Below are 72089 nucleotides of genomic sequence, written 5' to 3' on the forward strand. Positions count from 1 at the left end.
ATTTTAGAAAACAAATTAACAAGATGCAAAACACTTTTACCAGTCCTGAAACAAATTTACAAATGACAGATTCTTCACGGAAAGGGAATGTACCACATACCGGAAGTGATGAGGTGTTGTATACATGTCGCCTTGACTACGGCAGTTATGGATCGAATCCGTCAATAGAGCGCCATCTTGGAAAAGGGGAGGCACTCCCTTATATACTGTCTATGGGCCGTCTTTAATGCATCAGCGCGCCAATGTAGGCAAAGGTCTAACGGAAATAAAATCACTATAAATCGTCAAAATCTCATGCGATGTTGTAGTTTTTAACAAAAACAAAAGAAAGAGACTAATTAAGGTGTTAATACAAAGAATATTTATTATAATCAGTTCACAGATATGAGTACAAACGGAAACTTCACCCTTCTGAACTAAGAGGTTCTGCTTCAAAGTGAAGTTTAAACAGACTGAAATGTCCAGGCTCACTCCCCCACTAATGATTCATTTATTTCTGCATGTAGTTATTCATTTAACGAGACTTAAAGTCATGTTTCGTCATCCACAGTCCGAATCCCGCCAGACTCCCTTTAGGAAACCTGTGATTTAAACTTCAGCAGGTTGTGACAGTCCGCCACGTCCAGTCCTGGATCTGATTCTCCCGGCTTCCCTTTCCAGCCGGGCCCAGCAATACGGCCTGGGTCTCCAGCTGCGCTGGTGTCGTTTTGGCCTCCCAGGAATGGGCAGTGAGCTCCAGGTCCTGCAGCTGCAGACGGACTCAGCTGCCCCCGCTGTAGCTTCGATCCGGCCGCGGCTGTCGACATACGTTCCCCGTTTTTCCAATGTTTCTGTCAGGTCCGCGCGTCATATAAAAACTCCAAACACCGGACCACAGCAAAGTCACCATAAACTTCATTCAACGCCATATACTCAACAACACAAATTGATCGGCGTCACCAGCAACACCCGCCAAGCCACCTCATCACTTCCGGTATGTGGTACATTCCCTTTCGTGAAGAATCTGTCATTTGTAAATTTTTCTATGTAAATTGCATCTTGTAAAATTGTATTTCTAAAAAAATGCAAATTTGTTTTCTAAAATGTAATTTTGTTTTCCTAAATGTAAATTTGTTTTCTAAAATGTTATTTTGTTTTCCAAAATGTAAATTTGTTTTCTAAAATGTAAATTTGTTTTCTAAAATGTAAATTTGTTTTCTAAAATGTTATTTTGTTTTCCAAAATGTAAATTTGTTTTCTAAAAATGTAAATTTGTTTTCCAAAATGTAAATTTGTCTTGAGCTTTGTAAAAGTGTTTCATTCTTTGTAATGTTGCATTGCACTTCCCAGCCACCGTAAGTATGGTATGTCAAAAAAAGTCATAACAAAGTCATACAATATAGTATGTTGAAAAAGTGATAAAACGTCATAGTATAGCATGTTGAAAAAGTGATAAAAAGTCATAGTATAGCATGTTGAAAAAGGTCCTAGCATACTATGTCGAAAAAAAGTGATAAAAAAGTCATAGTATAGTATGTCAAAAAAAGTCATAAAAAGTCATGGTTTAGTATGTTGAAAAAATCATAAAAAGGTCATAGTAAAGTATGCAATTAATGGTCACAGTATGCTACGTTGAAAAAAAAGTCATATCATAGTATGTCAAAAAAGTGCTAAAAAAGTCATAGTATAGCATGTCGAAAAAAGTCATATTGTAGTATGTTGAAAAAAGTGATTAAAAAGTCATAGCATAGTATGTCGAAAAAAGTCATATTGTAGTATGTCGAAAAGTGATAAAAAAGTCATAGTATGGTATGTCGAAAAAAGTAATATTGTAGTATATTGTTGTGGTTTCGGACTTTTTTGTTGTGGTTTTGGACTTTTCTGTTGCCTGTTATTGTTATTTCTGTATGTTTCCCATTGTGTTTATTGTATCCTGTCAGTGACGGACTGGTAATCTGGCATTTGGGCAGATGCCAGAGGGGCCGCAGGCCGTCATGGGCCGTTTGGGCCGGCCAATCAGAGAGCCGCATGATTGTCACAGCCATGCGGCCACTTATAATTTCTCTCGGCCCCCTTTCAAGCATCAATAACAAAATTCCTTTGCCAAGTGATAGCCAAATTTATCCAAATCCTTCACACCTTTCAGTTATATAATCTGATTTGTATTTATACCACATATGAGTCTCTCGATATCGCAGTCATGGTTACCCTCTAGAGTCACAAACTTTTACATCAGTCTGTATTGTTTTGTAGCAGAATTATTTATTCAGATCAGATGTTCAAAAACGTAAACGTGCATGGTTTGAAATACCTGCATTTCTTTTATTTTAATATTTGTTTGCAAAAGTTAAAATGAAGCAATGCCTTCTGGGAATTTCAAGACAGAATCAAGTAGACCCGAGTAGACTGCGTCTGCGTCTTTATGTTTCAATGGTCTGCGTCAGCGAGCGTGGTGGTTGGAAGTTGAAAATTGGAAGTTGTAAGCTACGGTTGGAAGTTGTTGACAAAAAAATTAATCAAGGCATCAAGCGACACAAAGGGGGTGGGGGGAGGCCGGGAGAAAAAGAGAGAGAAATATAAGAGAGCACTGTTGGCTGACGTTGAAAAATGCTGCAGATTTGTTTTTAAACTCAAGCTAGCATGTTAGCGCTATATCTGAGCCAGCACACCAGGGAGAGAGACAGGGCAGTGAGGAATATGAGGAAGAGGAACAACAAAACGAGCAAGAGGAGGATGAAGAGATAGACATGGATAACGAATCAATGGAACTAACCAACACAGAACAACAAGCGTGCTGTGGGTCTGAATGTGGATTACCAGAAGCAACAGAGATGGAGACCAATGCTGCAGGAGGGAGTGTAGGTACAGTAAGTTTGGCTACTTCAGAATATTATATTATTATGAAGTGGCTGGCTCTGATGATTTATTCATTGATTGTCTGATTGTCTTGCCCCTGATGTGTTTCACCTGCTGTATCACCTGTCCCTCATTTGTTCATTACCTCATGTATATGTCTCGTCTCAGATCTTCTTGTGTCTTAACGTGTCAGTTTTTGTCCTTGCCCTGCTAGGCTTTGTCAATTTGTATGTGCCTGCGTCAGCTCCCGTCAGTTTCAGCGTTTCCTGTTTTTTGTACCTCCTTGGTTTTTTGTATTTCTTTGGATTTTTCTGGAAGTGTTTTTTTGCCTGCTGCAACTCACAGGACTCCCTTGGTTTGTTTTTGTGTCCTTCAATAAATCTTTGTGTCCAACCCTTCTCCTGCCTGCCTGCCTCTCCCTGCATTTGGGTCCTTTAATCCCCACACCGTCACAGTATATTAGAAAAAAGTGCTAAAAAAGTCATAGTATAGTGTGTCGAAAAAAGTAATATTGTAGTATGTCGAAAAAAGTCTCAGAACAACGAACAGCGAAGTATGTGACAAATTCTAAAAAGTTTCTTTGTAATAGGCATGTATCACATGCCAAATCACTATTGGTCAAAAGATGAATGACTTGGGGCGGCCTCTAAATCCCGCAGTAAGAGCTTGCGCCCCATGTAGGCTGAGTCCTTTGCAGCGGCCCAGGTTTGAATCCGACCTGTGGCCCTTTGCTGCGTGTCATTCCCTCTCTTTCTCTGTCTATCCACTGTCACTATTGAATAAAAAATAATAATAAAAAAAAAGATGAATGACTAGTCCAGCTGAGCAGGCATCAAGTATGCCTTTCCAGTTCAATAAACCAAGTACTGCCATCTGACTTACACATCACAAAACAATGTTACAATCAGGGGCGTCAGACTGGGGGTAAAACCAATACTGATTGCCAGGGCCCAAGGGCAGAGAGGGCCCTTGAAAAGTCTGGAATATATTTATTTCACCTGGATATTTTCATTTCCTAATTAAATTTCATAATGCATGTCAGATGAAATGTAAAGTTAGGGTAACACTTTATTTGACAGTACCGACATAACCATGACATGACACTGTCATAACTATGACATGACTTGGGTCAAAGAATGTATTCGTTACACTGTCATAATGTGGTAATGACAGCAAGTCTTATCTATGATATCTTAATGACAAATAAAAATGTTACCACTTTACTTGAGGTCAAAGAATGTTTTCGTTACACTGTCATAATGTGGTAACGACAGCAAGTCTTATCCATGATATCTTAATGACAAATACAATTGGTACCACTTTACTTGAGGTCAAAATATGTATTAGTTACACTGTCATAACAGTGTCATGACACCCAGTTTTGTGAAATTTCCTGTCAGACATCTATCTGAAAAAGTGCTAGAATTGGTCTCTAATCTTGCAGATCTATTTATAATAATCATTAGGTCAAAATGTCATGAATACAAAAAGAGGTGAATTTATGTTTATGTCAAGTTGTCATGACAAAGACATCCTCTGGTAATGTCATCCTGGTTAATGTCAAGTTGTCATAATCAAGACAAATTTAATGTCAAGTTGTCATGACCAAGACAACTTCTGGTAATATCACTTTGATTAATGTCAAGTTGTCATAATCAAGACAAGCCAAACAATGTCAACTTGTCATGACAAAAACCGAATGACACTTAATGACAGAAGTCATAAACGTTTATGACTTGTTTATAAGGTTTATGACACATGTCATGTCATAGTTATGACAGTGTCATGTCATGGTTATGTCGGTACTGTCAAATAAAGTGTTACCAAAGTTAGTGTATTGGCTGAGTAACTTGGTTGACTGACTAACTACATTTTGTATACAAAAAAAGACTATCTAAGTGTTGTATCTTGTAATGAAGAACGGAATGTCCACAACATCCACATATGTTTGCAAGTTTAATGCAATGGGCAGCATTACATCTTCACAAGTTACTTTCACCTGTCTCCCGCTAACAAGAACTTCTTCGGTCTTTGTTTAACTAGCTTCAACATCCGGTCAGCTGAACATACTCTGATTCAGAACTCAATGTAATAGCGCCTCCTTCTGGAACATCCGTTATTAGCCGCTAACTTCAGAAACAGTATAAGGAAATGAACTATTATTCTTCATAGCTAAGTAACTGATATAGCTTAAAGATAAGCATTCTTGTAACTTAATATTACAGTTAAGATATTACAGTTAGGATATCACACTAAGGTCTCACCCACCCCTTGCTAATGCAACAAATGGATTAGTCCATCTGCACGCATTTTGTTTATGTTTAATTGGTGGAGCGCAACCTTCTGCTGTACAAATGTCTTTCTGAAAGAAAGTCAAATCAGGCTACCAAAAAGAAGGGAAAGACAGGAGAAGAAGAAAAAAAAAAAAAAAAAAAAAAAAAAGAAAACGCTTTCCCCAAAAAAAAAGAGAAAAAAAACCCCCAAATGAAATCCATGGTGCTAAACTGAATATGAATATATCCACCACCTTTAGCGTTAAAAACGGACTGAGACAACCCATATAAAGAGCAGAACATACACTTTCAAATGATAATTTGGTTATTCATGTAATCTGAGGTAAAGGCTAAATAAATAAACTACACTAGCAATGCTGTTTGCATATAACACACCATTGTAATAGCCTAATTTAAAACATGTTTAATTTTAAATTAATAGTCTATAATGTCTATAATTAGCAATAATAGGCTAATCAGTGTCTTAGGTACCTTGGTAGCTCATCGGTAGATACATATCATGTCAACATTATAGTTATGTCAGATTCAGTAGAAGCAGATGTTAACATTGTGAAACACAGCAGGGAGTGTAGTAGCAACAGACCCCTCATCCTCCTCTTTGGATTTGAGACAAGGTGAGCTTATATCAAAACTAAAGAAAACCATGTTTAGCCATTTTGACTGAAAGGTGTTAAGTAACACTAACATATTAGTGTGTTTTATTATATTGCGTTACAATTAGGATAAAAGGTGTGGTGGCAAATTTTATTTTAACCATTTTGTTTAATGATGTTAACCATTTGTTTAAAGATTGTTTTAAACCTCCACAAAATCCTGCTCCTTCCTGTAGACTGTAGGATTCCCTTAGGGTACAGATTTGATCATTGGCAAATTATCAAAGATGTTTTATCAATATTAATAAAGTTATGAATATGGTTATTAATAACTTTATCAAATCGACAAACAATCAAAACGGGGCACCACCCTGCTAGTCAGGGACCAATAATCAAACTGTGGAACAGTCTCATTTCTGTGGTAAGCCTTTAAAAAGGAAATAAAGGAAGGGGTGAATCCAAGCACGGACCTGATCGACCAGCAATTATTACAACAAGTACACAAATAATCACAAGCAACTGCTAATTAAGTATAATAAGATTTATCAACTTCACAATTATCAGTAGCTAAACAATAATCCTTCAATAATAAACTCATATACCTTTTTATAATATCACAACCAAAAACAAAGCAAAAACAAAGCAGCATGTGTCATGGACACGTCTGTGTTTGTGTGTGTGAGAGAGAGTGAGTGACAAAGGAGGGGGCGGTGTCGGAGTGTAGTTCTAAACACCAAAACAACTCCAAAGATGGCTACTCCTGTGAGCTGCACAAAACTATTTAGCCTCAAGAGGGCGGTAGTGGTGCTGCGTGCGCGGAGAGGGCTGAAGAAGCCGGGGGGGGGGGTTGTTAGGCAACGAGCACGCTTAACCTAGTATGCTAGGTCATGTGTTCGCTCTGTACAAGGTGATGCCGACTCCACGTGTGAAGCTAGCCTACTGCGTTAGCTCGGGAGATACGCGGCTAGCCTGTGTGTGTGTGTGTGTGTGTGTGTGTGTGTTAGTAAGAAGAAAGAGGAGAAGAGTAAAGAAAAGAAGCACTATGATCTCAGTTATCGATAATGACCCAGTTCCCCTCAGCTACTCTGGTCTGGGCTAACGTTTAGTTAGGACAGACTGAGACTTCTGGTTTTGCTGAGGAAAACGTCACTATAACCACTCCAGTAGCTCACAGCTGATTTTCGCGATTCTATCGCAGACAGTAATTAAAACTCCATGAAAGGAGTTAGCAGATAGCAATTACGGTTTTAACCCAGCTACTTAACACGACATAAATCAACGAGTATAATGATCAATTTATACATTCACAGAACAGATTAATAATCACATATGGATCAGTACATGATTAAATCAGATCACATTAATGGCAACAAGTGGTAGCGAACCCTTTGCTCATTAATAAACACACTACTTATCTGCCGGCGGCGTAAGCCTTCTTACGGTGTGTTCAGTCCGTTTATTCCTGTCCATCGATTCCACAGAGATGAAACAAAACGGGTCTCGGGTGCTCGTCAGCAACCACTGAGAAACTTCCCTCCAAAAAAGGCAGCGAGGGGGGGGAAAGTTTGGTCGACTTTGAGAAGAAAAACGTTGTTTCCTTCTCACTGCAGTTATGAAAAACACTGGTGCGTTTTTCAAGGATCCACCGAAATAAACTCCACTTTCTCCAGAAAATGAAAGTTGAGCACAAGCGCTTGCGCGTCTCCTGTTAGCAACCGAGTTGCAAGTGAAGAACGAGGGATTTTGGATGATCAGGCTTATTTATAGATCAGGACCCCCTGCTGTGTTTATCGCCCGCTGAACCAATCGGAAGATTCGAAACTCTTGAAAGGGTGAAAACTACACCGTTGTAGTCCTTTGACTTCCTGCCAGTTGTGAGGAGTTTCCCTTCTGGCTGGCACTTCGCATAGAGGTGTGAATTACCCCCGCTTTGGAGTTTACATGCAGGCCAAGATTCCTTTGTCTTGGTGACATGTTCCTTTGTCTCTGAGCATATGTGTGTCCGGTATCCAGAGGTCAGTTTAATATGAGGCCTTTTGGTTAAAATCAGATTTAACCAAGCTCTTGGTCCCCAACAGTCCCCCTTTTTGCTCTGAAGAGCGGTTGGTCCCGGTCTTTGGAGCAAACCAAAGGACCATACAGTTCATGGGAGGAAAGGTTAAACTGATATCAACATAGTCCATGCCTTCCTGGAAATGAGAGGCAGTTCCCAAGTTCATAATGTTCATATGTTGGCTGAGGCTAGAGTGTCTGGGCAGACAGTAGGCTAAGGTAGCATCTGGGCAGATGACTTCTAACTGTAGCTACACAAAAATGTTCATACAAAACAAAATAGGTAAGCAATGAATTATCCCTTGTACAATCATTGTAGTTATTTCAATATGACATTATCCCAAAATATAGTGAAACAAAAACAAATGAAGGAAGATAGGAAAGGAAAGTGAAGTAGTTAGGGGTTAACAGGTTCACTCCAGAAAAGAATCGGGGTTCACCAGTGTATGTACATGTGACTGTGTGCATGTACATTTGGACTGGTGTATGTATGTTTTAATGTCAAAACAAAAACTCAATGCAGACTCTAGTCTGTATACATTCTGTCTTCTGATGCGTAGGTAAATAAAATTGAGTCCTATCTCTCATTCTTATGAGCTACATAAATTTGGAATTGCATTGCCAAGACTATACGTCAGATGTACCTGTGAAGATCGCACAATACAGTTAGTAGCAGATTTATGGGTCTACAACAAGGCTCGAGTTTGTTGACCGAAGAGATTCCTTCTCTACCGATGCTTCGCATTAAATCTCTCGCTACTAGTACCTGGTTGTGTTTCTGTGACACCTGACAGTCTAAAGCATGCACTGGGTTCTTGAGGAGCAGAATGGAACTAACAGTAAATGGTATCCTGAAAGGAACTTTACTACCGAAGCTCTGAGGTAGTTTGATTACTGTTTGAAAAGTTTAGGATGGAAGCGCATGTCAACAGAGTGAGGTGAGGCATGCAGCTATCCCTATGACTCAACTGGTTTGAGTCTTATCCTCTTGGGGGGAAAAGCTCCCTCCCCCTTTCCAGGTGCAGAAGCTGCTCTTCTCCTGGGAGTGAGGACCACATGGGGAGTTGGTCTGACTGAACGTGTGGTTCAGGAGCAGGACCGTGGTTGTCACGGCTGTGCAGTGGGGCGTTGAAAGGCATTCAACCCACATGGTGAGGCTGCACGTGACGATGAGGAGATACTGGGTACCTCGCCCAGTTCTGGTAACTGGGCCGATCAAGTTTACTTGGAGGTGGGGCCATAAATGTATGACCCCCTTTCCCTGGAGTACAGAGAAGGCGCCTGCTCCAGCCACCTTGAGGAGAGTCTGCGGGGACTCAGAAGAAAGGCAGTGGTTTTGCTTTGCAAAAGCTGGAGGCGGGTCAGGTGGGCGCAAGTGATGGTGCAAGTCTGGCCTGACGGACGGATTCTTTGGCCAAAGTGATATGGGCACGTCTGTTGGCGTGGCGCCATAAAAGGGTGCACCTTTAACCATACAGGTGTGGCACGGTGCATCGCTGTTGTTCAGCGAGCAAAGGAGAGACCTGTGAGGGTTGGAAAAGTCAAGGCTGCCAGACTGCGGCGGCTGTGTGCTCGCCGGCGGCAAAGAAAAGTCAGAGCCAGGATCAGGCTCCGGAAGAATCATGGCAATTTGCTCATGAATGACGGTGACTTGTCCGTCTGGGGCTGGCAGGCTGCCTGCAGGATCAAGTGGCCTCAGGGTGTCGACCTGAGCCTGAATGTGTCCCCGGTGGCTGTCAGCGAGTGGGCCTGGCCTCAGGTGATTGTGACCGCTGCCCAAGTCCTCTGTGTCACTCACACAGATGAGACTAGGATGCACCAGAGTCATCCTCTGGGGTGTGATATCGACCAAAACAGGTTTTGTGATGGGCGGTTTATCAGGCAGGTAGCTGGGAATGCTACCACTAAATGCTACGCCTAATACTGGTGTACTGAGGGGAAGCATTGTCTTAACGACTTCTGCAGAAGTGTTAGAAGGTGTCTGACTTACTCTGGAGACGCAGTCCAGCAGGGCTAGGGTGCTCACACCCCCTTTCTCCCCTGCTGCGGTATCTGTACCGTGGGCGTTGCCCTTGTGGGCAGGGTCTCCCCAGGATGTCAAGGGAGGGGTTTGTGAGGCGCTAGGCGTCGTGGTTTCGGGGAGCACTCTGGGCTCCTTTAAGTTACCTCCCTGGTCTAGTTCTGCTGATGACAAATCAGTGTCAGGCCCCTTTGAGGAGTCTGACAGTTCTGCTGGATACGGACCTTGTTTTGGGGATGGACGCGTGTTGTCCGAGTCATCGGGAGCTCCCTCCCCCTTTCGTGGGGGTGGAGTCCAGGCAGAGTGTGGCTTTGAGCTACACAAAGTATCCATTGCAGTGGGTGAAAGTTTTGATCCACTTTTACCACACAAGGTGTGGAGGTTTTCTTCCTCTTTAACGAGTGGCGAAGTTATGGTTTCTTCAGGACGCAGGATGTTGCAATCAGAAATTAGCTGGGGTGTCTCCTTGCGGAGTGGAGCACCTGTTTCCAGCAAACGGCCCGATAGAGGCTCTTGATAACTCTCACCTATGACCAGCTCTGACGCCTCCCTACTGGAGTTCACTAGGCTGCTAGCCGTGGTCTCTGAGTAGACCGAAGTGACTGGAGGCTCCGAGGGGAGCCAAGTAGGTTCATCCAGGTCGGCTGGACCGTTGGATGTGGTAGGAGGGTCAGGCTCAGGGTCAAAGGCAGCATCACGTGCTTCTTGGACGTGTGAAGGTGTCAGCATACTTACCCGTTCCGTTGGGTCACACCGGTCACTCTGTCGTAGTTGGAGAGTATCATGCAGCCGAGGCTCGATCAGATAATGTCTCTGGAGCCGCGGGGGGTCGTTCAGAACATCAGGAGAATCATAGTCACTCAGTTGAGGACGGCTCCTCCCCTTTGGCAGTGGGGAGGGAGTCTGATCAAAGCGGGATGGCGAGCTTTGTGGCTTGCACCGTTTGTCAGTGGACGGAACTCTGATTCTACCTGTGTTCCTCTGATGTTGCAAGACCTTCCTCCCCCTTTTGGCAGGGGAGGGGTGCTCTCTCCTCCGAGGGGGAGGAGAAGAAGAAGAAGAAGAAGATTGGTCTCTCCTCCGGGAAGGTGAGGAAGAGGGTTTTCTCCGCCGAGATAGCGGAGATGAACAAGATCGGTCTCTCCGAGTAGGAGGACGAGGAGAAGATGAAGAATGGTCTCTTCTCTGGGAAGAAGACAAGTGGGTTTTTCGGCGAGGTGGCGGAGAGAAACTGTGTCTCTGACTGTGAGGAAACCCAGGGGGAGGAGAATAGAACGCTGTTCTTTGCTTGGCACGCCGGAGCTGTGCCGAGAGGTCCTCGCGGCTCTCCTCTAACCGGGAGACCTCATCACGCCTGGCTTGGACTCTCTGTCTAAGCCAGGCTGTTTTGCGCTGCTCAGCTTCATAGCTGCCTTTCAGCAGTGCGAGCTGTGCTTGGAGGACAGCGCGTTGCCGATGGGTTCGGCTCTGATAGATTAGCACCAATTGGCCAAGCAAGCCTTGTATGCAAGCTTTTAGCATCCAAGACGGCTGTGCTATGTAAGCTACCAGTTCCTGGAGTATTTCATCGCAGGTAGTTTCATAACCCTCACGGTTATTCTCTTCAGAGTCTAGGATGAGACAAGCGACCACATTCTGCAGGACTGTGTCGGTCGGCTTGTCGGAAGCTTTCGCCTCCGGCCTCTGGTACTCAAAGCGACTCATTTTACCTCTAGTAAAGAGATTGTACCAGGGCTCAATTCCTTTGTGGTGACAAAGGAAAATTAACTGTGAACAAGTTGATTCAAGGAGCAGGTGAAAGGCTTAACCTGTAGTTCCTTTAGTTTTAAGTGTTGACTGCTAATTAAGCTTATTACTACCATTTACCACCAACCCAATTCTATTGAGTAGTCGCAGAGGTCCACCAGTTCAGGTGCGTAATAGCTGTTACTGTCAAAAATCTGAGTGTTAGTATCAATAACTTTAAGATCGAGTAGAGCGTGAAAATCTTGACTGCTAACGAAGCTAATTACTACCATTTACCACCAACCCGATTCTATCAGGTAGCCGTAGAGGCCCGGACACCTCAGTTGAGTAATAGCCGTTACTGTCAAGGAGCGTGAAAAATGTTGTTGTCTACTAACCAATGTACACACTGAAAAATTCACAGACCACAACTGAATGTATGCTTGGCAGGTTGCAGAAAAATTAATTTTCAAAAATAAAAATTTCAGAAAAATTGATTTATTTATTTATTTTTTAAATATTTAAAATTGAAAAGGTATGGACAATTATGCCTAAATGTTGCACTAAAGCTGGTATTCAACGCTCGCACGGGGCGTTAAATGTTGCGGGAAAATTATAATTTTCAAAAATAAAAATATTTTCTTTAAAAAAAAAAAAATTAATATTCAAAAATTATGGATTATTATGTATAATTATTGTAACAACGCTGGTTCTAACAGCCTCACACGGGGCACCATAATGTAGGATTCCCAAAGGGTACAGATTTGATCATTGGCAAATTATCAAAGATGTTTTATCAAAATTAATAAAGTTATGAATATGGTTATTAATAACTTTATCAAATCTACAAACAATCAAAACGGGGCACCACCCTGCTAGTCAGGGACCAATAATCAAACTGTGGAACAGTCTCATTTCTGTGGTAAGCCTTTAAAAAGGAAATAAAGGAAGGGGTGAATCCAAGCACGGACCTGATCGACCAGCAATTATTACAACAAGTACACAAATAATCACAAGCAACTGCTAATTAAGTATAATAAGATTTATTAACTTCACAATTATCAGTAGCTAAACAATAATCCTTCAATAATAAACTCATATACCTTTTTATAATATCACAACCAAAAACAAAGCAAAAACAAAGCAGTATGGACACGTCTGTGTTTGTGTGTGTGAGAGAGAGTGAGTGACAAAGGAGGGGGCGGTGTCGGAGTGTAGTTCTAAACACCAAAACAACTCCAAAGATGGCTACTCCTGTGAGCTGCACAAAACTATTTAGCCTCAAGAGGGCGGTAGTGGTGCTGCGTGCGCGGAGAGGGCTGAAGAAGCCGGGGGGGTTGCTAGGCAACGAGCACGCTTAACCTAGTATGCTAGGTCATGTGTTAGCTCTGTACAAGGTGATGCCGACTCCACGTGTGAAGCTAGCCTACCGCGTTAGCTCGGGAGATACGCGGCTAGCCGTGTGTGTGTGTGTGTGTGTGTGTGTGTGTGTGTGTTAGTAAGAAGAAAGAGGAGAAGAGTAAAGAAAAGAAGCACTATGATCTCAGTTATCGATAATGACCCAGTTCCCCTCAGCTACTCAGGTCTGGGCTAACGTTTAGTTAGGACAGACTGAGACTTCTGGTTTTGCTGAGGAAAACGTCACTATAACCACTCCAGTAGCTCACAGCTGATTTTCGCGATTCTATCGCAGACAGTAATTAAAACTCCATGAAAGGAGTTAGCAGATAGCAATTACGGTTTTAACCCAGCTACTTAACACGACATAAATCAACGAGTATAATGATCAATTTATACATTCACAGAACAGATTAATAATCACATATGGATCAGTACATGATTAAATCAGATCACATTAATGGCAACAAGTGGTAGCGAACCCTTTGCTCATTAATAAACACACTACTTATCTCTGCCCAGACGTAAGCCTTCTTACGGTGTGTTCAGTCCGTTTATTCCTGTCCATCGATTCCACAGAGATGAAACAAAACGGGTCTCAGGTGCTCGTCAGCAACCACTGAGAAACTTCCCTCCAAAAAAGGCAGCGAGGGGGGGGAAAGTTTGGTCGACTTTGAGAAGAAAAACGTTGTTTCCTTCTCACTGCAGTTATGAAAAACACTGGTGCGTTTTTCAAGGATCCACCGAAATAAACTCCACTTTCTCCAGAAAATGAAAGTTGAGCACAAGCGCTTGCGCGTCTCCTGTTAGCAACCGAGTTGCAAGTGAAGAACGAGGGATTTTGGATGATCAGGCTTATTTATAGATCAGGACCCCCTGCTGTGTTTATGGTCCCGCTGAACCAATCGGAAGATTCGAAACTCTTGAAAGGGTGAAAACTACACCGTTGTAGTCCTTTGACTTCCTGCCAGTTGTGAGGAGTTTCCCTTCTGGCTGGCACTTCGCATAGAGGTGTGAATTATCCCCGCTTTGGAGTTTACATGCAGGCCAAGATTCCTTTGTCTTGGTGACATGTTACTTTGTCTCTGAGCATATGTGTGTCCTGTATCCAGAGGTCAGTTTAATATGAGGCCTTTTGGTTAAAATCAGATTTAACCAAGCTCTTGGTCCCCAACAAGACTTTAAAAGCACCAGAGAGGGGAACAGCTGCAGCTGTCAACTATAGCCTAGTAGAGTTATTTAGTTTTACTAGCCTGAAGCTCCTCACATTGTTGTCTTTTATCTTAGATAGAAGACATAGAAGAAGTCCATAAACCGTGTCTCCTTCTGCCTCCTGAGATAAACTGTTGTTTAGGCTAATGTTAGGATCAGAGAGCAGAGGGGAAGGTGAGACAATGGTGTGACTGTTAATGATGTCCTCTGTTCAACTATGGCCATGCTAAGAGATAAGTGTAGAGGGGTGGCTTAATGGAGGTATTCACTATATGATGTGTGGATGTTAAGACTTTAGGTTAGAAGACCCTTTCAGATGTGCCGTGGTACTTGTGAAACTGTTTTCTCTGCATTTGCAAATGTAAATAAATGCTCAAAGACCAGACTTTGGTTTAATTCTCAAACAGTCTTTATTCGTTTTCATTCTTATCATTGATATTACTAAACTCTGCTGCTTCACGGAAAAACTTCCACCACAGAGGTTAATATCAGATGTATCCTTTGTAAGATTCTCGTAGGGTACAGATTTGATCATTGGCAAATTATCAAAGATGTTTTATCAATATTAATAAAGTTATGAATATGGTTATTAATAACTTTATCAAATCGACAAACAATCAAAACGGGGCACCACCCTGCTAGTCAGGGACCAATAATCAACCTGTGGATCAGTCTCATTTCTGTGTAAATCCTTTCAAAAGGAACTAAAGGAAGGGGTGAATCCAAGCACGGACCTGATCGACCAGCAATTATTACAACAAGTACACAAATAATCACAAGCAACTGCTAATTAAGTATAATAAGATTTATTAACTTCACAATTATCAGTAGCTAAACAATAATCCTTCAATAATAAACTCATATACCTTTTTATAATATCACAACCAAAAACAAAGCAAAAACAAAGCAGCATGTGTCATGGACACGTCTGTGTCTGTGTGTGTGTGTGTGAGTGTGTGTGAGAGAGAGTGAGTGACAAAGGAGGGGGCGGTGTCGGAGTGTAGTTCTAAACACCAAAACAACTCCAAAGATGGCTACTCCTGTGAGCTGCACAAAACTATTTAGCCCCAAGAGGGCGGTAGTGGTGCTGCGTGCGCGGAGAGGGCTGAAGAAGCCGGGGGGGTTGCTAGGCAACGGGCACGCTTAGCCGATCTGGTAGCTAGTCCCTGTTTTAGCTCTGTAACGTAACGTGGGAGATCCCACGTGTGAAGCTGAAGCGTTTAGTTGGTAATTGCGCAGCTAGCCTGTGTCTGTGTGTGTGTTGCATAGTGTGTGTGTGTGTGTGTGTGTGTGTGTGTTAGTAAAGGACGACAGAGAAGGAGAGTAAAGAAAAGAGGCACTTCTGATCTTAAGATATTGATAATGACCTGTTCTCCTCAGCCACTGTCCTACAGACTGAGACTTTTGGTTTTGCGAGGGAAACGTCACTATAACCACTCCAGTAGCTAGCAGCTGATTTTCGCGATTCTATCGCAGACAGTAACTAAATTCCATGAAAGGAATGAATTAGCAGGTAGCGATTACAGTTATACCCAGCTACTTAACACAACCAGAATCAAACGATATAATGATCAGTTATATATTCACAGACAGATTAATAATCACATATGGTCCATGTACATGATTAAATCAGATCACATTAATGGCAAACAAGTGGTAGCGAACCCTTTTGCTCATTAGTAACAAAACAAAACGCACTATTTCTAATATTCTGCCCAGAACTGTGTAAAAGCCTCCTTACTGTGCGTTGTCTGTCAGTTAAGTCTCTTGGCCAGAGCTTAACAATCCGTTTCGTCCGGAGCAAAAGAACGAAAAACGGATTCCAGGTCGACCACACAAGAAAAAGAACGTAGTCCTTTTCTTCAATCCAGGCTGATTAAGCCCGCTGCAGATGAAGGAATACTTCGACAAAGTATTCCCTCGGATCCCCTTTGTATATCAGGCCGATATAAAGTTTGTACCAGCTCGAAACTCGACCAGCGAGATGATGCTGGTTTTCTAGCTTACTAGTCCGGACTAGAGTGCTTCCTATTGCGACGTGAGTCACGGTGGAAAAGCGAAGAAAGCACAAACGCCGAACGCTTTTATCATTCCCCCGCCTCCTAGTGGCGGGGTGGTGCATTCAAAGACCGACAGCCAATGGGAGAACTGCAACCTGGTCAAAGGTGTGAAGCAGTTCTTTGTCTCACCGCCAGTCTGCCTTGTCCCATATGTGTTAAATGCACTTTCTCCATCTTGAGATTCTGCTTCCAAGTAGCAGCCTCTAGGAGTTTGGTGCAACTGGTTTTGGAATTTACATGTAGGCCAAGATCCTTTGTCTCGCAGTCAATTCAAGTTGAGCCAAATCGCTGTTTAACCAACCCTTGGTCCCCAACACCTTCATAGAGAAAGATGATAGAGAACATCTGATTGATGGGAGTGAAGACAGCAGGGAGCATGAGTGTTGCTCTGAGCACAGTGTGGAAATGAGAGATGAGGAACTGTAAAGTAGGCAGAGCAGTGCAGACCAGTTTTTGCCAGAGAATCCAGGACTATGGCTAGATAAATTAACAGATGATCAGAGAGACACCATAGTACGCAGGCTGGCAAGTAAAAGTACAGAGAAAACAAACAAAATGTAGTAGTAACCACAGTAAAGTAGGCTAGAGAATGTTGAGAAAGGAGGCTTGAAATGTGTGTTATCAGGCTACTCTAAGCATTACAGTTACAGTTATTACCCTATAAACATCTAGGCCTACAGATTCATGTAGGCCCAATTATTATTATTTTTTTTTTTTTTTGGGGGGGGGGGTTGTTGAGGAACATGGGGGGCCATCAGGACTGCCTATGCATAGGGTCCAGGGTCTTGTGCTACGCCCCTGGTTACAATAAATTAAATCATACCAAAGCATTGTATGGCTCAAGACTATGGCGATATTGTATTCACTAAAAATCACCCAAGAAGAAAGCACAATAGTAATTCTGAAACGTGATTGACTGAAGATACAACAATGACATTACACAACACAGTTGAGCGCAGGTTGCAAAATAACAGTCACTTAGTCAGCTAGCAACTTCACAAACTGCAAAAGCCAACACTGCACTTGACAACTAAGTCTCACACAGGCCTATAGCAGCATCACAAAATAATGATGCAATACACATCTGATATGCATGGCATTTATTTTTTTTTCATTTATTTTTTTTTCTATCATTTATTTCATTCATTTAAAAACAAATGCAACAACAGCATTTAACATGAATGAAAAGGAGCAGAAAGAAGTAAAACTTATAATGTCTGCCCCTTATCAACACAAAATCGTTTACAGTTCCAGGTCATTTGAGCTGTCTCATACAGCCGTCTCGTTTTCAATAAACTAAACAAAATATGTACATTATCTGGTCACACGGTCACAACAGATTATATTAGCCTACTCAATTTACAGATAGCATAATAGCTCTTACATTTAGAAGTTATAATTTCTTGTCTTTTTCTTTGAAAAGTCGCAGATCAAATCCTCAAAGTCAAGCTCCCTCACCAGCTCGCTAAACCTTACTACAAATGTGCTGCTGTGTGTTGGTAGCACTTTATTCTCTTCAGAGATGATAGTACCTGAGGTGCCATTACCTTGTTCTGTAATGCTGATTACCGGCCTCATCTCTGTCTTTTTCCACAACAACTTCGCTAAAGTTAACGTTAGCTACCGTTAACTGTGGGTGAGTGTAGCTGGTAGAAGGCAGCAATTCTTACAAGCTAACGTTGGCTAGCTCCTCGACATCCTCCTCTTCGTCATTCCCAGGTCTTTTAAAAAAGCTATTTATTCGCGGGACATTTTTTATAGCAGCTTCTTTCTCTTCCTTTTCGACACTTTCACTCGCTGATACAACCCAATCTGACTGGGGATCAGTTACAAATTAATTCCACTCTTTCAATCTCAACTCGTTCTTAGAAAACTGATCTTGAATCAGTACGATGTAAACAACCTGCTCTATGCCCACCCACCTTTACCATTAGCCAATCTACACAGTGTATGCAGCCTTCTCCCAATCATTACCTGTCCAGTCGTCATACTGACTTATAAAACACACAATCATGAGACTTCATTTTTTGTAAACAACTTTTATTTTATTCTGATTGGATAATTATCAAGACTTCGCTTGGGCCCCAAGTGCACATGGGCCCTAAGTGCACATGGGCCCCTGGGCCCGTGCCCATAATGATTAATGCCCATTAGGTAATCTGAACTTGATCGCAGTTTGCCAACAGGGGGTGCTGCTGCACCATCAGGGGGTGCTGGAGGTTCTGCAGCACCCTGCACTACTCCCCACTAAAACAGAAATAAAACGTAAAAAGTAAAAGAATCATGCTTAAATGTAAATTTGCCATTACAACAGGATAGTATATCGAAAAAAATATAAAAAAGTCATAGTATACTATGTCGAAAAAAGTCATATTGTAGTATATCGAAAAAAGTGCTAAAAAAGTCATGTAAAGCATTGCGAAAAAAGTCAAAAAAAGTAATAGTAAAGTATGTCATTAATAGTCATATTATGGTGTCCAAAAAAGTTATAAAAAAGTCATAAAAAACTCTAGTACAGTATGTTGAAAACAGTAGTATATTAAAAAGTGCTAAAAAAAGTCATAGTATAGTAAGTCGAAAAAGAAAATAAATAGTCATAGTATATAATAATACTTTTGATTTTACTAGAGTCTGCAGTGCCTACTTGCTGGTGCTGATAAGAGAGGTGTCAAAGTGAGGGGACTGGAGCTTTTGATGGACAGTCAAATCCTGATACATACTTTGGTCTGTATGGGGACTTGAACAATAGTCATAGTATAGTATGTTGAAAAAAGTCATAAAAAGTCACAGTATAATATGTTGAAAAAGTCACAGTATAGTATATCAAAAAAAGTGCTAAAAAAGTCATAGTATAGAATGTCGAAAAAAGTCATATGCAGTATGTCAAAAAAGTCATAAAAAAGCATAAAAAGTCACAGTATAGTATTTTGAAAAAGTCACAGTATAGTATATCAAAAAAGTGCTAAAAAAGTCATAGTAAAGCATTGTAAAAAAAGTGATAAAAAAGTAATATAGTATGTCGGAAAAAGTAATATTGTAGTATGTCGAAAAATGTGATAAAAAAAAGTCATGGTATAGTATGTCAAAAAAAGTCATAGTATAGTATTACGAAAAAAATAATATTGTAGTATGTCAAAAAAAGTAATAAAAAAGTCATAGGGTTATATATGTTGTCATAGTATATATTATGTTGAAAAAAGTCAAATTAAAGCATGTCATTAATAGTCATAGACTATGTAAAAGAAAGTGATAAAAAAAGTCATATGTCGAAAACAGTCATAGTATAGTATGTTGAAAAAAGTGATAAAAACTCATACTATAGTATGTCAATAATAGTCATAGTATGATATATCAAAAAAGTGCTAAAAAAAGTTGTATAGTATGTCGAAAAAAAATGACAAGAAATAAATATAATAATGATATTTTATAATTTACTAGAGTCTGCAGTGCCTACTTACTGGTGCTGAAAAGAGAGGTGTATAAGTCAGGGGAGCGCAGCTTTTGATGGACAGTCAAACCCTGATACATACTTTGATCCTTACAGGGACTTGAACAAGCAACTCTGAAGTCTCCAACACAACACCCTACAGACTGAGCTACTGCCACAGCTAAAACTTTAAATAGTCATAGTATAGTATGTCGAAAAAAGTGATTAAAAAGTCACAGTATAGTATGTTGACAAAAGTCATACAAAAATCATAGTATACCATGTCGAAAAAAGTCATAGTATAGTATGTTGAAAAAAAATGGTCATTGTATCATAGAGTCTGCAGTGCCTACTTGCTGGTGCTAATAAGAGAGGTGTCAAAGTGAGGGGACTGCACCTTTTAATGGACTGGCAAGTCCCCATACATACTTTGGTCTGTATGGGGACTTCAACAAGCAAACCTGCAGTTTTTAACCCAACTCCCTACAGACTGAGATACTACCACAACCACTGTCATTAATTGTCATTGTATATATAGTATGTCGAAAGAAGTGATAAAAAAGTCATAGTATAGTATGTCAAAAAAAGTCATAGTATAATATGTCGAAAAAAGTCATAGTATAATATGTCGAAAAAAAAATGACAAAAAACAGTCATAGTATAGTATATAATAATAACATTTTATAATTTACAAGAGTCTGCAGTGCCTACTTGCTGGTGCTGTTAAGCTCTCTTATCTACGGTGGCCCTGAGAGGCCACAGCACGCAACAATAAGACAACACATGCAACTAAACCACAGCATGCACTAATAAGACAACACATGCAAATAAACCACAGCACGCACAAATAAGACAACACATGCAACTAAACCACAGCACGCAACAATAAGACAACACATGCAACTAAACCACAGCACGCACTAATAATAAGTCGATCCTGAGGTCTTAGCCAACTATAGACCTATATCTAACCTTCCCTTTCTCTCCAAGATCCTTGAGAAGGTAGTTGCCAATCAGTTATGTGATGTTCTACATAGCAATAGCTTATTTGAGGACTTTCAGTCAGGATTTAGAAAGCATCATAGCAAAGAGACAGACACCGCAGACACCGCCTACCAAGAGTCTGGGTCTGCCGAGGTTTCTTCCTAAAAGGGAGTTTCTCCTCGCCACTGTCGCAATAGCCACTGCTAACGCTTGCTCTTGGGGGAATTATTGGAATTGTTGGGGCTTTGTAAATTATAGAGTGTGGTCTAGACCTGCTCTATCTGTAAAGTGTCTCGAGATAACTCTTGTTATGATTTGATACTATAAATAAAATTTAATTGAATTGATTATCATCTTTTTAGTAATTGCAAAGTACAGAATAATAGTTTTTTTATTATCACAATGGTACATCAGAGTGATGGTGAAATGATAGGTTGTCTTTGCAATCATGCTGATTCGAGGCAGCACAAACTCTTTTAAAACCTTTTTGTGTGTGAATATCATTCTAAGTACAATAAAGCAGGAAGTGTCTGCATATATCTATTTCCCCTTGGCAATATTATGAATGCATTCAACATAACATTTCACTGCTATGCAGACGATACTCAAATCTATGTTCCTATTCATGCAAATGACACCACCCAACTAAACCAACTGAACAAACTAGAGCACTGCCTATCCGAAATTAGGAGATGGATGTGCAGAAACTTCTTACTATTGAATGCTGATAAAAAAAGAGCTCCTGGCAGTAAGGCCTCCCAAGTGCAAGAACTCAGAAGAACTTATAGTGCGCATAGATTGAGAGAAAAACTGTTAAAAACCTTGGTTTTATTTTCGACTCTCAGCTAAGCTTCTGAGACCACATTAAGTCTACTACAAAAACTGCCTTCTACCATCTGAGCAATATTGCTAAGATTAGATCAATTGTAACAAAGCGCGATGCATAAACTCTGATTCATGCCTTTGTGTCTTCTAGGCTAGACTACTGCAATGCCCCGATTTCCGGCCTCCCTGCATGTTCACTTAGAAGCCTGCAGCTCGTCCAAAATGCAGAAAGCCAGGGTATTGACAAGGACCAGGAGATATGACCACATAACTCCTGTCTTAACCTCACTCCACTGGCTACCCATACAGGCAAGAGCAGATTTTAAAATCCTCCTTTTAACCTACAAATCGCTGAATGGCCTTGCACCCTCATACCTAGCTGAACTGATTAACCCTTATACCCCCGCATGACCACTCCACTAGGGTCAAAAAGATATCGGCAGGCCACCGTGCCTTTTCTTATCGAGCACCTTACCTCTGGAATAACCTTCTGTTGTATGTCAGAGAAGCCAGCTCTATCACCACTTTTAAATCAAAACTCAAAACTTTTATTTTTTCCAAGCATTACGGACCATATTATGACTTCCTTTATCTTTTGTTGTTACCCTTGTACCACTTTTTATTTCACTTTTATGTACATATATATCCGCAATGATTTTAATGTATTTTTTGTATTTTTAATCCTAACATTTACTGAATTCCCTATTGTACAGTGTTTTGAGACCATGTATTATGGTAATATTGCACTTGAAATAAAATTGAATTGAATTTAATTGAATTGCAGGCTTGGGCAGCCAAAGAGGAATCAAGTAACAAATCCTGAATGTAATTAGCCTCTAAGCCATCTAGCATACCTTTTCCATGACTCAGCCTTTAGATCCTGACAGGTGTGATTAGTAAAAAATTATGAACTGTAGATATGCCTCCATAGTTTTGACTAAATAGCAGCAAATTTAGCATATGACATTAGAGCAAGAACTTTGTTCACATGGATTCGTCCTAAAGCTCCTCTTTGATTTAGAGTAATATTCGTTGGATTTGTGACATCACAGTTCCAGTTAATTTTACTGAAATGCCATAACTGTAGAAAATCTCTGCTGGCAGGATCTTGTGCTGCTTGTCAGTGAAACGATTACATGCAGTAATTTAATGACACAAAAGGTGATTTGCCCCGAAATTAAGTACAAATATTTCCACCTATTAATATTTCAGCCCTGGTTCTTTTACACAGTTTCACTTCACCACAAAATGTTACCTTGGATTAAGGCCTAAAACTGTGGCATTAAAATGAGAAATCAATCAACATCCCTGACAAATATTATTGGCGCTCCTTGGCAGAGGAGCCATCATTGCTTTGATCCTAATGCTTTGATTCTAAACCAAATCATAATAATCAATTATCTGTATGAGCTGCTGGACAAGTCACTAGCCAGCATTGTAAACTTACATTCTTAACAAAAAGCAACAGTAGATGCTTTGATATTTTTAACAAGAATGACATGTTTATTAAAATGCATACTATTCCATCTGCTCTTTACACTACATGTCAGATGGGAAACCACAAACATGCTTTTCAAACAGTGGATCTTATATTCAACATGCTGTTGGCAGTCCCGGCTTGATGGGTGGGCCTGAGGGGGCCTGGCCCACCCACATAACTGCAGTGGCTTGCTATAGTCCACCATACTGTTTCATTTAAGATAGATGTAAACAAAAGTAGAACAGGGGAGGCTGGCCGCAGGCGGAGGAGGAGACCTTAGACAAGCGGCCTGAGGGCTTGAAAAATACGGGCAGAACTGCCCTGATGAACTCCACTGGACCACAGTTACAGAGACAAGACCCCACTGGAACACAGCCACAGAGACAGGACTTCTGTGAATCTAGGAGAGGATAGCCCAGGGACTTAAGTTCAGCAACAAAGAGGTTGTAAGTTAATTTGATTAGGACAATGCACATTAATCAACATTTCTGTAAATGCACCAGTGTTAGCCAGTCAGCTAATTTTCAACTGTAGTCCTAGTATGCATGTCTTTATGGTGGGAAGAAACAAACTCCACACAGAAAGGCCCAGACCAACCTGGATTTGAACCCAAAACCTCCTTACTGTGAGGCAGAAGTGCTAATCACTGAGCCACCGTGCTGCCTAGCCAGGTAGATACCTCATGGAAATAGCCAGGCGAATCCCTAGGATAGAGAACTTCTCAAGGTCTTTAGGGTCAAAACCTGAACGGAGGCTGGCTGGCTCAGGTTCAGCAAGGACAGTCTGAGGGCATCAGGTGGATGGATGGAAAATGGCAATGGTTTGATTTGGGGGACTAGAAATATGTCTGGAGAGGAGTTAGAGAAAGACAAAATGTGAGACCCAGAAAATAGCTCTGTTCCATTTCCTAGGCTGCAGCCAACATGGGCTGCATTTCCACTGACCTGCTAATATATATTTACTGTCAATGACTTCAGCTATGTTCAGCCTACCTGGACACAAGGATTGGATGGATGGTCTTTTTACAGTGCAAATATTAGGATTAAAACGGTCCATATATATCCTGCAAGTACCCATAACACACACACACACACACACACACACACACACACACACACACAGAAAGTATATTTTTTCTTTTCAATGAACATGTATTGAACAGGAAATCAAAACAGACCTGTATGTTTTGTATCTTCAGAATAATTATACTCCTTTAAAATGTTACACAAAGGCAGGAGAAAGCTTTCTTTGAATTTGTCTGACCTAAAATGTTGAAAAATTGCCCAGCTGACACGGGCTGAGGTTCCATTTCATGGTCTCATGATTACCGACAAGCTGCTTCACAGTATCATTTTCCTTTTTTCCTCCTTGTGAACTCTGTATTTCTGTATTACAGCAGTGCTTAATGTGACTCACATTTTCCATAATCACAACTCATGCATATAAAAATGTAATCTTTTTCAAAGAAGTCAAGGAAATAGTCTTTTCCAAAAGTGCATCGTTGTCCTAGTCTTGGTATAACTGAGAGTTTTGGAGAGACTGACCATTTGGCCAGATGGACCACTGGAGAGAACCATTTCATTGTAACCGCAGAACTACTAGTCTTCCTCCATAGATCCAATAATTGAGAGTTAGGTCAATATGACTTAACTGATTCAAAACCCTATTTCCATTGATGATAGTGTCACAGTTACAGTGTATGTGCTGTACTTGCCATTGTTCTCTGTAGCCTAGTTGTAGCCTAGTTTTTTTTCCGAGTGAAAATTGACGTATCTGACGCACTGACATCACATAACATCTAATGGCTGAATAATAGATTTGAGACACTCTGTATATCGCATTAGCACATATCAGTTGTTTTTGGTAGTAAAAAGATGAATGAATGAAGATGCCATATTGATTTTCCTTCCAGGCCAGTGTGCACCCAGATTTTTGATAATGTGGCTGCAGTTTCGGGGGTCAAGGGAGTTACCCCCAAGAGTAAAGCGATTCATAACTTGACCATCCAATATTTCTTTGTGTGCGTAAATATGCATCACTTTCAGCAAGTGGTTGGAGATATAATGCGGGTGTCCTGTGAGGTTATATGCAAAGATGGTACTGCCAGGCTATTGAGTAGATAAGGCATTTCATATAGATGTCAATAGAGCTGCGCAAAAAAACAATATTACACCACAATTAGATTGGGAATCAAATTTGTATTGAGATTGAGAGAGACTGTCTGTTGTTGGTTTATCAGCAGTGACTGAGTGACTGACTTTATTGCATTTGAGAATATTCATTTTGGCTGTATTGCTTCTGCTGAATAAGCTCTAGTTTAGCTCTATGATGAAAGTCACCTGTATTCCTACAGGCCAGTTGTCAGTGGGCTCATGGTCACATTTACCGACAACTAGGCATCTCCAGAGACTTTTGCTTAATGGTGTGGAGTCTATATTCCCTTTTATCTTGATATAGTATAGACATATGCTCACTAAATTGTGCAAGATCACAAGCATAATAGGGATCCAGTAGACCATTCACAGAATCAGCCAGAAACTCTCTAATTAGTTCTTTATCTTATTTGACTCACATTCGCTTTGCAGTCAAATTTGAAAAGTGCAGTGATATTGTGAATATATGTCTAACTATCACACATTACATTAAATTATATCCAAACTAATTGTATTGTAAGAAAAGGAGAGATGTCATGTTCTTCAGGGAGCAAACTTAATTCTATGGCCTGTCAATGTAGGTAATTGGTGATGATGAGCTACTTCCCTGTGACTAACAATATACCTAGTCCTCATTTAAATGCACCCAATTCAAAACGCAGTTAACCACATCAGTCCTCAAAATAAAGTGCTGTTTTTCTTAGCCAAATGTGCACCACTACAAATAATCCCCTTAGGTGAAAACACTAAAAACATGGAAACATGTAGCCTGTGTGTGTTGTCCTTTGCCGCCAGCAAAACCACACTACTGTTTACCACAAAGATTTACAGGTGCTGTTTATCTAAAACACCTGACCCGTTCCCCTGTCTTCCCAACACTCCCACTTATACCCCTGTCCTTAGGATGGCTCTGAGCAGTTATGCAGTCATGTGTTACCGAGCCCGGTCTATGAACACACAAGTGCTGTCAGAACTTATTGAAGCAAGGCAGCAGAGGGATGAGTGGGAGGTCAGGCTCTAACAAAACTGAGGAGATCTGGATAATTCATGTTTTATACACCCATGCACTCAAGTAAGACAAACTAATGGGGAGTAAGTACAGTAATTTTCTGATAATTCTATTTCAGTTACATGTGTTTTGGGATCATATTTGTGTTCACTTAGATTAAATTGAATAAGAGTTCACAACTGAGGGCCCTAGTTTTGTGACCCAGGGCAAACACAAAGCTCAGTCAAATGTGCTGCACCAAAGAGAGCAAAACCTGTCTGGCCTCAGATGGTGGATCTGATGAGCATTGAATCAAGCTTTTCAAATAAAGCCAAGCATATGATGAACACATTATCACATGAAATGTTGTGTTATGCTGTTGATTTAATAGCTTGGTTTAAGTACCTGGCATACTGACAAAAAGATGTCAAAAAATCTGCCATTCAAACTCATTTTTTTCATTTTTTAAACAAGTCTGGAAGAGGATTGTACCTCATTGCCAAATGAATACATCTAAATGTAATTGAGAGAGAGATCACTAATACTGAACCTAGGGGAAGGTGCGCTTTCACCTATGATTTTATCTGCTGATATTTGTAATTGAATAAGTAGTTTAAATAGAGTTGAACATTTAGAAAGCCAGAAATATTATTCTCAGGGTTAGGCAGCTGTTGATTACAGAGTAACATACCGCAGTAGAAGATGGAGACTATGGAACATAGTGTTTGGATGAGTAAGATGCTGCTCACGTGATTTTATTGATTGAAACTCTGTGTACTAACTGTTAATAATAAATAAGTTATTCTTTTGACTGAATGAATTTTGTCATGTAATGTTTACTTTGTAAGGAGATTGTTGAGGGTAGATGCAACAGAATGGTCGTGAGCAGATGTAGACACTCAGACGGAATCAAAAGTGGTGTCAAAAAGGATGGGATTTTATTATACTTGTCCCAAATTAAGGCCCATAGGCAAAATAATCAATTAACAAAACCAAAATTAAAAAAAAAAAAGGGAAAAAAAAATACTTCCAAAAAAATTAAATAAATTGAGCGGAGAGTCAAAACTTATTAAACAATACAAAGTTACAGCTGTATACAAGTTTGACGTTTTGTACTAGTCACCAGAGCCTTCACAGACTGAGCGTCCTTCCTTCTAGCTCTCTCGAGCAACTGACACTGACAGTCTATATAGGCCTGTAGCGCATCCCTGGAATTGGAAGATACCAACCCCAAATAAAATACAGGGTGGCTAAGGCGAACAGACAATAAAAGCTACAATCAGCCAAAATTAACAGATCTAGTAGACTAGAAATTTAACGGAAGATTTATAACTGACTCACCAAAACATTCCACTAAGCCACCAAAGACTGACAGACAAAATAAATAATTACTCAAAATTACAATCATTTCCTGTTACCCCGGATGTAGTAACGTCATTTAAACTCACCGATCGCGGCAAACTTTCCTTTAACAACAACAGAGCAGAGCGCCGTAAGCCACCAAGACTACAAGTTATCCTGTTACCTTTTAAACTAAATAAACAGCAAATTAACATAGACGTAAGTGTTGCGTGATTATTATAAATGATGTTTGTGACAAACAATATGATTTTAAACAGAATATGATGTATTGATAAATATAGCTATAGCCTAGAAATCACCGCGATATTAGCTGTAAATATGTGCACAAGAATGCTACGGGATTACTGTATGGAATCAAATGAATGTGGTTTAACAGATAATTTGAAACGGAGCATATAATACGTAACAGAGCATATTGACATGCTAACAAAACATACACAGGCAACATTTAAACTCAGCCTTTGTGAGCTAAACTCGGTAGCGCATCGCTACCGTGACGGCAGCTATGCGCCCCGTCACACACCCCCCCCCTTAAGAGAGAGCGTCCAGGTCCATCTCAGGACGTGACAGAAAGTCAGCAATGACATTGTCCTTCCCAGCCCTATACCTCACCGTAAACTTGTACGGCTGCAAGGACAGGTGCCAGCGGGTGATCCTGGAATTAAAGTCACGCATGCGATGTAGCCACTGCAAGGGCCTATGGTCTGTCTCCAAGACAAACTCTTTGCCGACAAGGTAATATTTCAAAGTATCAAGAGCCCACTTGATGGCAAGACACCCTTTTCAATGGTGGAGTATCGTGTTCGCGAGGGAACAGTTTGCGACTCACAAACTGTATGGGTCTTTGTGTCCCCCCCTCACCCTGCAACAACACCGCCCCCAGGCCAATGCCTGAAGCGTCGGTTTGCACAGTGAAGGGCAAGGAGAAGTCGGGACTCCGCAATACCGGTTCCCGGCACATGCTCTCCTTGAGATCGTGGAAAGCTGCCTCACACTCAGCAGTCCAGACCACCTTGTTAGGACTGGTCTTGCGAGTGAGGTCAGACAGGGGAACAGCACGGCTCGAAAAGTTGGGGATAAAACGCCTGTACCAGCCGACCAACCCCAGGAAAGACCGCACCCCCTTCTTGGTTGAAGGTGGCTTGGCACTACGGATGGCGTCCACCTTTCCAACCTGCGGACGTATGGTGCCACCACCCAGGACATATCCCAGGTAGCTCACCTCTGACCGGGCAAGCTGGCATTTACTGGCGTTCACCACCAACCCGGCCTGACCGAATCCTCTGGAAGACATCACTCAGGTACGAAGATGTTCGTCCCCACCGCGCAACTGTGGATAATGACATCATCAATATAAGCGCGGCGTAGTCCTCGGCCTCCCCTCAGCACCTCGTCCATGAGACGCTGGAAAGTCGCGGCTGCGCTGCAGCGCGCAAAGGGCATAACCCTGAACTGGAACAGACCAGATGGAGCTTTGAAGGCCGTCAGCTCCTGTGCCTGGGGTGAAAGCGGCACCTGCCAGTACCCTTTACACAAATCCAAGGTACTGAGGAACTCAGCCTTCCCCAGACGCTCCACCAGTTCATCCACACGGGGCATGGGATATGGGTCAAAAGCTGAGATGGCATTCAGCTTTCGACAAGTCAACACAGAAACGGAGCCCCCGTCCTTCTTCGGCACCAGGACCACGGGACTACACCACTCACTGCGTGATCTCTCGATCCCCCTACCTCCAGCATCGCCAATACCTCCCTGCTTCAGCGCGGATCAGTCGCGCTGGAACCCTGGTGGCGGTTCCGGGACGGGGCCTGGAGAAGTCAGTTTGATGTCGTTGATGACGTCCGTTCGCCCTGGCCGATCCTGAAATAGGCCCCTTTGGGACGATAGTCAACAGGTCCTCCTGCTGTTCAGCAGTCAAGTGGGTGACGGAGGGTAGGTCGACTTGCCGCCCGCAGTAGGAAAGTACTGCTCCAACGGTTCCTCTTCCTCCTCCACAGTCCGTGCCCACAGCTGATCTTGAATAGAAGATTGTCGATCAATCCATCGCTTTAAGAGGTTCACGTGGTAGATCTGCTTGGAGCCGCCTGTCTGGCATCGCGATTTCATAGGTGACCTCGCGCACCCTGCGGTATCCGTGAAAGGGCCTTGCCACTTCGCCAGCAGACTGCTTTCCGACGATGGCAACAACAGTAGCACCTTCTGTCCGGACACAAAGGAGCGACTCGCGTGCTGTCCGGTCATACCACGTCTTCTGCCTCGGTCTGAGCCCGGGCCAGGTGTTTGTGGGCCATGGAGCTCAGCTGGTCCAGTTTCTCCCTCATCTTCAGGACATAGCTCGCGATGTTAGTTGGTTGGCGAGGCGTCCCCCTCCCAACTCTCCGGAGGATGTCCAGCGGGCCTCTCACCTCCCGTCCGAACAAGAGTTCGAGGGAGAGAATCCGTAGATGCCTGCGGTACTTCTCTGTCGCGAACAACAGGTAAGGAAGCCACTGGTCCCAGTCAGCTCCTGATTCTGACCGAACTTCCGCAGCATCGACTTCAGGGTCTGATTGAATCTCTCAACCATGCCGTCGGGTTCCGCGGGTGGTAGGGTGTGGTTTTAATGCCCCGAATCCCTAACAGGAGTACACCTGCCTCAATGTCTTACTGGTGAAGTTAGTACCCTGATCGGTTAAGATTTCCTTGGGGACACCCATACGGGAGAAAAGTTGAAGCAAACTATTGGCCACCCGCCTTGCCTTAGTGTTTCTGAGGGGGAATGCCTCTGGGTAACGTGGTTATGCGCCAAATCACCAAGATGTAGCGGTAACCTGCCCTACTCCTCTCTAAGGGACCAACTACATCCATGGCAATGCGACTGAAAGGTGTGTCAATAATGGGAAGACTGATGAGGGAGCCTTTTTTCGCCTCTCTTGGAGCGAGCAGACAACTGGCACTGGCACGCGACCTACAGTATTCTGCTATGTCATTACTGAAACCTGGCCAATAGAATCTTTGCAGGATTCTCTTCTCTGTCTTTTCCTCGCCCAGATGTCCTGACCATGGAACACTGTGTCCCAAGTGCAACACTTTGGTCCTAAGAGGCCTCCGAGCAACCACCGCCTCTGTGTCGTGTACTTCACTCGATACAGTTTCTCATTATTGACAACGAAACATGTGTCACCTTCCCTCATGGCTTCCCCTCGCCTCATCTGGGTTTTTTGCAGACAAAAGCACGAGCTAAGAGTGGGTCCGCCCGCTGAAGCATCTGGAAGTCCTCACAAAAGGCTTCAGTACCCTCTAACGGTGGGGGAGGACAGACCTTCCTGCATCACTGTACCTGACACTTTCGCGCCTCTGCCTCGCTTTGGACTTTCTAGGCTTGCCACCAGGACAACTCTCAAATGGTAACTCTGACCAAACATCAGTGTCTGGTCCATCTCTTGCCTGGGCTCTAGTTGTAACATAAGCATCAACTGTGTCAACACTTTGTAATAGCTCTGTAAGAATTGGTACATACTGGCCTAGAATCACACGATACGGGCACTTATCCAAAATCCCCACAGTTAACAAGTACGTGCCTGGCCATTAATCTCAATGAGAACCTCACCTGTTTGGTGCTCAGACTCATCCCCATGGATGCAGCGGACCCTCACTGTGCCCACAGGCTGGAAATCAGACTTCAAACAGGACTTACTGAATAAACGATACACTACTTCCTGTATCAACTAAAGCCTGAACTGTCTTTCCACCTATCTTCACAGGGACTGTTACATCGGAAGAAGTACCAGATAAGTGCTTGCTATGGCCAGGTATGTAACATATTCTGGAATCAGACATTCTTTGCACTGTGCAATTGGGCCTAATGTGACCCGGCTGGCCACAACCATGGCATACAAGTACCCTAGGTGCTCTAGCCGGAATGGTGCTAACACCGGGGCTATTGGAGGGTTTAAACACACGACCACTACCACCCACAGACTTACCAGAGAATGTCTTGTCTGGCTCCCGCTGGGCTGCTTGGTAGGGTCTTCTCCAGTCCTGCTGTTGTGGGCCTCTTCTGGATTGCCTGGCGGCCATGAAGGTCTCCACCAGGTCTGCAGCTTGCGCTGACGAGGCAGGGGTGCGCTCTCTCACCCATACCTGAAGCTCAGGGTGCAGCATGTCCAGGAACTGCTCCAACACGATTCGGTCACACACTTCCTCATTGGTCAGCAACTCTGGAACTAGCCATTTCCCCATCAGGTCCTTCAGCCGGGCTTGAAGTTCTTTCGCCGTCTCACCCGCCACAACGGTCTTGGACCGGAAACGTTGGCGGTAAGTCTCGGCGCTGATGTTGAACTTGTCGAGAACAGCCTGCTTCACTTTCATGTAGTCACGGCTATCTGCCAAACTCATGGCTAGCGAGGGCAGATCTAGCCTTTACCCTTTAACAATGGCACCAGGTACAATGCCCAAGTCTCAGGGGCCACTGACTTGCGCCGCCAATCTTTCAAAGGTGGTCAAATAGTTCTCAATATCTTCGTCCTCTTCATAGGGGGACATCCTAGGGGGTGTCCACCCCGTTGAAGGTGTGGTGATGGTGGCCGCCCAAAAGCTGTGGAGTCAAGGGAGCTCTGCATCCTGGGTGCTGTGTGCTGACCTGTCTGTGGCTGAGGAGTTGGCACATCCAGAAATGGCATGTTGTAGAGCTGATCGGAGGCTGCCGAAGGGCGGGAGTCGGGCGGGTCCCTCTGCTGCTGTCCAGCAAGTGTCTGTCCCGTCTCCTGCGTTGTTACCGACTCGTCTCTCACCAGTTGCTGCAGTTGCCTGAACTGGTGCTCCACCTCTCTCCATCTCCTGTCTTGGGACCGGCGCCTCTGCCTCCATCTGGTGCTGCTGACGCCCTGAGACTCCACCATCGCTCTAACCACTTTCTCCAAGCGCCAGTCCTGTCTTCCCCCTCCGAAGAGGGGGGCGTGCCGACGCGCGTGGATTTGGGCCTGGCTCCCATCGGCAAACCATCGCTAGGGGTTGCGACGTCCCGCTCCTTCTTCACTCATCTCAACCCATAGAGTGCTGTTCCGGACACTGCTAACCCGGAAACCACTGCCACCAAATGTTGAGGGTAGATGCAACAGAATGGTCGTGAGCAGATGTAGACACTCAGACGGAATCAAAAGTGGTGTCAAAAAGGATGGGATTTTATTATACTTGTCCCAAATTAAGGCCCATAGGCAAAATAATCAATTAACAAAACCAAAATTAAAAAAAAAAAAAGGGAAAAAAATATATACTTCCACAAAAAATTAAATAAATTGACGTGAGAGTCAAAACTTATTAAACAATACAAAGTTACAGCTGTATACAAGTTTGACGTTTTTGTACTAGTCACCAGAGCCTTCACAGACTGACGTCCTTCCTTCTCTAGCTCTCTCGAGCAACTGACACTGACAGTCTATATAGGCCTGTAGCGCATCCCTGGAATTGGAAGATACCAACCCCAAATAAAATACAGGGTGGCTAAGGCGAACAGACAATAAAAGCTACAATCAGCCAAAATTAACAGATCTAGTAGACTAGAAATTTACCGAAGATTTATAACTGACTCACCAAAACATTCCACTAAGCCACCAAAGACTGACAGACAAAATAAATAATTACTCAAAATTACAATCATTTCCTGTTACCCCGGATGTAGTAACGTCATTTAAACTCGCCGATCGCGGCAAACTTTCCTTTAACAACAACAGAGCAGACGCCGGTAAGCCACCAAGACTACAAGTTATCCTGTTACCTTTTAAACTAAATAAACAGCAAATTAACATAGACGTAAGTGTTGTGTGATTATTATAAATGATGTTTGTGACAAACAATATGATTTTAAACAGAATATGATGTATTGATAAATATAGCTATAGCCTAGAAATCACCGCAGTATTAGCTGTAAATATGTGCACAAGAATGCTACGGGATTACTGTATGGAATCAAATGAATGTGGTTTAACAGATAATTTGAAACGGAGCATATAATACGTAACAGAGCATATTGACATGCTAACAAAACATACACAGGCAACATTTAAACTCAGCCTTTGTGAGCTAAACTCGGTAGCGCATCGCTACCGTGACGGCAGCTATGCGCCCCGTCACACACCCCTTAAGAGAGAGCGTCCAGGTCCATCTCAGGACGTGACAGAAAGTAGTAGCAGACATTGTCCTTCCCAGCCCTATACCTCACCGTAAACTTGTATGCGGCTGCAAGGGCGCCGGGTGCCATGCCTGGAATTAAAGTCACGCATGCGATGTAGCCACTGCAAGGGCCTATGGTCTGTCTCCAAGACAAACTCTTTGCCGACAAGGTAATATTTCAAAGTATCAAGAGCCCACTTGATGGCAAGACACTCCTTTTCAATGGTGGAGTATCGTGTCTCGCGAGGGAACAGTTTGCGACTCACAAACTGTATGGGTCTTTTGTCTGCCCCCTCACCCTGCAACAACACCGCCCCCAGGCCAATGCCTGAAGCGTCGGTTTGCACAGTGAAGGGCAAGGAGAAGTCGGGACTCCGCAATACCGGTTCCCGGCACATGCTCTCCTTGAGATCGTGGAAAGCTGCCTCACACTCAGCAGTCCAGACCACCTTGTTAGGACTGGTCTTGCGAGTGAGGTCAGACAGGGGAACAGCACGGCTCGAAAAGTTGGGGATAAAACGCCTGTACCAGCCGACCAACCCCAGGAAAGACCGCACCCCCTTCTTGGTTGAAGGTGGCTTGGCACTACGGATGGCGTCCACCTTTCCAACCTGCGGACGTATGGTGCCACCACCCAGGACATATCCCAGGTAGCTCACCTCTGACCGGGCAAGCTGGCATTTACTGGCGTTCACCACCAACCCGGCCTGACGAATCCTCTGGAAGACATCACTCAGGTGTCGAAGATGTTCGTCCCACGACGAACTGTGGATAATGACATCATCAATATAAGCTGCGGCGTAGTCCTCGGCTCCCCTCAGCACCTCGTCCATGAGACGCTGGAAAGTCGCGCGCTGCGCGCAGGCCGCAAAGGGCATAACCCTGAACTGGAACAGACCAGATGGAGCTTTGAAGGCCGTCAGCTCCTGTGCCTGGGGTGAAAGCGGCACCTGCCAGTACCCTTTACACAAATCCAAGGTACTGAGGAACTCAGCCTTCCCCAGACGCTCCACCAGTTCATCCACACGGGGCATGGGATATGGGTCAAAAGCTGAGATGGCATTCAGCTTCGACAAGTCAACACAGAAACGGAGCCCCCCGTCCTTCTTCGGCACCAGGACCACGGGACTACACCACTCACTGCGTGATCTCTCGATCACCCCCATCTCCAGCATCGCCAATACCTCCTGCTTCAGCGCGGGGATCAGTCGCGCTGGAACCCTGGTGGCGGTCTGCCGGACGGGGCCTGGAGAAGTCAGTTTGATGTCGTGGGTGATGACGTCCGTTCGCCCTGGCCGATCCTGAAATAGGCCCCTTGGGACGATAGTCAACAGGTCCTCCTGCTGTTCAGCAGTCAAGTGGGTGACGGAGGGGTAGGTCGACTTGCCGCCCGCAGTAGGAAAGTACTGCTCCAACGGTTCCTCTTCCTCCTCCACAGTCCGTGCCCACAGCTGATCTTGAATAGAAGATTGTCGATCAATCCATCGCTTTAAGAGGTTCACGTGGTAGATCTGCTTGGAGCGCCGTCTGTCTGGCATCGCGATTTCATAGGTGACCTCGCCGACCCTGCGAAGTACCGTGAAAGGGCCTTGCCACTTCGCCAGCAGACTGCTTTCCGACGATGGCAACAACAGTAGCACCTTCTGTCCGGACACAAAGGCGACTTGCGTGCGTGTCCGGTCAATACCACGTCTTCTGCCTCGTCTGAGCCCGGGCCAGGTGTTGGTGGGCCATGGAGCTCAGCTGGTCCAGTTTCTCCCTCATCTTCAGGACATAGCTCGCGATGTTAGTTGGTTGGCGAGAGGCGTCCCCTCCCAACTCTCCCGGAGGATGTCCAGCGGGCCTCTCACCTCCCGGTCGAACAAGAGTTCGAAGGGAGAGAATCCGGTAGATGCCTCGCGGTACTTCTCGTGCGAACAACAGGTAAGGAAGCCACTGGTCCCAGTCAGCTCCTGATTCTGACCCGAACTTCCGCAGCATCGACTTCAGGGTCTGATTGAATCTCTCAACCATGCCGTCGGTTTGCGGGTGGTAGGGTTTGGTTTTAATGCCCCGATCCCTAACAGGGAGTACACCTGCCTCAATGTCTTACTGGTGAAGTTAGTACCCTGATCGGTTAAGATTTCCTTGGGGACACCACACGGAGAAAAGTTGAAGCAAACTATTGGCCACCTGCCTTGCCTTAGTGTTTCTGAGGGGAATGCCTCTGGGTAACGTGTTGCGTAATCGCAAATCACCAAGATGTAGCGGTAACCTGCCCTACTCCTCTCTAAGGGACCAACTACATCCATGGCAATGCGACTGAAAGGTGTGTCAATAATGGGAAGACTGATGAGGGGAGCTTTTAAGCCTCTCTTGGAGCGAGCAGACAACTGGCACTCTGGACACGACCTACAGTATTCTGCTATGTCATTACTGAAACCTGGCCAATAGAATCTTTGCAGGATTCTCTTCTCTGTCTTTTCCCTGCCCAGATGTCCTGACCATGGAACACTGTGTCCCAAGTGCAACACTTTGGTCCTAAGAGCCTCCGGAACAACCAACTGCTCTGTGTCTGTACTCACTCGATACAGTTTCTCATTATTGACAACGAAACATGTGTCACCTTCCCTCATGGCTTCCCTAGCCTCATCTGGTTTTTTGCAGACGAAAAGCACGAGCTAAGAGTGGGGTCCGCCCGCTGAAGCATCTGGAAGTCCTACACAAAGGCTTCAGTACCCTCTAAACGGTGGGGAGGACAGACCTTCCTGCATCACTGTACCTGACACTTTCGCTCTGCCGTTTCTCTGCCTTGGACTTTCTAGGCTTGCCACCAGGACAACTCTCAAATGGTAACTCTGACCAAACATCAGTGTCTGGTCCATCTCTTGCCTGGGCTCTAGTTGTAACATAAGCATCAACTGTGTCAACACTTTGTAATAGCTCTGTAAGAATTGGTACATCCTGGCCTAGAATCACAGGATACGGGCACTTATCCAAAATCCCCACAGTTAACAAGTACGTCTGGCCATTAATCTCAATGAGAACCTCACCTGTTTGGTGCTCAGACTCATCCCCATGGATGCAGCGGACCCTCACTGTGCCCACAGGCTGGAAATCAGACTTCAAACAGGACTTACGAATAAACGATACACTACTTCCTGTATCAACTAAAGCCTGAACTGTCTTTCCACCTATCTTCACAGGGACTGTTACATCGGAAGAAGTACCAGATAAGTGCTTGCTATGGCCAGGTATGTAACATATTCTGGAATCAGACATTCTTTGCACTGTGCAATTGGGCCTAATGTGACCCGGCTGGCCACAACCATGGCATACAAGTACCCTAGGTGCTCTAGCCGGAATGGTGCTAACACCGGGGCTATTGGAGGGTTTAAACACACGACCACTACCACCCACAGACTTACCAGAGAATGTCTTGTCTGGCTCCCGCTGGGCTGCTTGGTAGGGTCTTCTCCAGTCCTGCTGTTGTGGGCCTCTTCTGGATTGCCTGGCGGCCATGAAGGTCTCCACCAGGTCTGCAGCTTGCGCTGACGAGGCAGGGGTTCGCTCTCTCACCCATACCTGAAGCTCAGGGTGCAGCATGTCCAGGAACTGCTCCAACACGATTCGGTCACACACTTCCTCATTGGTCAGCAACTCTGGAACTAGCCATTTCCCCATCAGGTCCTTCAGCCGGGCTTGAAGTTCTTTTCGCCCGTCTACACCCGCCACAACGGTCTTGGACCGGAACGTTGGCGGTAAGTCCCGGCGCTGATGTTGAACTTGTTCGAGAACAGCCTGCTTCACTTTCATGTAGTCACGGCTATCTGCCAAACTCGCTGGCTACGTAGGCAGATCTAGCCTTACCCTTTAACAATGGCACCAGGTACAATGCCCAAGTCTCAGGGGCCACTGACTTGCTGCCGCAATCTTTCAAAGGTGGTCAAATAGTTCTCAATATCTTCGTCCTCTTCATAGGGGACATCCTAGGGGGTGTCCACCCCGTTGAAGGTGTGGTGATGTGGCAAGGCCAAAAGCTGTGGAGTCAAGGGAGCTCTGCATCCTGGGTGCTGTGTGCTGACCTGTCTGTGGCTGAGGAGTTGGCACATCCAGAAATGGCATGTTGTAGAGCTGATCGGAGGCTGCCCGGAGGGCGGAGTCGGGCGGGTCCCTCTGCTGCTGTCCAGCAAGTGTCTGTCCCGTCTCCTGCGTTGTTACCGACTCGTCTCTCACCAGTTGCTGCAGTTGCCTGAACTGGTGCTCCACTCCTCTCCATCTCCTGTCTTGGCCGAGGGCCTCTGCCTCCATCTGGTGCTGCTGACGCCCTGAGACTCCACCATCGCTCTCACCACTTTCTCCAAGCGCTCAGTCCTGTCTTCCCCCCTTCCCCCTCGAAGAGGGAGGCCGTTACCGACGCCATGTATTTGGGCCTGGCTCCCATCGCCAAACCATCGCTAGGGGTTGCCGTACCCGCTCCTTCTTCACTCATCTCAACCCATAGAGTGCTGCTCGGACACTGCTAACCCGGAAACCACTGCCACCAAATGTTGAGGGTAGATGCAACAGAATGGTCGTGAGCAGATGTAGACACTCAGACGGAATCAAAAGTGGTGTCAAAAAGGATGGGATTTTATTATACTTGTCCCAAATTAAGGCCCATAGGCAAAATAATCAATTAACAAAACCAAAATTAAAAAAAAAAAAAAAGGGAAAAAATATACTTCCACAAAAAATTAAATAAATTGGCGTGAGAGTCAAAACTTATTAAACAATACAAAGTTACAGCTGTATACAAGTTTGACGTTTTTGTACTAGTCACCAGAGCCTTCACAGACTGACGTCCTTCCTTCTCTAGCTCTCGAGCAACTGACACTGACAGTCTATATAGGCCTGTAGCGCATCCCTGGAATTGGAAGATACCAACCCCAAATAAAATACAGAAACAGGGTGGCTAAGGCGAACAGACAATAAAAGCTACAATCAGCCAAAATTAACAGATCTAGTAGACTAGAAATTTACCGAAGATTTATAACTGACTCACCAAAACATTCCACTAAGCCACCAAAGACTGACAGACAAAATAAATAATTACTCAAAATTACAATCATTTCCTGTTACCCCGGATGTAGTAACGTCATTTAAACTCGCCGATCGCGGCAAACTTTCCTTTAACAACAACAGAGCAGACGCCGGGTAAGCCACCAAGACTACAAGTTATCCTGTTACCTTTTAAACTAAATAAACAGCAAATTAACATAGACGTAAGTGTTGCGTGATTATTATAAATGATGTTTGTGACAAACAATATGATTTTAAACAGAATATGATGTATTGATAAATATAGCTATAGCCTAGAAATCACCGCAGTATTAGCTGTAAATATGTGCACAAGAATGCTACGGGATTACTGTATGGAATCAAATGAATGTGGTTTAACAGATAATTTGAAACGGAGCATATAATACGTAACAGAGCATATTGACATGCTAACAAAACATACACAGGCAACATTTAAACTCAGCCTTTGGCAGCTAAACTCGGTAGCGATGCGCTACGTGACGGCAGCTATGCCCCGTCACAGAGATACATTATGTGTGAAAAGGGTAAACTAACTAATATAGTTGATTTCTTACATTAAGAAAAGTCTTTTGTGTATTACACGTTTTCTGAAATGTTATGTTATGTTTAAATATGCAAATGAGGCATTATCTAATTTGCATATATTGCCAGAACATAAATCTGAACATTGGAAAAAGCTATGTTCAAAATTGTTGTTAAAGACGGAATTTTGGATATCTCTGATCACTCCATAAACCAGAAAATATTGTCAGCCATAAAAAGAAAATGGTATAGAAATCCGGCTATGAATGATAGATGAACAAAGCCCTCTGCAAAAACATTCAGAATATAGATAGGAATGAAACTGGAAAGTTTGATGATGTAAGTGCTACTGAAAACAAGATGTCTGGCTCAGATTATGAGAAAACTAATGTGTTATTCCATACATTTTTATTGGAAACCACTATTCGCACACAATATCTAATCAAACCCTAGGAGAAATCTGTAGATGCAATTAGACAATGTGTAGTAAAATAAACAACTACATTTGTATTTTGGTTGTTTACTTTCCACTATTCTGGAAGAAGACATATTATGGAAGCAAAATCTCCCAAAATGTTAAAACTGCCAAGTGCATGCCTGCCGTGAATTGATACTGCTAGGACTGTAGCTAGGACTGTGAAGATCCAGGATTTAGCCAAAGAATCTCAGTCCCTTTCCGCTAAAGCCCAAAACGGTCTCCTAAGCCCCTCCCCCCACAAGGGAGAATGAATGCTGCTGAGAAGCCAATACTGGTTATTGGGAACTCTATACTGCAATATGTGATGCAGGCGGACCCAGTGGGTACGGCCCCAGCGGCTACGGTCATATGCGTCCCCGGGGCCAGAGCGGGCGATATAGAATCCCATCTAAAACTGCTGGCTAAAAAGAACCGTAAGTACAGTAAGATCATACTTCACGTTGGTGGTAATGGTCGTAAATCGGAGATCACTAAAATTAATTTTGAGTCACTTTGTGCATATGCAAAGACAATGTCGGATTCAGTAGTTTTCTCTGGACCCCTGCCAAACCTGATCAGTGATGAAATGTACAGCCGCACTTCATCCTTCCACCGCTGGTTGTCGGGGTGGTGTCCAGCTAATGATGTGGGCTATGTGAATAACTGGAGGGCGTTCTGGGGAAAGCCTGGTCTGATTGAGAGAGACGGCATCCATCCCACCTGGGACGGAGCCGCTCTCATATCAAAAAATCTGACCGAGTCCATTATCGGTCATAAACCATGACAACCCAAGTTTGATATTAGTAATCAGAGGTGCAGTACTACGCCCCCTCTGCTTCCGTTAGAGCAGTCGCCCACTCATAGTCTAATAACCACGGTGTCTTTCCCCCGACTCAGATCAGATAAATCAAAGGTAAACAAAAGAGAGGCTATACTTAACAACCTCATTGGAATAAAAACAGCCTCTACAGCGACAGAACAAAATAGGAAAATTAGATGTGGACTATTAAATATTAGATCTCTGTCTTCAAAGCAGTACTGGTAAACGATTTGATATCAAATAATCAAATTGATCTATTCTGCCTTACTGAAACCTGGCTGGGCCATGAAGAATATGTCTAAATGAAGCCACTCCTCCCAGTCATATTAATACTCAAATTCCTAGAGGCTCAGGCCGAGGAAGGGGAGTTGCAGCCATCTTTGATTCAAGCCTGTTAATTAATCCTAAACCTAAACTAAATTATAACTCGTTCGAAAGTCTTGTTCTTAATCTTCAACATCCAAAATGGAAAACATTACAGCCAGTTATATTCGTTGTTATCTACCGAGCTCCAAGTCCATACTCTGAATTGTTATCGGAATTCTCAGAGTTTTTATCATGTGTAGTACTAAAATCAGACAAAGTACTTATTTTAGGTGATTTTAATATCCATGTGGACATTGACAATGACAGCCTTAGTACTGCTTTCAACTCATTATTGGATTCAATCGGCTTCAGTCAGAGTGTGCATAAGGCGATACACTGTTTTAACCACACCCTCGACCTTGTGCTGGCATATGGTATTGAAATTGAGGATTTAATAATATTTCCGCAGAATCCGGTATTATCAGACCACTTTTTAATTACTTTCGAATTCTTACTACCTGACTATACTAAATTAGACAAAAGCTTCTACACTAGATGCCTGTCTGACAGTACTACAGCTAAATTTAAGGAAGACATTCCAACAGCACTTAACTCAATGTCGTGCCTTAATATAACAGAGGACCTCTATGTTAACTTTAGTCCCTCCCAAATTGACATATTTGTAGACTGTGCTACAACCTGCCTACGGACGACTTTAGACTCTGTTGCTCCCCTCAAAAAGAAGATGATGAGGAAAAGGAAACTAGTGCCTTGGTATAACTCCCAAACTCGCAAATTGAAACAAATCTAGTGAAACCGAGACAGTCTTAAAACCTATAGGAAGGCCCTTGGACATGCCAGATCAGAATACTATTCAGCATTAATAGAAGAAAATAAGAATAACCCAAAGTACAGTATGGAGCTTATCGGTCATATGTGCATATTGATCAATATTAATTGCATTTATTACTATTTCAATGGGTTTGGAAGGGTAATGTTATTTTTAACATGGCTATGAAAATAAGTAGTGTTTTGAAGTTAAACTCCCAGTAAACAGTCAACAGCAAACATGGCCAAAACATGGAGAAGTATATCTTTACAAATTGTAGCCTATAACAAATGTATTTTAGTGTATTTTTATCAGTTACAGTTGTAGTAAAGGTGTAAGGGAAGACATTTGTTTGCATTATTGTCCACTAGATATTGGTTATAATGGTGATATTACCTTTGAAATTAATTTTTATATAGGTGAGAATTAAAAATCTTAATTTTTCTTCCATTGCATCTCCATTTACTTTGGAAAGGTAATATAAATAGGTTACTGAATGAAATCAGTTTTATGGTTGTGGAGCTATACCTGATTCTGGTTTATTATTTTGGGCATTTTTTTCCAAGGGATAGGCTATGGGGCAAGAGGATAAGGGGGAGGGACCAGTATATATTTGCCAATTTCAATTTCCCCATACATGTTTTACAATGGACCTGTTTCTCTGTTTCTCTTTAAATATGTCATAATCATCAGTTGGAAGCCTGTCAGATAATGCTGCTTTTCATTTTAGGAATAGTTATGCTATGTGGAAATTTAGTTCTCCCTTTGTACTGTAGTTAGAGCTTTTGCATTGCCAGAACCAGATAATATCCAATCCATCACTAAAACTGTGGGATTGCCTGTATTCTCAGGATAATTAGATTGTGGGACTGAGGGACTTGTAGACATTAACAAATGTATGTGATTTATTTTAAATGGATGTGTAGTGACTTCCCGTTGGTCATTTATGATAGCACTAATGGCTCTCTTTAAAGCTTTAGTGCGTAACTTTTTGATATTATTGAACGTCCGTTACATTCAAGCCATTGCCAAATGAGTTGCTATAAAGCTAATTAAGACTATCAGCTCCACACAACTCTCTCTGTATTTCTCAGTATGACTGTTCACGAGATTGTGGCGTCTGGTGATTTCCCCATGCAGAAGCTCGAGTAAAGATAATTAGTTTTTCTGAAGAGTCCATGTTTTTTTAATCCTCCATGTCGTCTTTGGCTACTAAATCAGATTCCTGGAATCATGTTGGATGCCAAACAATTCAAAATATATATACATATATATATATATATGTATATATATATATATAATAAAAAATAATTTAAAACAATAAAATGTTAAGTTAAATTGTTCACCTCCTACCTCACCAACAGATCTCAATTCATATCCATCAACAACTGTACGTCTCATACCATACCGGTCCATCACGGAGTCCCTCAAGGTTCAGTGCTAGGTCCCCTTCTGTTTATCCTGTATATGCTTCCCCTTGGACTTATCATTCAAAATCACGGACTCAAATTCCACAGTTACGCAGACAACACACAACTATACCTCAGCACTAGATCCATCCCTCCTGCCACAGTATCAACCATCACAAAATGCCTCTCTGCAATAAAAACCTGGATGACTGCCAACTTCCTTAAACTCAACTACAACAAATCTGAAATCATCATCATTGGTCCAAAATTACTACTCGCCTCCTCCCAAGATTTCGCTCTCTCCATCGCTGGACATACAGTCAACACCTCACTCCAGATCTGAAATCTTGGTTTCACTTTTGACCCCACACTCACTTTTAAGCCCCATATCCGTCATTTCACCAAAACTGCCTTTTTCCACTTACGTAACATTGCTCGTCTTCGCCCCACCCTCTTGACATCTGCTGCTGAAACTCTCATCCATGCATTCATTACATCACGACTTGACTACTGCAACAGCCTCCTATATGGTCTCCCTTCATCTGTTTTACAAAAACTGCAATACGTTCAAAACTCTGCTGCTCGCCTCCTCACCCACACCGGTTCAAGACAACACATCACCCCTGTCCTTCAACAGCTTCACTGGCTCCCTGTACAACAGCACATCCATTACAAAGTTCTACTCATCACCTACAAAGCTCTCAATAATCTGGCCCCTCCATACCTCACAGACCTCTTACAGCACCATCGCCCCTCCAGATGCCTTCGCTCAGCTGACTTAAACCTCCTCAAACCCATCACCAAATCAAACCACCGAACTTTGGGGGACCGATCCTTTGCAATAGCTGCCCCCACCCTCTGGAACTCACTCCCTATCCACATCAGAAACACGGACTCACTGAACACCTATAAAAAACTGCTCAAAACTCATTTGTTTCAATTGGCCTATCCATAATTTTCAATAATCACTCATCTTGTTTGTTTGTTTGCTTCTTTCTTTCTTTTGTTTGTAAAGCGTCTTTGAGTTCCATGTAAAGCACTATATAAAACTTATGTATTATTCAGTGTGCCGATGTGCAATCGGCACAATGACTATTGTTTCTCATACTTATTATTCTTCATCTTCCGCCACATTTTTGTCCCGCTAAGGGTCACGAAGCGTTGCCAACACGCGCACACAAATTACATCATCACGTGGGTATCGCTTGGGAATGGTGTGCTATGACTTTTCTAAGAGATTTGCCGCACGGTTTTCATGAAATCGGCAAAAAACGGCGCAAAATTTCCCATAGACTTTAATGGGAAATGTTCGGCAAATCGCTTAACATCGCTCAAAACAACTCGTCTTTGGGACCATGCTGTATCGCCATACTTTAATTTAGAAAAAAAATTAAAAGTTTAAACCGAAGACAAGATTTTGGCCTTTATTGGGCTGAATGGGCATTCAGATATCAAGCACGGTTTCTACGAAATCACAGTTTACGTATCGTCGTCTTTTCAGACCGTTTCAGATTTTCCAATGTGTGTGTATGGGGCTGGAATGTTGAGAGTTAGAGTGGGAGTCAGAGTGGGGAGCTGAAGTACGATTCTCGGAAATTTTTCCAAACAAATTGGTCTATCTCCTACAGTTTTCCTTCTTCATACATCATACTTGGTCAAAATGTAGGAAATCTTGTGCCGGTCGCAAACATGTGACTATGGAATCCACCCGACGTACACTTTTTGCTCTAGACACTCCAACTGCCAATAGAAACAGTGGAGTTGCAGTACGATTCGCTGAAATTTGTTTACAAACAAACTGCTCTCTCCCGTACAATTTTCACTCTACATACATCATAGTTGGTCAAAATGTAGGAAATCTTGTCCCGGTCGCAGACATGTGACTATGGAAACCACCGGACCTTTACTTTTTGTTATTTTTAAACCAACTGCCAATAGAACCTGTAACAAAAATGAAGCTGCAGTACTTCTTCAGACCGGTTGAGATTTTCCATTGTGTTTGTATGGGGAGAGAATGCTGAGAGCTAGAGGGTGAAGCTGCATTATGATTCTTTGAAAGTTTTCCAAACAAATTCCTGTCTACCCTACAGTTTTCCCTCTTTATACACCATAGTTGGTCAAAATGTAGGACATTTTGTGCCTGTCGCAGACATGTAACTATGGAATCCAACAGACGTACACTTTTGGCTCTCTTGATACCAACTGCCGACAGAAACTGAAAAAAAGTATTTGAAGTATGCAGATGGTTCCCTGTTTGTTACCTGCTCTGTGTCCCATTTATTTCATACCACAAACATAAAAACCACATCAATGCGTTCGCCAGACTTTTATCTCTCTGGTGATCATAATATTTTGCCGTTTGGACCCACGGTTTTTGAATTACAGAAGAAACCTAAGAGGATTAATTATCATTACATGGATATGTTTGACCCATGGAAGACACTGTCTCCCCCTACCCCTGCACTGTGGAAATCACCATAGCAACAAGTTCTGACACAGACACATTCCATCATGGTGACTTCTGGAAGGGAGGAAGGGAGAGAGGGAGGGAGGAAGGAGAGAGGAAGGGAGGAAGGAAGGAAGGAAGGAAGGAAGGAAGGGAGGAAGGGAAGGAGGGATAGAGAGGAAGGGGAAGAGAGAGAAGAGAGAGAGAGGGAGTGAAGATGGAGGGACCACACACACACATTCTCTACACACACACACACACACACACACACACATTCTCTCACACACACACACACACCACACACACACACACACACACATACATACATAAAACACACACACACACACACAAAAGAAGCGATCTCCACCAATCAGAAACATAGTTACACTTAGCATTGTGGTTAATGTAGTACTTCTTTAATGACATCCGTGTCAAACATACATCTCCCTTCTCTAACACACACACACACCCGCGCGAACTCACACACACACACACACACAAACATACACTCCACACACACACACACACATAATTCTTTCCTCTCTCTAAAAAAACACACACACACACACACAGATCTCTCTCACCACACACACACACACACACACCCACACACACACACACACCCACACACACACCCATACACACAGAGAGCGATCTCCACCAATCAGAAACATAGTTACACTTAGCATTGTGGTTAATGTAGTACTTCTTTATGACATCTGTCAAACATACATCTCCCTTAACACACACGTGCACCGCACACACACAAACATACACTCACACACACACCCACACCCACACACACATATTCTTTCTCTCTCAAACACACACACACACACACACACAAACAAACACACAAACACACACCACACACTCACACACATTCTCTCTCACACACACACACACACAAATACACTCACACACACACACACACATTCTCTCTCACACACACACACACACACACACAACAAATAACACACACACACACACACACACATACACAGACTCTCACACACACACACACACACACACGCACACTCACTCACTCACTCACTCACTCACACACACACACACACACACACACACACACAAACACACACACACATCATCTCTAAACCCACCAGACTCCATGTAAATAAAGAGTCATTTAAGCATCGTAAAACACACTACATTAAAAGTCAACAGAAACAAAATAAAACTAGAAAAAGCCGTTTTTGGTTTTCTCTACACTTTTCCAACCATCACAACTCTAGTGTTGGTTGAAATAAACACATAGGTTACCGAGTTACATGTGAAAATGTGTTGGCTCTATTCACGCTAAAAGTACTATTTTTTGAATGGAGTCTGGTGGGTTTAGCGCTAGCTTCTTCATAGCTGTTTCTGGTAAACATAAAGGTCTTAAATAGGTTTTAAAAAGGTACATCTCTGAAGGGTTAAGACAATTAACACTTCACCATTAAATCAACACTGTATGTATTTAAAATGTAAGCAAATTATATATATTTATTACATGGCTTGCTTGAATTCTAATGTAGAATGCGGTCTGTTATTTCTTGATAACAGACCGCTGCTAAGGATAACACACCGTTGCCATGCAAAAGCAGAGCGTTGCCATGGACGCAGTTCTGTTCACTCTGGAGGACAGCTATCAATCAATCCGCTGAAAAGAAGTCCGGATAATTTAGCCTATCAGCTGTGGCAAAAAGTGGGGAAACGTGGAGCAACTTCTGTCCTCCAAGCAATGACAGCAGATCTGATGAGCGTCTATCGCTAGTATCTTTCTAAACCATCTATGATCGCTAGCTACGCAGCAACAGCCGTAGGGACAACAACGCTAATTAGTTAGCTTACATTGCAACTTGTTTAACGTTAACTTACAGGTGTTTCAACATGCAGTGGCTCTGCAAAAAGGAAACGAGATGAATGAGGACATAAACGTCCACATAAATATTCCCAAAGAAGCCATTCACCGTGTCTCACTTCACCGTCAACATAAATGTTCAGTTTACTGTAAATTAGAGCAGCTGATAGCCCGCTAGCTCACTACAACGCTTCAGCTAATGTTGTGTCAATTCCTGCAGTGATTAAAACAGCAGCTGGGTCATTTGTCCACCACGGCAGCACCTCATAAAATATACGGCTACTACCACAGCCCGTAAGGTGGTGTTGAGTAGCTAATAGACGAAGGATTGCATTACAGAGTTTTTACGTTGCTATGGACGCAGGATTCCAACCGTAGAGACGGAACGGACTATTTTCTCTAGTGGAAGCAATTCAATCGTATTTAAATCAATAAACTCCCATTTAAATCAATATTTTGTCAAGTTATTAGTCAAATTATTGATTTATTTGGTAAGTAGCCATGTAATAAGCGGGATAATGTAGAGTGAGGCGGTTGTTATAGCGAATACAACCCCTTCAGGCTGATTCAAGACCCCTCCGCTAGCGTAATAAAGCGGGATAATGTAGAGTGAGGCGGTTGTTATAGCGAATACAACCCCTTCAGGCTGATTCAAGACCCCTCCGCTTCGCGTCCTGATCACCCTGTCGGGGTTGTATTCGCTATAACAACCGCCTCGCTCTACATTATCCCTTACATATATTGAATTGCTGAGGCTTGTGTCGCTAAACCCACCAGACTCCATGTAAATAATCAGTACTTTAAGCATCCTTAACCCACAAGACTCCATGTAAATAATCAGTACTTTAAGCATCCTAAATCCATTAAACTCCTATTCGTATTTGTTTTCTCTCTTTCTCTCTCTCTCTCTCTCTCTCTCTCTCTCTCTCTCTCTCTGTCTCTCTCTCTCTGTGTGACAGTGTGACATATGTATCTACTTAGCTAATGTTATTTGGATGTGCACCAAGTAGGAGGCACACTGTAAAAATTTCTTCCGGAATTTTCTAGTTATTATTATTATTATAAATGTGTAGTCTGAGTACCTATTTTTGCCTGAAAACTATTTTTTAAAACAAAAAAATAATAATGTAAAACCATTCAACTAATTGCCTTTATCACTATATCATTTAACCACTTTTAACCATTTTTACTTACAATAAATTATTTATTAGACTATATAAAATCATCTGATCACTGTCAAACCTACAGTACGCCGGCAATGCAATCTTAAAGTGCTCATATTATGCTTTTTGGCGTTTTCCCTTTCCTTTATTGTGTTATATATCTTTATTGTGCCTGTAATAGGCTTCCAAAGTGAAAAAGCCCAAAGTCCACCCCAACGGGACTTACCATTTTCCAGAGAAAACACTGTTCACAAACTGCCCCAAACAGCTCTATTGTAGTCCAGCCTTTACTTCCGTGACAAACGTGTGTCTCTTTGTAACACACGTTATAATGCTCACCTAGCTGCTAGAGTGGCACGTCCTCATACGCTGCTTCTGACTGGCTAGCAGTCCTTACCTAGCTACTGTGCATGTGTGACTCCCAACAAAGATGGTGCAGAGAGATGTCTCACTCTGTAGCTAAAACAGAGAGCTCAACATAGGGTGAAAAGATGAGCTGCAACAATGTAGAGTACAACAAAAATGTGGTGTTTTTTTGAAAATTAAACCTATTCTGATATAACCTCTAAATAAAATTATGAACCTGAAAATGAGCATAATATGAGCACTTTAAGATAAATCGTGAGAAAAACAAAACATGAATAGAAAATAATGATACTGATAATGATAGAAACAATGATAATAGTGTAGGAAACCTATTCCCAGGACTCTCGTCCAAAATAAAGCAGGTTATTGAATCAATCTCCTCTCCCCTCTAACCTCTGTGCTGGCCTGTGCAATGATTGATACAATGCATGTAAGAGAGTGGGCAACTCAACCAAACTTCAGTGCAACACTCAAAGATAACATGAAATAGAAATGCATGAGTAACAGTTTAAATCCAAGTCAAAGTCAATGCACCGGCATACAGTGCCTTCGCGAAAGTATCGGCCCCTTGAACTTTTCGACCTTTTGCCACATTTCAGGCCTCAAACATAAAGATATAAAACTGTAATTTTTTGTGAAGAATCAACAACAAGTGGGACACAATCATGAAGTGGAACGAAATTTATTGGATATTTCAAACCTTTTAAACAAATAAAAAACTGAAATATTGGGGTCGCAAAATTATTCAGCCCCCTTAAGTTAATACTTTGTAGCGCCACCTTTTGCTGCGATTACAGCTGTAAGTGGCTTGGGGTATGTCTCTATCAGTTTAGACATCGTAGAGACTGAAATCTTTGCCCATTCCTCCTTGCATAACAAAAGCGCTCGCGCCAGTGAGGTTGGATGGAGAGCGTTTGTGAACAGCAGTTTTCAGTTCTTTCCACAGATTCTCGATTGGATTCAGGTCTGGACTTTGACTTGGCCATTCTAACACCTGGATATGTTTATTTGTGAACCATTCCATTGTAGATTTTGCTTTATGTTTTGGATCATTGTCTTGTTGGAAGACAAATCTCTGTCCCAGTCTCATGCAGATGCAGACTCCATCAGGTTTTCTTCCAGAATGGTCCTGTATTTGGCTCCATCCATCTTCCCATCAATTTTAACCATCTTCCCTGTCCCTGCTGAAGAAAAGCAGGCCCAAACCATGATGCTGCCACCACCATGTTTGACAGTGGGGATGGTGTGTTCAGGAGTGATGAGCTGTGTTGCTTTTACGCCAAACATAACGTTTTGCATTGTTGCCCAAAGCGTTCGATTTTAGTTTCATCTGACCACAGCACCTTCTTCCACATGTTTGGTGTGTCTCCCAGGTGGCTTTTGGCAAACTTTAAACGACACTTTTTATGGATATCTTTAAGAAATGGCTTTCTTCTTGCCACTCTTCCATAAAGGCCAGATTTGTGTACGTATCCGACTGATTGTTGTCCTATGGACAGAGTCTCCCACCTCAGCTGTAGATCTCTGCAGTTCATCCAGAGTGATCATGGGCCTCTTGGCTGCATCTCTGATCAGTCTTCTCATTGTATGAGCTGAAAGTTTAGAGGGACGGCCGGGTCTTCGTAGACTTGTAGTGGTCTGATACTCCTTCCATTTCAATATTATCGCTTGCACAGTGCTCCTTGGGATGTTTAAAGCTTGGGAAATCTTTTGGTATCCAAATCCGGCTTGAAACTTCTCCACAACAATATCTCGGACCTGCCTGGTGTGTTGCCTTGTTCTTCATGATGCTCTCTGCGCTTTACAGGACCTCTGAGACTATCACAGAGCAGGTGCATTTATACGGAGACTTGATTACACACAGCTGGATTCTATTTATCATCATTAGTCATTTAAGGTCAACATTGGATCATTCAGAGATCTTCACTGAACTTCTGGAGAGTTTGCTGCACTGAAGAAAGGGGCTGAATAATTTTGTGCCGCCCACTTTTTCAGTTTTTATTTGTTAAAAAAGTTTGAAATAGCCAATGAATTTCGTTCCACTTCATAATTGGGACCCACTTGTTGTTGATTCTTCACAAAAATTACAGTTTTATATCTTTATGTTTGAGGCCTGAAATGTGGCAAAGGTCGAAACGTTCAAGGGGCCGAATACTTTCGCAAAGGCACTGTATATGTTCAGATATCAATCCTTTTAGAATATCTCACAGATTCATCTGTTAGCCCAACGAATAATGTTCATCCTCTATACTGTAGGATAGTACAGGTTTCAGTAGTTCCCATTTTCACTTTACTGTCCTGATTTATTCCCATGAGGCACTTTTCAGCTTCAGTTGAGGAATACTCCCAAGACTGTGCATCAAACTCCCTTTAGCTGGGTAGAATACTCCCTTTGTGCAGCTCCACCAATTCATCAGGAAAGAACATGACGTCTTCCCTGTACAGAGCCTTGCCTGTGGTTTTGCTGCTTGTATTACTTGAACTTTCTCCTTGAATTTTAGAATCATATCAACTCTTCAGAATGTAAAATTACTGGGATATGTGTTGCTGATGTAGGTAGCCTTTGTGCTTCCCTAATGATGTTGAGTGGTGTCAGAAAGTGGCCTTAAATTGTACTTTTTCGCTTTTTGTAAAATACAGAAATCACTTCACGCTATCAGTTTTATTTTTATTTTATTTTTTTATTTTTTTTTATTGGTATACAGAGCATTACAGAAAAACATTAACCATTAAAGACACCTTGCATCCTTCCCAGCACCCCTACCCTCTCAAAAGCAAGGCAACAAATACACAATTCAAGGACATATTCACAAAGATAAACAGAGACAAGCAATAGAATCCACATCAGTAAGATAAAAAAAAAAGCTTTTGGCCAACCTCCAGATTATTACCCTTTACATTTCTCATGGATTTCACATACAGATAATAAAAACAAACAAACAAACAAACAAAAAAACACTTGCCTGTCTTTTGATAACTTGTGCATAATCTTCAATAAAAGGTCTGTCTGTTACCACAAACAGAACTATATATATACATTATAGAACTGGGAGAAATGTGTGTACTTGAATTAAATGCATATAGTATACATTATGTAAAGTCTACTCTTCTGGGAGCAATATATACGAAGAAGATATTGGGGGAGTTAGCGTTATCAGCTGAATAGCTTAGCGCAGGGCTAATGGATCCATGTTTGTATCTCGTAAATGACCCCAATAATTATGCCCGAAATGATACCAAACTTCTACACTAGTACAAATAGGTTATGCACTCATAAAACGATGGATTGGAAAGTTTGTAAGTACTCCAGAAGTTTATGTAAATAACACTTGCCTGTTGGCTTCTGCTCGAGTGCTTAGGGACGTCTACAAATTACAACACCGAAAAGAGATGCAACAAAAATGTTTATAATTTAACTTTGTTTTTTAAAGTCAGTGCTGTAGTATAACTAGCAAGAGACAAGTTATAATTGAGGTAAGTTTGGAGACATTACCTTATTTAATCATTAAATTAATAAATATTGTTGTTGTATCTCTTTTCGGTGTTGTAATTTGTAGACGTCCCTAAGCACTCTTACTTCCCGGTAGCAGAAGAAGCAGTAGCAGCAGAGACCAGAATCCAACAGGCAAGTGTTATTTACATAAACTTCTAATGTACCAATCCATCGTTTTATGACAGTTATTACAGTTGGAAATAACAGACATTACAGTTAGACATTACAGAAATTACAGTAGGACATTACAGACATTACAGTTGGACATTACAGACATTACAGTTGGACATTACAGTTAGACATTACAGACATTACAGTTGGACATTACAGACATTACAGTTGGACATTACAGACATTACAGTTGGACATTACAGTTGGACATTACAGACATTACAGTTGGACATTACAGACATTACAGTTGGACATTACAGTTAGACATTACAGACATTACAGTTAGACATTACAGACATTACAGTTGGACATTACAGACATTACAGTTAGACATTACAGACATTACAGTTGGACATTACAGACATTACAGTTGGACATTACAGTTGGACATTACAGACATTACAGTTGGACAATACAGACATTACAGTAGGACATTACAGACATTACAGTTGGACATTACAGTTGGACATTACAGACATTACAGTTAGACATTACAGACATTACAGTTAGACATTACATACATTACAGTTGGACATTACAGACATTACAGTTGGACATTACAGACATTACAGTTAGACATTTCAGACATTACAGTTAGACATTACAGACATTACAGTTGGACATTACAGACATTACAGTTGGACATTACAGACATTACAGTTTGAAATTACAGTTGGACATTACAGACATTACAGTTGGACATTACAGTTAGAAATTACAGACATTACATTTGGACATTACAGACATTACAGTTGGACATTACAGACATTACAGTTGGACATTACAGTTGGACATTACAGTTAGACATTACAGACATTACAGTTGGACATTACAGACATTACAGTTGGACATTACAGACATTACAGTTGGACATTACAGTTGGACATTACAGACATTACAGTTGGACATTACAGACATTACAGTTGGACATTACAGTTGGACATTACAGACATTACAGTTGGACATTACAGTTGGACATAACAGTTAGACATTACAGACATTACAGTTGGACATTACAGTTAGACATTACAGACATTACAGTTGGACATTACAGTTAGACATTACCGACATTACAGTTGGATATTACAGACATTACAGTTGGAAATTACAGTTGGACATTACAGACATTACAGTGGACATTACAGTTGGACATTACAGACATTACAGTTGGACATTACAGACATTACAGTTGGACATTACAGTTAGACATTACACATTACAGTTGGACATTATAGACATTACAGTTGAACATTACAGTTGTACATTACAGACATTACAGTTGGACATTACAGTTGGACATTACAGACATTACAGTTGGACATTACAGACATTACAGTTGGACATTACAGTTAGACATTACAGACATTACAGTTGGACATTACAGTTGTACATTACAGACATTACAGTTGGACATTACAGTTGGACATTACAGACATTACAGTTGGACATTACAGACATTACAGTTGGAAATTACAGTTGGACATTACAGTTGGACATTACAGTTGGACATTACAGTTAGACATTACAGACATTACAGTTGGACATTACAGACATTACAGTTGGACATTACAGTTGGACATTACAGACATTACAGTTGGACATTACAGTTGGACATTACAGACATTACAGTTGGACATTACAGACATTACAGTTGGACATTACAGTTGGACATTACAGACATTACAGTTGGACATTACAGACATTACAGTTGGACATTACAGACATTACAGTTGGAAATTACAGTTGGACATTACAGACATTACAGTTGGACATTACAGTTGGACATTACAGACATTACAGTTGGACATTACAGACATTACAGTTGGACATTACAGTTGGACATTACAGTTAGACATTACAGACATTACAGTTGGACATTACAGACATTACAGTTGGACATTACAGTTGGACATTACAGACATTACAGTGGACATTACAGTTGGACATTACACATTACAGTTGGACATTATAGACATTACAGTTGAACATTACATTTGGACATTACAGACATTACAGTTGGACATTACAGACATTACAGTTGGACATTACAGACATTACAGTTGGAAATTACAGTTGGACATTACAGACATTACAGTTGGACATTACAGTTGGACATTACAGACATTACAGTTGGACATTACAGACATTACAGTTGGACATTACAGTTGGACATTACAGTTAGACATTACAGACATTACAGTTGGACATTACAGACATTACAGTTGGACATTACAGTTGGACATTACAGACATTACAGTTGGAAATTACAGTTGGACATTACAGACATTACAGTTGGACATTACAGTTGGACATTACAGACATTACAGTTGGACATTACAGACATTACAGTTGGACATTACAGTTGGACATTACAGTTAGACATTACAGACATTACAGTTGGACATTACAGACATTACAGTTGGAAATTACAGTTGGACATTACAGACATTACAGTTGGACATTACAGTTGGACATTACAGACATTACAGTTGGACATTACAGACATTACAGTTGGACATTACAGTTGGACATTACAGTTAGACATTACAGACATTACAGTTGGACATTACAGACATTACAGTTGGACATTACAGTTGGACATTACAGACATTACAGTTGGACATTACAGTTGGACATTACAGACATTACAGTTGGACATTACAGACATTACAGTTGGACATTACAGTTGGACATTACAGTTAGACATTACAGACATTACAGTTGGACATTACAGACATTACAGTTGGACATTACAGTTGGACATTACAGACATTACAGTTGGACATTACAGTTGGACATAACAGTTAGACATTACAGACATTACAGTTGGACATTACAGTTAGACATTACAGACATTACAGTTGGACATTACAGTTAGACATTACAGACATTACAGTTGGACATTACAGACATTACAGTTGGAAATTACAGTTGGACATTACAGAAATTACAGTGGACATTACAGTTGGACATTACAGACATTACAGTTGGACATTACAGACATTACAGTTGGACATTACAGTTGGACATTACAGACATTACAGTTGGACATTACAGACATTACAGTTGGACATTACAGTTAGACATTACAGACATTACAGTTGGACATTACAGTTGGACATTACAGACATTACAGTTGGACATTACAGTTAGATATTACAGACATTACAGTTAGACATTACAGACATTACAGTTAGACATTACAGTTAGACATTACAGACATTACAGTTGGACATTACAGTTACACATTACAGACATTACAGTTAGACATTACAGACATTACAGTTAGACATTACAGACAGTACAGACATTACAGTTAGACATTACAGACATTACAGTTAGACATTACAGTTAGATATTACAGACATTACAGTTAGACATTACAGACATTACAGTTAGACATTACAGTTAGATATTACAGACATTACAGTTAGACATTAAAGTTACACATTACAGACATTACAGTTAGACATTACAGACATTACAGTTAGACATTACAGTTAGATATTAAAGACATTACAGTTAGACATTAAAGTTAGACATTACAGACATTACAGTAAGACATTGCAGACATTACAGTTGGACATTACAGACATTACAGTTGGACATTACAGTTACACATTACATACATTACAGTTAGACATTACAGACATTACAGTTAGACATTACAGACAGACATTACAGACATTACAGTTTGACATTACAGACATTACAGTTGGACATTACAGAACTTACAGTTAGACATTACAGACATTACAGTTAGACATTACAGACATTACAGTTAGACATTACAGTTAGATATTACAGACATTACAGTTAGACATTACAGGCATTACAGTTAGACATTACAGTCATTACAGTTGGATATTACAGACATTACAGTTGGACATTACAGGCATTACAGTTAGACATTACAGGCATTACAGTTGGACATTACAGTTAGACATTACAGACATTACAGTTGGACATTACAGACATTACAGTTGGACATTACAGTTACACATTACAGACATTACAGTTACACATTACAGACATTACAGTTGGACATTACAGACATTACAGTTAGACATTACAGTTAGACATTACAGTTAGATATTACAAACATTACAGTTAGACATTACAGGCATTACAGTTAGACATTACAGTCATTACAGTTGGACATTACAGACATTACATTTAGACGTTACATTTAGACATTACAGACATTACAGTTGGACATTACAGTTAGACATTACAGTTAGACATTACAGACATTACAGTTAGATATTACAGACATTACAGTTAGACATTAAAGTTACACATTACAGACATTACAGTTAGACATTACAGACATTACAGTTAGACATTACAGTTAGATATTACAGACATTACAGTTAGACATTAAAGTTACACATTACAGACATTACAGTTAGACATTACAGACATTACAGTAAGACATTGCAGACATTACAGTTGGACATTACAGACATTACAGTTGGACATTACAGTTACACATTACATACATTACAGTTAGACATTACAGACATTACAGTTAGACATTACAGACAGACATTACAGACATTACAGTTTGACATTACAGACATTACAGTTGGACATTACAGGCATTACAGTTGGACATTACAGACATTACAGTTGGACATTACAGTTAGACATTACAGACATTACAGTTAGACATTACAGACATTACAGTTGGACATTACAGACATTACAGTTAGACATTACAGACATTACAGTTAGACATTACAGACATTACAGTTGGACATTACAGACATTACAGTTGGACATTACAGTTAGACATTACAGACATTACAGTTAGACATTACAGACATTACAGTTGGACATTACAGACATTACAGTTAGACATTACAGACATTACAGTTAGACATTACAGACATTACAGTTAGACATTACAGTTAGATATTACAGACATTACAGTTAGACATTAAAGTTACACATTACAGACATTACAGTTAGACATTGCAGACATTACAGTTAGACATTACAGTTAGATATTACAGACATTACAGTTAGACATTAAAGTTACACATTACAGACATTACAGTTAGACATTACAGACATTACAGTTAGACATTACAGTTAGATATTAAAGACATTACAGTTAGACATTAAAGTTAGACATTACAGACATTACAGTAAGACATTGCAGACATTACAGTTGGACATTACAGACATTACAGTTGGACATTACAGTTACACATTACATACATTACAGTTAGACATTACAGACATTACAGTTAGACATTACAGACAGACATTACAGTTAGACATTACAGACATTACAGTTAGACATTACAGGCATTACAGTTGGACATTACAGACATTACAGTTAGACATTACAGACATTACAGTTAGACATTACAGACATTACAGTTGGACATTACAGACATTACAGTTAGACATTACAGACATTACAGTTAGACATTACAGTTAGATATTACAAACATTACAGTTAGACATTACAGGCATTACAGTTAGACATTACAGTCATTACAGTTGGACATTACAGACATTTACAGACATTACAGACATTACAGTTAGGATCATTACACAAGACATGTACAGTTAGACATTACAGGCATTACAGTTAGACATTACAGTAAGACATTACAGACATTACAGATTACACATTAGAGCGTTACAGTTAGACATTAATTACAGACATTACATTACAGTTGGATATTTACGACATTAGTTGGACATTACAGGCTTACAGTTAGACATTACAGGCATTACAGTTGGACATTACAGTTAGACATTACAGACATTACAGTTGGACATTACAGACATTACAGTTGGACATTACAGGTTACATTACAGACATTTACAGTTACACATTACAGACATTACAGTTGGACATTACAGACGTACAGTTAGACATTACAGTTAGACATTACAGTTAGATATTACAAACATTACAGTTAGACATTACAGGCATTACAGTTAGACATTACAGTCATTACAGTTGGACATTACAGACATTACATTTAGACGTTACATTTAGACATTACAGACATTACAGTTGGACATTACAGTTAGACATTACAGTTAGACATTACAAACATTACAGTTAGATATTACAGACATTACAGTTAGACATTACAGTTACACATTACATACATTACAGTTAGACATTACAGACATTACAGTTAGACATTACCGGTTAGATATTACAGACGTTACAGTTAGACATTAAGAGTTACACATTACAGACATTACAGTTAGACTTTAAAGTTAGACATTACAGACATTACAGTAAGACATTGCAGACATTACAGTTGGACATTACAGACATTACAGTTGGACATTACAGTTACACATTACATACATTACAGTTAGACATTACAGACATTACAGTTAGACATTACAGACAGACATTACAGACATTACAGTTGGACATTACAGACATTACAGTTGGACATTACAGACATTACAGTTAGACATTGCAGACATTACAGTTGGACATTACAGACATTACAGTTGGACATTACAGTTACACATTACATACATTACAGTTAGACATTACAGACATTACAGTTAGACATTACAGACAGACATTACAGACATTACAGTTTGACATTACAGTTAGATATTACAAACATTACAGTTAGACATTACAGACATTACAGTTAGACATTACAGACATTACAGTTAGACATTGCAGACATTACAGTTGGACATTACAGTTACACATTACATACATTACAGTTAGACATTACAGATATTACAGTTAGACATTACAGACAGACATTACAGACATTACAGTTTGACATTACAGTTAGATAGTACAAACATTACAGTTAGACATTACAGGCATTACAGTTAGACATTACAGTCATTACAGTTGGACATTACAGACATTACATTTAGACATTACAGACATTACAGTTGGACATTACAGTTACACATTACAGACATTACAGTTAGACATTACAGACATTACAGTTAGACATTACATACAGACATTACAGTTAGACATTACAATTAGATATTACAGACATTACAGTTAGACATTAAAGTTACACATTACAGACATTACAGTTAGACATTACAGACATTACAGTTAGACATTACAGTTAGATATTACAGACATTACAGTTAGACATTAAAGTTACACATTACAGACATTACAGTTAGACATTACAGGCATTACAGTTAGACATTACAGTCATTACAGTTGGACATTACAGACATTACATTTAGACATTAGAGACATTACAGTTAGACATTACAGACATTACAGTTGGACATTACAGACATTACAGTTGGACATTACAGGCATTACAGTTAGACATTACAGGCATTACAGTTGGACATTACAGTTAGACATTACAGACATTACAGTTGGACATTACAGACATTACAGTTGGACATTACAGTTAGACATTACAGACATTACAGTTAGACATTACAGACATTACAGTTAGACATTACAGACATTACAGTTAGACATTACAGTTAGATATTACAAACATTACAGTTAGACATTACAGGCACTACAGTTAGACATTACAGTCATTACATTTAGACGTTACATTTAGACATTACAGACATTACAGTTGGACATTACAGTTAGACATTACAGTTAGACATTACAGTTAGACATTACAGACATTACAGTTAGATATTACAGACATTACAGTTAGACATTAAAGTTACACATTACAGACATTACAGTTAGACATTACAGACATTACAGTTAGACATTACAGTTAGATATTACAGACATTACAGTTAGACATTAAAGTTACACATTACAGACATTACAGTTAGACATTACAGACATTACAGTTAGACATTACAGTTAGATATTAAAGACATTACAGTTAGACATTAAAGTTAGACATTACAGACATTACAGTAAGACATTGCAGACATTACAGTTGGACATTACAGACATTACAGTTGGACATTACAGTTACACATTACATACATTACAGTTAGACATTACAGACACTACAGTTAGACATTACAGACAGACATTACAGACATTACAGTTTGACATTACAGACAGACATTACAGACATTACAGTTTGACATTACAGACATTACAGTTGGACATTACAGAACTTACAGTTAGACATTACAGACATTACAGTTAGATATTACAGACATTACAGTTAGACATTACAGGCATTACAGTTAGACATTACAGGCATTACAGTTGGACATTACAGACATTACAGTTGGACATTACAGTTAGACATTACAGACATTACAGTTAGACATTACAGACATTACAGTTGGACATTACAGACATTACAGTTAGACATTACAGACATTACAGTTAGACATTACAGTTAGATATTACAAACATTACAGTTAGACATTACAGGCATTACAGTTAGACATTACAGTCATTACAGTTGGACATTACAGACATTACATTTAGACATTACAGACATTACAGTTGGACATTACAGACATTACAGTTAGACATTACAGGCATTACAGTTAGACATTACAGTAAGACATTACAGACATTACAGACATTACTTTTAGACATTAGAGACATTACAGTTAGACATTACAGACATTACAGTTGGACATTACAGACATTACAGTTGGACATTACAGGCATTACAGTTAGACATTACAGGCATTACAGTTGGACATTACAGTTAGACATTACAGACATTACAGTTGGACATTACAGACATTACAGTTGGACATTACAGTTACACATTACAGACATTACAGTTACACATTACAGACATTACAGTTGGACATTACAGACATTACAGTTAGACATTACAGACATTACAGTTAGACATTACAGGCATTACAGTTAGACATTACAGTCATTACAGTTGGACATTACAGACATTACATTTAGACGTTACATTTAGACATTACAGACATTACAGTTGGACATTACAGTTAGACATTACAGTTAGACATTACAGACATTACAGTTAGACATTACAGGCATTACAGTTAGACATTACAGTAAGACATTACAGACATTACAGTTGGACATTACAGACATTACAGTTGGACATTACAGTAAGACATTACAGGCATTACAGTTAGACATTACAGACACTACAGTTAGTCATTACAGTTAGACATTACAGACATTACAGTTAGACATTACAGGCATTACAGTTAGACATTACAGATATTACAGTTAGACATTACAGACATTACAGTTGGACATTACAGACATTACAGTTAAACATTACAGGCATTACAGTTAGACATTACAGGCATTACAGTTAGACATTACAGACATTACAGTTGGACATTACAGTTAGACATTACAGACATTACAGTTAGACATTACAGACATTACAGTTGGACATTACAGACATTACAGTTAGACATTACAGACATTACAGTTAGACATTAAAGTTAGACATTACAGACATTACAGTTAGACATTACAGACATTACAGTTGGACATTACAGTTGCACATACAGTAAAACATTACAGTTACACATTGCGCACATTACAGTTAGACATTACAGACAGACATTTAAAACATTACAGTTAGACATTACAGACATTACAGTTAGACATTACAGTTAGATATTACAGACATTACAGTTAGACATTAAAGTTACACAAGACATTACAGTTAGATATTACAGACATTACAGTTAGACATTAAAGTTACACATTACATAGACATTACAGTTAGACATACAGACATTACAGTTAGACATTACAGTTAGATATTACAGACATTACAGTTAGACATTAAAGTTAGACATTACAGACATTACAGTAAGACATTACAGACATTACAGTTGGACATTACAGACATTACAGTTGGACATTACAGTTACACATTACATACATTACAGTTAGACATTACAGACATTACAGTTAGAACTACACAGACAGACATTACAAGCATTACAGTTAGACATTACAGACAATGATAGTATAAAAATTACAGTTACATTGTTACAGACATTACAGTTAGATATTACAGTTAGACATTACAGACATTACAGTTTGGACATTACAGTTAGAATTACAGACATTACAGTTAGACATTACAGATATTACAGTTAGACATTACAGTTGGACATTACAGACATTACAGTTAGACATTACAGGCATTACAGTTAGACATTACAAACATTACAGTTAGACATTACAGACATTATAGTTAGACATAAGACATTACAGTTGGACATTACAGACATTACAGTTAGACATTACAGTTAGACATTACAGACTATTACAGTTGGACATTACAGACATTACAGTTGGACATTACAGTTAACATTATAGACATTACAGTTAACATTACAGACATTACAGTTGGACATTACAGACATTACAGTTAGAACATTACAGACATTACAGTTAGACATTACAGTTAGATATTACAAATATACAGTTAGACATTACAGGCATTACAGTTAGACATTACAGGCATTACGAGTTGGACATTACAGACATTACAGTTGGACATTACAGTTAGACATTACAGACATTACAGTTAGACATTACAGACATTACAGTTGGACATTACAGACATTACAGTTAGACATTACAGACATTACAGTTAGACATTACAGTTAGATATTACAAACATTACAGTTAGACATTACAGGCATTACAGTTAGACATTACAGTCATTACAGTTGGACATTACAGACAGTACATTTTGACATTACAGACATTACAGTTAGACATTACAGACATTACAGTTAGATATTACGAGCGTACAGTTAGACATTACAGTAGACATTACAGACATTACAGACATTACTTTTAGACATTAGAGACATTACAGTTAGACATTACAGACATTACAGTTGGACATTACAGACATTACAGTTGGACATTACAGGCATTACAGTTAGACATTACAGGCATTACAGTTGGACATTACAGTTGGACATTACAGACATTACAGTTGGACATTACAGACATTACAGTTGGACACTACAGTTACACATTACAGACATTGCAGTTACACATTACAGACATTACAGTTGGACATTACAGACATTACAGTTAGACATTACAGACATTACAGTTAGACATTACAGGCATTACAGTTAGACATTACAGTCATTACGGTTGGACATTACAGACATTACATTTAGACGTTACATTTAGACATGTACAGACGTTACAGTTGGACATTACAGTTAGACATTACAGTTAGACATTACAGACATTTACAGTTAGACATTACGGGCATTACAGTTAGAAATTACAGTAGACATTACAGACATTACAGTTGGACATTACAGACATTACAGTTGGACATTACAGTAAGACATTACAGGCATTACAGTTAGACATTACAGACACACAGTTAGTCATTTACAGTTAGACATTACAGACATTACAGTTAGACATTACAGGCATTTACAGTTAGACATTACAGATATTACAGTTAGACATTACAGACATTTACAGTTGTGACGATTACAGACATTACAGTTACACATTACAGGCATTACAGTTAGACATTACAGGCATTACAGTTAGACATTACAGACATTACAGTTGGACATTACAGTTAGACATTACAGACATTACAGTTAGACATTACAGACATTACAATTGGACATTACAGAATTACAGTTAGAAATTACAGACATTACAGTTAGACATTAAAGTTAGACATTACAGACATTACAGTTAGACATTACAGACATTACAGTTGGACATTACAGTTGCACATTACAGACATTACAGTTAGACATTATAGACATTACAGTTAGACATTACAGACCGCATTACAGACATTACAGTTAGACATTACAGACATTACAGTTAGACATTACAGTTAGATATTACAGACATTACAGTTAGACATTAAAGTTACACATTACAGACATTACAGTTAGACATTACAGACATTACAGTTAGACATTACAGACATTACGGTTAGACATTACAGTTAGATATTACAGACATTACAGTTAGACATTAAAGTTACACATTACAGACATTACAGTTAGAGCATTACAGACATTACAGTTAGACATTACAGTTTAGATATTACAGACATTACAGTTAGACATTAAAGTTAGACATTACAGACATTACAGTAAGACATTGCAGACATTACAGTTGGACATTACAGACATTACAGTTGGACATTACAGTTACACATTACATACATTACAGTTAGACATTACAGACATTACAGTTAGACATTACAGACAGACATTACAAGCATTACAGTTAGACATTACAGACATTATAGTTAGACATTACAGACATTACAGTTGGACATTACAGACATTACAGTTAGACATTACAGTTAGACATTACAGACATTACAGTTGGACATTACAGTTAGAATTACAGACATTACAGTTAGACATTACAGATATTACAGTTAGACATTACAGTTGGACATTACAGACATTACAATTAGACATTACAGGCATTCCAGTTAGACATTACAAGCATTACAGTTAGACATTACAGACATTATAGTTAGACATTACAGACATTACAGTTGGACATTACAGACATTACAGTTAGACATTACAGTTAGACATTACAGACATTACAGTTGGACATTACAGACATTACAGTTGGACATTACAGTTACACATTACAGACATTACAGTTACACATTACAGACATTACAGTTAGACATTACAGACATTACAGTTAGACATTACAGACATTACAGTTAGACATTACAGACATTACAGTTAGACATTACAGTTAGATATTACAAACATTACAGTTAGACATTACAGGCATTACAGTTAGACATTACAGTCATTACAGTTGGACATTACAGACATTACATTTAGACGTTACATTTAGACATTACAGACATTACAGTTGGACATTACAGTTAGACATTACAGTTAGACATTACAGTTAGACATTACAGACATTACAGTTAGACATTACAGTTAGATATTACAGACATTACAGTTAGACATTAAAGTTACACATTACAGACATTACAGTTAGACATTACAGACATTACAGTTAGACATTACAGTTAGATATTACAGACATTACAGTTAGACATTAAAGTTACACATTACAGACATTACAGTTAGACATTACAGACATTACAGTCAGACATTACAGTTAGATATTAAAGACATTACAGTTAGACATTACAGACATTACAGTTAGACATTACAGTTAGATATTACAGACATTACAGTTAGACATTAAAGTTACACATTACAGACATTACAGTTAGACATTACAGACATTACAGTTGGACATTACAGTTACACATTACAGACATTACAGTTAGACATTACAGACATTACAGTTAGACATTACAGACAGACATTACAGACATTACAGTTAGACATTACAGACATTACAGTTAGACATTACAGTTAGATATTACAGACATTACAGTTAGACATTAAAGTTACACATTACAGACATTACAGTTAGACATTACAGACATTACAGTTAGACATTACAGACATTACAGTTAGACATTACAGTTAGATATTACAGACATTACAGTTAGACATTAAAGTTACACATTACAGACATTACAGTTAGACATTACAGACATTACAGTTAGACATTACAGTTAGATATTACAGACATTACAGTTAGACATTAAAGTTAGACATTACAGACATTACAGTAATTTTAAAATACCGACATTACAGTTGGACATTACAGACATTACAGTTGGACATTACAGTTACAGTACATACATTACAGTTAGACATTACAGACATTACAGTTAGACATTACAGACAGACATTACAAGCATTACAGTTAGACATTACAGACATTATAGTTAGACATTACAGACATTACAGTTAGACATTACAGTTAGACATTACAGACATTACAGTTGGACATTACAGTTAGAATTACAGACATTACAGTTAGACATTACAGATATTACAGTTAGACATTACAGTTGGACATTACAGACATTACAATTAGACATTACAGGCATTCCAGTTAGACATTACAAGCATTACAGTTAGACATTACAGACATTTATAGTTAGACATTACAGACATTACAGTTGGACATTACAGACATTACAGTTAGACATTACAGTTAGACATTACAGACATTACAGTTGGACATTACAGACATTACAGTTGGACATTACAGTTTACGCATTACAGACATTACAGTTACACATTACAGACATTACAGTTGGACATTACAGACATTACAGTTAGACATTACAGACATTACAGTTAGACATTACAGTTAGATATTACAAACATTACAGTTAGACATTACAGGCATTACAGTTAGACATTACAGTCATTACAGTTGGACATTACAGACATTACATTTAGACGTTACATTTAGACATTACAGACATTACAGTTGGACATTACAGTTAGACATTACAGTTAGGCATTACAGTTAGACATTACAGACATTACAGTTAGACATTACAGTTAGATATTACAGACATTACAGTTAGACATTAAAGTTACACATTACCGACATTACAGTTGGACATTACAGACATTACAGTTAGACATTACAGTTAGATATTACAGACATTACAGTTAGACATTAAAGTTACACATTACAGACATTACAGTTAGACATTACAGACATTACAGTCAGACAATTACAGTTAGATATAAAGACATTACAGTTAGACATTAAAGTTAGACATTACAGAAATTACAGTAAGACATTGCAGACATTACAGTTGGACATTACAGACATTACAGTTGGACATTACAGTTACACATTACATACATTACAGTTAGACATTACAGACATTACAGTTAGACATTACAGACAGACATTACAGACATTACAGTTTGACATTACAGACATTACAGTTGGACATTACAGAACTTACAGTTAGACATTACAGACATTACAGTTAGATATTACAGACATTACAGTTAGACATTACAGGCATTAGTAGGTTACAGTTAGACATTACAGGCATTACAGTTGGACATTACAGTTAGACATTACAGACATTACAGTTAGACATTACAGACATTACAGTTGGACATTACAGACATTACAGTTAGACATTACAGACATTACAGTTAGACATTACAGTTAGATATTACAAACATTACAGTTAGACATTACAGGCATTACAGTTAGACATTACAGTCATTACAGTTGGACATTACAGACATTACATTTAGACATTACAGACATTACAGTTGGACATTACAGACATTACAGTTAGACATTACAGGCATTACAGTTAGACATTACAGTAAGACATTACAGACATTACAGACATTACTTTTAGACATTAGAGACATTACAGTTAGACATTACAGACATTACAGTTGGATATTACAGACATTACAGTTGGACATTACAGGCATTACAGTTAGACATTACAGGCATTACAGTTGGACATTACAGTTAGACATTACAGACATTACAGTTGGACATTACAGACATTACAGTTGGACATTACAGTTACACATTACAGACATTACAGTTACACATTACAGACATTACAGTTGGACATTACAGACATTACAGTTAGACATTACAGACATTACAGTTAGACATTACAGTTAGATATTACAAACATTACAGTTAGACATTACAGACATTACATTTTAGACGTTACATGTAGACATTACAGACATTACAGTTAGACATTACAGTTAGACATTACAGACATTACAGTTAGACATTACAGGCATTACAGTTAGACATTACAGTAAGACATTACAGACATTACAGTTGGACATTACAGACATTACAGTTGGACATTACAGTAAGACATTACAGGCATTACAGTTAGACATTACAGACACTACAGTTAGTCATTACAGTTAGACATTACAGACATTACAGTTAGACATTACAGGCATTACAGTTAGACATTACAGATATTACAGTTAGACATTACAGACATTACAGTTGGACATTACAGACATTACAGTTAAACATTACAGGCATTACAGTTAGACATTACAGACATTACAGTTAGACATTACAGACATTACAGTTAGACATTACAGACATTACAGTTAGACATTACAGACATTACAGTTGGACATTACAGACATTACAGTTAGACATTACAGACATTACAGTTAGACATTAAAGTTAGACATTACAGACATTACAGTTAGACATTACAGACATTACAGTTGGACATTACAGTTACACATTACAGACATTACAGTTAGACATTACAGACATTACAGTTAGACATTACAGACAGACATTACAGACATTACAGTTAGACATTACAGACATTACAGTTAGACATTACAGTTAGATATTACAGACATTACAGTTAGACATTAAAGTTACACATTACAGACATTACAGTTAGACATTACAGACATTACAGTTAGACATTACAGACATTACAGTTAGACATTACAGTTAGATATTACAGACATTACAGTTAGACATTAAAGTTACACATTACAGACATTACAGTTAGACATTACAGACATTACAGTTAGACATTACAGTTAGATATTACAGACATTACAGTTAGACATTAAAGTTAGACATTACAGACATTACAGTAAGACATTGCAGACATTACAGTTGGACATTACAGACATTACAGTTGGACATTACAGTTACACATTACATACATTACAGTTAGACATTACAGTTAGACATTACAGACAGACATTACAAGCATTACAGTTAGACATTACAGACATTATAGTTAGACATTACAGACATTACAGTTGGACATTACAGACATTACAGTTAGACATTACAGTTAGACATTACAGACATTACAGTTGGACATTACAGTTAGAATTACAGACATTACAGTTAGACATTACAGATATTACAGTTAGACATTACAGTTGGACATTACAGACATTACAGTTAGACATTACAGGCATTCCAGTTAGACATTACAAGCATTACAGTTAGACATTACAGACATTATAGTTAGACATTACAGACATTACAGTTGGACATTACAGACATTACAGTTAGACATTACAGTTAGACATTACAGACATTACAGTTGGACATTACAGTTAGAATTACAGACATTACAGTTAGACATTACAGTTCGAAATTACATACATTACATTTAGACATTACAGGCATTACAGTTGGACATTACAGACATTACAGTTAGACATTACAGACATTACATTTAGACATTACAGACATTACAGTTAGACATTACAGACATTACAGATAGACATTACAGGTATTACAGTTAGACATTACAGAAATTACAGTTGGACATTACAGACATTACATTTAGACATTACAGACATTACAGTTAGACATTACAGACATTACAGATAGACATTACAGGTATTACAGTTAGACATTACAGACATTACAGTTGGACATTACAGTTAGACATTACAGACATTACAGTTAGACATTACAGACATTATAGTTGGACATTACAGACATTACAGTTAGACATTACAGATAGACATTACAGGTATTACAGTTAGACATTACGGTAGCACTTTATAATAACTATCCATAATTCATCATTTATTAAGCATTAGTTAACTATTAGTTAATGGTTTGTTCATCATTATTAATTGTTCTTACATAACTCATCATCAGTAAAGCATTTGTTCACATAGTTATAAATGGTTTGTTCATAGTAAATAAGCCTATCTTGAAAAATATGTTTGTAAGTACATGATTTATACTTAGCAAATAATGAAATGAAATAATTTTCCCATTATAAACCAGTTACTGTCTATTGATAAATGCTTTGTTCATCATTTGTAAAGCACTGCTCCTATGTTAATTCTCATGAATAAAGCATTTGTATACACACTCATAAATGGTTTGTTCATAGTAAATAAGGCTCTCGAAAATTATGTTTATAAATAGAAGTTTCACACTTTCTAAATATTGCAAAAACCATTAGTAAATTAAATAATTTTCCCTTTATAAACTATCTACAAACTAGTAGTAATTTATTTTTTTTATCATTTCTAAAGCATAGTTCCTACATTCATTCTAATCAGTAAAGCATTTGTAAATGCAGTTAGTAAATGGTTGGTCCATAGTAAGTAAGCCCATGTAAAATGTTTATCAGTGTATATTTTTTAATAATTCCTACATGATGCATTAACCATTTGTAAATTAAGTAATTTTACCATTATCAACTAGGTACTCGGGAACGTAAAAGCTTGTTTAAAACTAGGAAGTTAATGATTAACAGACTATCTAGACCTACATTTGTTCATGTCTTAAATAAAATGTTATGATTTAGAAAAGGTCTAAACTAATAGCTGGGGTGTTAACACATCTGTTACAAATACTTACCAATAATGTAATCCATGATTAACTCATGAGTTACTACTGGTTAGTTAAGTATACTGTGTGAGCCCATCTAAAGTGAGTACTTTCTATGCTTTACAAAGCATTTATTAATGAGTTCCAAAGGCTAACAGAACCTGGACACACACATGTATTGTTCTATTTGGACATGCCTTCAGAAATATGCGTACGGATGAGTCCATAGTAAGTTAACATGCTATCAATGCTTTACAAAGCATTCATAAATGAGTTGCAAAGGCTAGCAGATACAACAGAAACACAAGTAAAAAAAGTATTTGTAACCCTTATTACGATGTAGTAAGAATGTACATTTATGAAATAGCTCGTAGTAATGTTATGTAGTTGATATCATTGTGAATTTGGACCAGAACCAGAAGAAAACTAGATTGTTAAGAGCCAGAGAATTGAACATCAATAAAGAGACTAGGAAACCAAGATAAAGTTTGAGAAGTGTATTAATATACACAGAAACATGGCATACACATATACAGATAAAACACAGGTATGAAAAATAACAACGGGTCTGTTGTGTAGGACTAGATGTTAATATCCCTAAATTATTCGTATTTGAGGCACCGATGAGACTCCGTGGGATACTCAATTGAGTGATGGCACCCTTTGGGTTGTCAAGTGGGCGCTCTCCTTCTTAGGTGTTTCGATGATAGGCCCACGACACCTCCAGAGGGTTCAGCAGTGAGTCCCAGCGTCCCAGGTTCACTCCCTAGATGCCATCAACTCACTTGAAAGCCCAGGCGGAGTCCTTTCTTTTCATCCACAGCCACTGGCTCCCCTTTTCAGCAGCCTTGGAGAGGTCTTTGATTGCCTGTCGATGGGCCCTCCCTCGCACTCCCATCTCCCTGAGTAGCCTAGATGTTGAGGTGGCTACGAACCCTCTGCAACCTACTTCCACTGGGTGTACCTTCGCATTCCAGCCCTGTTGTTGCGCATCGGCTGCAAGTTCTGCATACCTCAGCCTTTTCCGTTCATAGGCCTCCTCCACTGCACCCTCCCAGGGCACGGTGAGCTCAATGATGTAGACAAGCTTCAGTGAGGCTGACCACAGAACAAGGTCTGGTCGCAGGTTGGTAGCTGCAATCTCAGCTGGGAAGCAGAGTTTCTTATCCAGGTCTGCCAGCAGCTTCCAGTCGCGTGCTCTGCTCAGCCTCCCAGTGTCTGGTCTTACGGCAGTGAGGCTGCCTTTACTCTCACCCTCCCGGACAAATGGTGTTGGCTGCCACCGAGATGATGGGGGAGGAAGGGCAGAGTTGTCACGCAGAGTTGGACATCCTCAAAGTAGGCCTTAACAAGGGTTGTGAGAGCTGCTGGAACCCTGAAGTAGTCAAAGGCTGTCCACAGGAGGGTGTGAGGTACTGAACCAAAAGCGTTCGCGAGATCCAGGAATACCACGTG

General features: G+C 40.2%; 1 protein-coding gene across 1 annotated transcript; it reads right to left on the reverse strand.

Annotated features, from left to right (window-relative positions):
* Positions 1–29645: 29645 nt before the first annotated feature.
* On the reverse strand, positions 29646–31785 carry LOC120570057 (zinc finger protein 213-like). The gene is made up of 2 exons (XM_039818286.1): positions 31104–31785; positions 29646–29869 (listed from the first exon to the last, which is right to left on the reverse strand). The coding sequence occupies exons 1-2, from the start codon at positions 31783–31785 to the stop codon at positions 29646–29648; spliced, it is 906 nt and encodes a 301-aa protein (XP_039674220.1).
* Positions 31786–72089: the final 40304 nt, after the last annotated feature.

The sequence above is a fragment of the Perca fluviatilis genome, chromosome 12 (genome assembly GCF_010015445.1).
Source record: "Perca fluviatilis chromosome 12, GENO_Pfluv_1.0, whole genome shotgun sequence".
NCBI classification, from domain to species: domain Eukaryota; kingdom Metazoa; phylum Chordata; class Actinopteri; order Perciformes; family Percidae; genus Perca; species Perca fluviatilis.

What these genes read in the sequence shown, in the direction of transcription:
- LOC120570057 (XM_039818286.1), bottom strand. Translation starts at nt 31,785, where the DNA reads ATGAGTTTGGCAGATAGCCGTGACTACATGAAAGTGAAGCAGGCTGTT. An exon ending in GGCTTTAGTTGATACAGGAA is followed by an intron (nt 29,870 to 31,103) that starts GTAGTGTATCGT and finishes TGTTCGCGACAG; the next exon opens with AGAAGTACCGCAGGCATCTA.